This window comes from Sminthopsis crassicaudata, chromosome 1 (genome assembly GCF_048593235.1).
Source record: "Sminthopsis crassicaudata isolate SCR6 chromosome 1, ASM4859323v1, whole genome shotgun sequence".
NCBI lineage: Eukaryota > Metazoa > Chordata > Mammalia > Dasyuromorphia > Dasyuridae > Sminthopsis > Sminthopsis crassicaudata.
The window spans coordinates 490,988,849-491,060,937 of NC_133617.1; positions in this window are offsets into that span (position 1 = coordinate 490,988,849).

Consider the following 72,089-nt stretch of genomic DNA (forward strand, 5'->3'; position numbering starts at 1 on the left):
CAAAAATCAAGGTAGTGAAAAAATAAAAGAAAAGTAAATGTAAATTTTCTCATCAAATAAATCAACTGACCTTGAAAATATATTGAAAAGAGATATATAAAAATTATTGCATTTCCTGAAATCAATGATCAAAGAAAGAGCTTAGACATTATATTTCAAGAAATTATCAAGAAAACTGCTCCAATATCCTAGAACCTGAGGATAAAAATAGAAACTGAGAGTCCACTAATCACTACCTGAGATACTCAAATAAACATTGCCAGAAATATTTTAGGCAATTTATGAAGTTCCTGGATTAAAGAGAAAGTACTACAAGAAGTTAGAAAGAACAATTGAAATTACATGAAGTCACAGCAAAATCACACAAGACTTAGTGGCTCTGAAGTTAAAGGAGTGGATGGCTTATAATTTTGATTTTTGAGAAGGCAAAAGACCTACAATTATTATGGAGAATAACCTATCCAGCAAAAGCAAGTATAATCTTTCAAGGAAAAAAACAAATGGATATTTAATGAAACAGAGAACTTTAAAACATTCCTGATAAAAAGATTAGAGTTGGATAGAAATTTTGATTTTTTTTCCTGAGACAATTGGGGTTAAGTAACTTGCCTACACACAGCTAGAAAATATTAAGTGTCTGAGGAAAGATTTGAACTCAGATCCTCTTGACTTCAGGGCTGGTGCTGTATATACGGCACCACCTAACTGGCCACAAAAATTTGATTTTTAAATACAAGATTCAAAAGGAAAAGAAGGTAAATATTTTTTAATTAATTCTTTTTTTATTTAGCCCATGTATGGGTAATTTTTCCAACATTGACTCTTGCAAAACCTTTTGTTTCAAATTTTCCCCTCCTTCCCTCCACCCCTCCCAGCTGACAGGTAGCCCAATACATGTTAAATATATACAATACATGTTAAATCCAATTTATGTATACATATTTATACAGTTATCTTACTGCACAAGAAAAATCAGATCAAGAAGGAAGGAAAAGAAAAACTGAAAAAGAAAACAAAATACAAGCAAATAACAACACACAGAGAAAGAATTCTATGTTGTGTTCCACAATCTGTTCCCATGGTTCTCTCTCTGGGTATAGGTGGCTCTCTTCATCACTGAACAGTGGAACTGGTTTGAATCATCTCATTGTTGAAGAGAGCCACATCCATCAGAACTGATCATTATATAGTCTTGTTGCAGTGTATAATGATCTCCTGGTTTTGCTCATTTCACTTAGCATCAGTTCACATAGACCTCTCTAAGCCTCTCTGAAATCACCCTGCGGGTTGTTTCTTATATAACAATAGTATTCCATAGCATTCATATACCATAATTTATTAAGCCATTCTCCAGTTACTGGACATCCACAAGAATGTAAATATAAAAGAAAAATCATAAGAGACTCAAGATACACAATAGATAAACCAAAGCCTATTAGGACATAAAACCCTCACAAACAAATTCAGAAAAGTAGAAACGTTAAATGCATACTTTTCAGATTATAATGCAATAAAAAGTATATATATATATATATATATATATATATATATATATATATATATATATATATATATATATATATATATATATATATTTGAAATGCTTGCTTTATTTGATGAATTAAAAATTAAATAAATAAAAATTAAATACATATAAATAGCCACATACTGCCATTCCTATGAATAGTCTGTTTAGAGCATTTATTTTGACTCTTTTAAACTTCTGCATTTATCAATACCTTCAGTTTTGTTACTTGGCTACAATTAATATGACATTCCTAACAACTAGAAATATTATACAGAGTTGTGTGCTGTGTTCTAAATGTTATTTTTTTAAAGTATATATTTAACAAAGGTCCATGGAAACATAGATTAAAAGTTGGTTGAACCCCTGAATTATTAATTCTATTTTTTTTAATTTTATATTTTATTAATTTTTATAATTATAACATTTTCTTTGATAGTACATATGCATAGGTATTTTTTACAACATTATCCCCTATACTCCCTTCTGTTCCGAGTTTTTCCCCTCCTTCCCTCCACCCCCTCCCCTACATGGCAGGCATTCCCATACGTATTAAATATTTTATAGTATATCCTAGGTACAATATATATGTGCAGAATCTAATTTTGTTGTTGTTGTTGCAAAGGAAGGATTGTATTTGCAAGGTAAAAATAATCTGGGAAGAGAAACAAGACAAAACAAAAAACAAAACAAAACAAAACAAAACAAAAAATGTTCACAGTTTACACTCATTTCCCAGTGTTCGTTTTCTGGATGTAGCTGATTCTGTCCATTATTGATCAATTGGAATTAGATTAGTTCTTCTCTATGTTGAAGATATCCACTTCCATCAGAATACATCTTCATACAGTATCATTGTTGAAGTGTATAATGATCCCCTAGTTCTGCTCGTTTCACTCAGCATCAGTTGATGTAAGTCTCTCTAAGCCTCTCTGTATTTCTCCTGTTGGTCATTTCTTACAGAACAATTATATTCCATAACATTCATATACCATAATTTACCCAACCATTCTCCAATTGATAGGCATCCATTCATTTACCAGTTTCTAGCCACTATGAAAAGAGCTGCCACAAACATTTTGGTCCCTTTCCCTTCTATAGTATTTCCTTGGGATATAAGCCCAGTAGTAGCACTGCTGGGTCAAAGGGTATGCACATTTTGATAACTTTTTGGGCATAATTCCAGATTGCTCTCCAGAATGGTTGGATTCTTTCACAACTCCACCAACAATGCATCAGTGTCCCAGTTTTCCCACAGCCCCTCCAACATTCATCGTTATTTGTTCCTGTCATCTTAGCCAATCTGACAGGTGTGTAGTGGTATCTGAGAGTTGTCTTAATTTGCATTTCTCTGATCAGTAGTGATTTGGAATACTCTTTCATATGAGTGGATATAGTTTCAATTTCATCATCTGAGAATTGTCTGTTCATATCCTTTGACCATTTATCAATTGGAGAATGGCTTGATTTCTTATAAATTAGAGTCAATTATCTTTGGATATTTTGGAGATGAGGCCTTTATCAGAACCTTTAACTGTAAAAATGTTTTTCCAATTTGTTACTTCCATTCTAATCTTGTTTGCATTAGTTTTGTTTGTGCAGAAACTTTTTAATTTGGTGTAATCAAAATTTTCTATTTTGTGATCAATAATGGTCTCTAGTTCTCCTTTGGACACAAACTCCTTCCTCCTCCACAAGTCTGAGAGGTAAACCATCCCATGTTCCTCCAATTTATTTATGATTTCATTCTTTATGCCTAAATCTTGGACCCATTTTGATCTTATCTTAGTATGTGGTATTAAATGTGGGTCCATGCCTAGTTTCTGCCATACTAATTTCCAGTTTTCCCAGCAGTTTTTGTCAAATAATGAATTCTTATCCAAAAAGTTGGGATCTTTGGGTTTGTCAAACACCAGATTGCTATTTTTATTCACTATCTTGCCCTGTGAACCTAACCTATGCCACTGATCAACTGTCTATTTCTTAGCCAATACCAAATGGTTTTGGTGACTGTTGCTTTATAATATAGCTTTAAATCAGGTACACTTAGACCAACTTCCTCTGACTTTTTTTTCATTAGTTCCCTTGCAATTCTCGACCTTTTATTCTTCCATATGAATTTTGTTGTTATTTTTTCTAGGTCATTAAAATAGTTTCTTGGGAGTCTGATTGGTATAGCACTAAATTAATAGATTAGTTTAGGGAGTATTGTCATCTTTATTATATTCGCTCGGCCTATCCAAGAACACTGAATGTCTTTCCAATTATTTAAATCTGACTTTATTTTTGTGGCAAGTGTTTTGTAATTTTGCTCATATAATTCCTGACTCTCCTTTGGTAGATATATTCCCAAATATTTTATACTATCAACTGTTATTTTGAATGAGATTTCTCTTTCTATCTCTTGCTGTTGGATTGTGTTGGTAATGTATAAAAATGCTGAGGATTTATGTGGATTTATTTTGTATCCTGCGACTTTGCTAAAATTCTGAATTATTTCCAATAGCTTTTTAGCAGAGTCTTTGGGGTTCTCTAAGTATACCATCATGTCATCTGCGAAAAGTGACAATTTGATTTCTTCATTTCCTACTCTAATTCCTTGAATCTCTTTCTTGGCTCTTATTGCCGAGGCTAGCGTTTCTAGTACTATATTGAATAGTAATGGTGATAGTGGGCAACCTTATTTCACTCCTGATTTTACAGGGAAAGGTTCTAGTTTATCACCATTACATATGATGTTTACTGAAGGTTTTAAATATATGCTCCTTATTATTTTAAGGAATAGTCCATTTATTCCTATACTCTCAAGCGTTTTTAGTAGGAATGGATGTTGGATTTTATCAAATGCCTTTTCTGCATCTATTGAGATGATCATATGGTTTTTATTAATTTGATTATTAATATGGTCAATTATACTAATAGTTTTCCTAATATTAAACCAACCCTGCATTCCTGGTATAAATCCCACTTGGTCATAGTGTATTATCCTGGGGATGATTTTCTGAAGTCTATTTGCTAATATCTTATTTAAGATTTTAGCATCAATATTCATTAAGGAAATTGGTCTATAGTTTTCTTTCTCAGTTTTCGATCTACCTGGTTTAGGTATCAGTACCATGTCTGTGTCATAGAAGGAATTTGGTAGGACTCCTTCAATCTCTATTTTTTCAAATAGTTTACATAGCATTGGAGTTAGTAGTTCTTTAAATGTTTGGTAGAATTCACCTGTAAATCCATCTGGTGCTGGGGACTTTTTCTTAGGAAGTTGGTTAATAGCTTGGTCTATTTCTTTTTCTGAGATGGGACTATTTAGACTACTTACTTCTTCCTCTGTTAATCTGGGCAAGCTATATTTTTGAAGGTATTCTTCCATTTCATTTAAGTTATCGAATTTATCGGCATAAAGTTGAGCAAAGTAGCTCCTAACTATTGTTCTAATTTCCTCTTCATTAGTGGTGAGTTCACCCTTTTCATTTTCAAGACTATCAATTTGCTTTTTCTCTTTCCTTTTTTTAATCAGGTTTACTAAGGGTTTGTCTATTTTGTTGGTTTTTTCATAGAACCAACTCTTAGTTTTATTAATTCAATAGTTTTTTTACTTTCAATTTTATTAATCTCACCTTTTATTTTTTGAATTTCAAGTTTTGTGTTTGTCTGGGGGTTTTTAATTTGTTCCTTTTCTAGCAATTTTAGTTGTAAGCCCAATTCGTTGGCCCTCTCTTTCTCTATTTTATGCAAGTAGGCCTGTAGAGATATAAAACTTCCCCTTATTACTGCTTTGGCTGTATCCCACACATTTTGGTATGATGTCTCATTATTGTCATTCTCTTGGGTGAAGTTATTAATTATGTCTATGATTTGCTGTTTTACCCAATCATTCTTTAGTATAAGATTATTTAGTTTCCAATTATTTTTTGGTCTGTTTTCCCTGGCTTTTTATTAAATGTTATTTTGATTGCATTATGGTCTGAAAAGGATGCATTTACTATTTCTACCTTACTGCATTTGATTTTGAGATTTTTATGCCCTAGTATATGATCAATTTTTGTATAGGTTCCATGAACTGCTGAAGTATATTCCTTTCTGTCTCCATTTAGCTTTCGCCAAAGATCTATCATATCAAACTTTTCTAGTATTCTATTTAGCTCTTTGACTTCTTTCTTATTTATTTTGTGGTTTGATTTATTTAATTCTGAGAGTGCAAGGTTGAGATCTCCCACTATTATAGTTTTGCTATCTATTTCCTCTTGCAGCTCTCTTAATGTATCTTTTAAGAATTTAGATGCTGCACCACTTGGTGCATATATGTTTAATATTGATACTGCTTCATTATTGATGCTGCCCTTTAGCAGGATATAATGCCCTTCCTTATCTCTTTTAATTAGATCAATTTTTGTTTTTGCTTGATCTGAGATGAGGATGGCTACCCCTGCTTTTTTGGCTTTGCCTGAAGCACAGTAGATTCTGCTCCACCCTTTTACTTTTAGTTTGAATGTCTCACCCTGTTTCAGGTGTGTTTCCTGTAAACAACATATAGTAGGATTCTGACTTTTAATCCAGTCTGCTAACTGCTTCCTCTTTATGAGGCAGTTTGCCCCATTCACATTTATGGTTAGAAGGACTAATTCTATATTGCTTGCCATCCTATTAACCCCTGCTTATGCTTTTCCCCTTTACTTCCCTTTTACCCTCCTATCCATTATTAAACTGGTGAACACCACTTGCTTTTCACAGCCCTCCCTTTTTAGGATCCCTCCCCCGCCTTAAAGATCCTCCCCTTATTTTACCCCTTTTCCTCGAAATTACTGTATTCCCTTCCCCTTAGCTTACTCCTTCCCTTTCACTTTTCAATGAAGTGGAAGAAGTTTCACCATAAGTCGAATATGTCTATTGATACACGCTATGTTCATCTCCCTCCTTTCTTTCTCTCAGATATAATAGGTTACCTTTGCCTCTTCATGAGATGTAGTACCACCACTTTACACTTATTTATGATATAATCTCCTTTCCACCTCTAGTTTCTAAGACAAATTGTACATATGTTCTTTACAAATTTTTTTGACAGAAGTATAGTTCTCAAGATTTCTTTTTACCTTTTTAGAAATCTCTTGAGTTCTGTATTTGAAGATCAAACCTTTTATGTAGGTCTGTTTTTTTCATCAAAAATAGATGGAATTCATTTATTTCGTTAAATGTCCATCTTCTTCCCTGGAAAACGATGCTCATTCTTGCTGGGTAAGTTATTCTTGGCTGCATACCAAGTTCCTTAGCCTTTCGGAATATCATGTTCCAGGCCCTGCGTTCTTTTAATGTGGACGCTGCTAGATCCTGGGTTATCCTTATTGTGGATCCTCCATATCTGAATTGCTTTTTTCTAGCAGCTTCCAATATCTTTTCCTTTGTCTGATGGTTCTTGAACTTGGCCACTATATTTCTTGGCGTTTTGATTTTAGGGTCCCTTTCAGTAGGTGATCGATGAATTTTTTCAATGTCTATTTTACCCTCTGTTTCCAGAATATCTGGGCAGTTCTCTTTGATAATTTCCTCGAAAATGGTGTCCAAGCTCTTTTTTTCCTCCCATTTTTCAGGGAGTCCGATTATTCTCAAATTGTCTCTCCTGGATCTGTTTTCCAGGTCTGTTGTCTTTCTGGTAAGGTACTTGACATTCTTTTCAATTGTTTCATTTCTCTGGTTTTGCTTGACTACCTCTTGGTTTCTCCTTGAGTCATTCATTTCTACTTGTTCGAGTCTAATTTTCAATGATGTATTTTCTTCACTCACTTTTTTTATATCTCTTTGTAATTGTCCAATTGAGTTTTTATCTTCTATGGAATTTTTTTCCATTTTTTCCATTTTATTTTTTAGAGAGCTGTTTCTCTTTCCAGCTCACTAATCCTGTTTTCCTTGGAGTTGTTTACTTTTTCCAGCTCACTAATCCTGTTTTCCTTGGAGTTGTTTACCTTTTCCAGCTCACTAATCTTGTTTCTCAATGATTTGATTTCTTTATCCACTCTGTCTTTGAATGTATGGGATGACTTCTCCAGGCTCTCTTGCCAAGCTTCCCTTTCCTTTTCCCATTTCTCTTCCAGATCTCTTGTGAGAGCCTTTTTGATTTCCTCTATGAGGTTCTTTTGTATTGAGGAGCAGCTTATATCCCTCCCAGGGGATACATCTGGGGACATTCTGTTCCTAGTCTCCTCAGCATTTGAAGTTTGCTCCCTCTCCACACAGAAGCTGTCAATGGTTAGAGCCCTTTTGAATTTTTTGTTCATTTTGTCAGAGTAGGAATCAAAGAAAACAAACTGACAAGAGAAACAATTGGTCTGTTTTGTGGGGGATGGGGCTGGATGGTATTAATGGGCTTCCTCTACAGACTGGGGGTAGGGCAGCCGAGAGCCACTAACAGAACAGCAATGACTGTACTGAGTCTGCGCTCTGAGGCTCCGAGAACTCACCGAGTCAGTCCAGGTGGGGGTTGGGGGTGGCCGGGCTCTGAGAGAAGCTGGCTTTCTGGGGTTTTAATCTTCACCTCTGGTGTTTACATCCTCTCCGCTGCTCCTGGCTTGCTGCCAAGACGGAGCATCCACACTGGGGCAAAAGCCCTTTCACAGAAACGGCAGAGATCACACCCCTTCCCCTCCGGTCTGAGCTGTGTGAGCTGCCTGTCTTGCTCTGGCTGCCTGCCCTCAGTCTGCGCCCAGTCTGATTGACCCTCCCCCGAGCAAACACAGACCTTTTCTGGCGACTTTCAAGGATGTCTTCTCTTGGTGATTATTTGTGGATTTCTTTCTGGGTCAAGCATTAAGTCAGAGGCTTGTCATGAAGTAAGTTCTGAGAGAAAACGAGGAGCTCAAGCAGCTATCTGCCTCCATGCCGCCATCTTGGCCGGAAGTCTCAAAAAAAGACATTTTACAATTGAGGAGGGTAAGCATTGTGTGAATCTTAATCTCATCAGATTTGGCTCAAAAAGAGAATATCAAACACCTTTAGCTTTGCAGAGAAATTTGTCTCATCCTTTAGGGAAGTAGGAGGGGAAAGGGGAAAGAAAAGGGGAGGCTAATATAAGGGAGAACAAAAGTAGAAGGGGAAAGGTATAAGAAAGGGGGAAAGTCTGTAAAAAAGAAGTTTGAGGGAGAGAATAGTCAGAACTAAAATACTGGGAAGGAGGGAAAGGAGGAAAGGAATGAGAAAAACATAATTTGGGGTAAATAAGATGGCAGGAAATACAGAATTAGTCATCATTTTAACTGTGAATGTGAATGGGGTGGACTCTCCCATAAAACAGAAGCAGATAGCAGACTGAATTAAAAGCCAGAATCCTACAATATGTTGTTTACAAATAACACATTCAAAGCAGAGTCTTACATACAAAGTAAAGTAAAAGGTTGGAGCAGAATTTATTATGCTTCAGGTGAAGTAAAACAAAACAAAACAAAACAAAACAAAACAAACAAACAAAACAAACAAACAAACAAACAAACAAAAAAAAACAGGAGTAGCAATCCTGGTCTCAGATCAAGCAAAAACAAAAATATATGTAATTAAAAGAGAGAAGAAAGAAAACTACTTCTTTGCTAAAGGGTACCATAGATAATGAAACAACTAAAAATATGTGAATCAAGTAGTATAATATCCAAATTCCTAGAGAAGTTAAGAGCACTGCAAGAAGAATTAAACAGCAAAACTATAATAGTGGGGAGATCTCAATGTTGCTCTCTCAGAATTAGATAAATCAAACCACAAAATAAATAATAAATAAAAAAATAAAGGAAGTAAGAATTCTAGAAAAGGTAGGTATGATATACCTTTGGAGACAAAGGAACATACTTTTTCTCAGTAATATATGGAACCTTACAAAAATTGACCATATATTAGGGCATTAAAAACCTCAAAATCAAATGCAGAAAAGTAGAAATAGTGCATTTTTTCAGATCATGATGCAATAAAAATTGCGTGTAATAAAAGGCCAGGGGAAAATAGACCATAAATTAATTGAGAACTAAATATTCCAATCCTAATGAATGAGTGGGTGAAACAACAAATCATAGACACAATCAATAATTTCATCCAAGAGAATGACAAAATAAAACAACATACCACAATTTACTGGATGCAGGTGATTAGGGAATATTTATTTATTGTTAGGGGATATTTTATATCTCTAGATGCTTACTTGCATAAAGTAGAGAAAGAGAAGATCAATGAATTGGGCTTTAAACTAAAAAAAGCTAGAAAAAGAAAAAAAATTAACCCCCCCAGTTAAATATCAAATTTGAAATTCTAAAAATAAAAGCAGAGATTAGTAAAATTAAAAGTAAGAAAACTTTAATTAATAAACAAAACTAAGAGTTGGTTTTATGGGGAAAAACCTTTAGTTAATTTGATTAGAAAAAGGAAAGAAGAAAATCAAAATGTTACTATCAAAAATGAAAAGGGAGAACTTTCCATCAATAAAGAGGAAATTAGAGCAATAATTAGGATCTATTTTGTCTAACTATATGTCAATAAACTTGATAATCTAAGTGAAATGTAGGAATACTTACAAAAATATAGATTGCCCAGATTCACAAAGAAGAAATAAATCACTTAAATAGTTCCATTTTAGAAAAAAAAAGAAAATGAACAAAGCTATTAACCAGTTCCCTAAGAAAAAAATCTCCAGGGCCAAATGGATTTGCATGTGAATTCTACCAAACATTTAAAGAACAATTAACTCCTATACTATATAAACTATTGGGAAAGAAGGAAGGCTACCAAATTTCTTTTATGGTACAGATACGGTGTTGAAAGCAAAATCAGGTAGGGCCAAAACAGAGAAAAAAATATAGAACAATTTCCTTTATGAGTATGATGCAAAAATGTTTTATTAAAGCTTTTTAATTCTCAAAAGATATGCATGGATAATTTTTCAACATTAGCTGTTGTAAAATCTTGTGTTCCAGTTCTCCCCCCTTGTCTCCCAAACTCTCCCCTACATTGCAAGTAATCCAATATATGTTAAACATGGTAAAAATATGTTAAATCAAATATATGCATACATATTTATACAATTATCTTGCTGCAGAAGAAAAATCAAATCAAAAAGGGAAAAAAGGAGAAAGAAAATAAAATTCAAGCCAACTGTAAAAATCTTAAATAAAATAGTACAGCAAGTCATCCCCAGGATAATACACCATGACCAAGTATATTTTTTTTTTATTCATTTTTCCAAATTATCCCCTCCCTCCCTCCACTCCCTCTCCCTGATGGCAGGTAATCCCATATATTTTACATGTGTTACAATATAACCTAGATACAATATATGTGTGTAAATACCTTTTTCTTGTTGCACATTAATTATTAGTTTCTGAAGGTATAAGTAACCTGGGTAGATAGACAGTAGTGCTAACAATTTACATTCTCTTCCCAGTGTTCCTTCTCTGGGTATAGTTATTTCTGTCCATCATTGATCAACTGGAAGTGAGTTGGATCTTCTTTATGTTGAAGATTTCCACTTCCATCAGAATACATCCTCATACAGTATTGTTGTTGAATTGTATAGTGATCTTCTGGTTCTGCTCATTTCACTCAGCAACAGTTGATGTAAGTCTCTCCAAGCCTCTCTGTATTCCTCCTGCTGGTCATTTCTTACAGAGCAATAATATTCCATAACCTTCATATACCACAATTTACCCAACCATTCTCCAATTGATGGGCATCCATTCATCTTCCAGTTTCTAGCCACTACAAAAAGAACTGCCACAAACATTTTGGCACATACAGGTCCCTTTCCACTCTTTAGTATTTCTTTGGGATATAATCCCAATAACAGCAATGCTGGGTCAAAGGGTATGCACAGTTTGACAACTTTTTGGGCATAGTTCCAAATTGCTCTCCAGAATGGCTGGATTCTTTCACAACTCCACCAACAATGTATCAGTGTCCCAGTTTTCCCACATCCCCTCCAACATTCATCATTATTTGTTCCTCTCATTTTAGCCAATCTGAGAGGTGTGTAGTGGTATCTGAGAGTTGTCTTAATTTGCATTTCTCTGATCAGTAGTGATTTGGATCACTTTTTCATATGAGTGGAAATAGTTTCAATTTCATCATCTGAGAATTGTCTGTTCATATCCCTTGACCATTTATCAATTGGAGAATGGTTTGGTTTCCTATAAATCAGGGTCAGTTCTCTATATATTTTGGAAATGAGACCTTTGTCAGAACCTTTACTTTTAAAAATATTTTCCCAATTTGTTACTTCCCTTCTAATCTTGTTTGCATTAGTATTGTTTGTACAGAAACTTTTTAGTTTGATGTAATCAAACTCTTCTATTTTATGATCAATAATGATCTCTAATTCTCCTCTATGACCAAGTGTAATTTAAACCAGGAATGTAGAGCTGGTTCAATATCAGGAAAACTTTTAGCATAATTTATTATGTCAATAAAAATCATATAATTTTTGCAGAAGAAGAATTTGGCATAGGGCAGCCAGGTGGTGCAGTGGATAGAGCACCAGCCCTGAAGTCAAGAGGACCTGAGTTCAAATCTGACCTTAGGAACTTAATACTTCAAACTTCCTAGCTGTGCAATTCTGAACAAGTCACTTAACCCCAATTGCCTCAGGAAAAAAAGGGAAAAAAAGAAGCATTTGGAATAATGCAACACCTATTCCTATTAAAAACACTAGCTATTATAGGAATAAATGGATTTTTCCTTAAAATGATCAGTAGCATCTATTTGAAATCATCAGCAAGCATCATATGCAATGGGAATAAATTAAACTATTTCCAATGAGATCAGGGGTGAAACAAGTTTGTTCACTATTATTATTACTATTCAGTACTGTATTAGAAATGTTGACTTTGGCAATAAGGGAAGAAAGAGGAATTAGAGAAGGTAATAAGGAAAGTAAATCACCACTCTTTGCAGATGATATGATGGTATAATTAGAGAATCTTAGAAAATCATCTAAAAACTACTAGAAACAATTCACAACTTTAACAAAGTTGCAACATGTCATCAGCATTTCTATATGTTACCATCAAAGTCCAGTAACAAGAGATACAAAGAAAAATTGCTTAGAATAACTGTAGATAATATAAAATATTTGGGAGTTTATCTGCCAAAGCAAAGCCAGGAACTATATGAACACAATTATAAAACACTTTTCATACAAATAAGGTCAGATCTAATCCATTGGAAAATATAAAGTATTCATGTAGGTCAAGGAATGCAATAAAAATGACAATATTACCTAAATTAATCTATATATTTAGGGCCATATCAATCAAATGCCCAATAAATTATTTTAAAAATCTAGAAAAAATCACAAAGTTCATCTGGAAGAACAAAATATTAAGAATTTCAAGGGAATTGATAAAAAAATTCAAATGAAAGTGGTCTAGCTATACCAGACCTAAAACTATATTATAAAGCACTTGTCATCAAAATCATTTCATACTGGCTAAGAAATAAGAGTAGTCAATCAATGGAATAGGTTAGGTTCACAGGACATAATAGTCAATGATTGTATTAATCTAGTTTTTGACAAACCCAAAGACCCCCTTTTTTGGGATAAGAATTCATTATCTGACAAAAATTGCTTGGAAAATTGGAAACTAGTATGGCAAAAACTAGACATTAATCCACACCTAACACCCTATACCAAGATAAGGTCAAAATCCTTTTATGTTCCAGACATAAAGAGTAATATTATAATATTATAATATCTAAGCAAATTAGAATAACAAAGAATTGTTTGCCTCTCAGATCCATGGAGAAGGAACAAAATTGTTGCAAAAGAAGAACTGCAATACATTATTGAATACAAAAGAGAGAATTTTGATTATATTAAGTTAAAAAAGATTTTGTACAAACAAAACCAATGCAAACAAGATTAAAAACTAAGCAATAAGCTGAAATATTTTTATATTCAAGGATTCTGATAAAGGCCTCATTTCTAAGATATATAGAGAATTGGCTCAAATTTATAAGAATTCAAGCCATTCTCCAAATGATAAATGGTCAGTGGATAGTAACAGGCAATTTTCAGATGAAGAAATCAAAACCTTATTTAGTCATATGAAAAGGTGCTCTAAATCATTATTGATCAGAGAAATGCAAATTAAGACAACTCTTATGTAGTACTACACACCTCTCAGTTTGACTAAGGTAACAAGAAAAGATAATGATGAATGTTGGAGGGGATGTGGGAAAACTGGGACATTAATGCATTGTTGGTGAAGTTGTAAACTGATTCACCCATTCTAGAGAGCAATATGGAACTATTCCCAAAGGACTATCAAATTGTGTATACCCTTTGATCAAGCAGTGTTTTCTTCTAGTTCTGTATCCCAAATAAATCATAAATGAGACCCACATGTGCAAAAATGTTTGTAGCTATCCTTTTTTGTAGTGGGAAGGAACTCAAAACTGAGTGGATACCCATCATTGGAGAATGCTTGAAGAAATTATGATGTACAAAAGTTATGGAATATTATTGTTCTATCAGAAACAATAAGCAGGATGATTTTGAAAAGGTCTGGAGAGACTTATGTGAACTAATGTTAAGTGAAGTGAGCAGAACCAGGACATCATTGTATATGGCAACAACAAGATTATGTGATGATGAGTTCTGATAGATGTGGCTCTTTACAACAGTGAGATGATTCTGGCCATTTCTAATGATATTGTGATGGAGAGAGAGCCATCTATACCCAGAGAGAAGACTATGAGAACTGAGTGTGGATCACAAAAACAGTCTTTTCATCTTTTTTGTTGTTGTTTTCTGGCATTTTGTTTTCTTTCTTATTTTTTTCCCTTTTTGATCTGATTTTTCTTGTGCAACATGATAATTGTAGAAATACTTATAAAAGAACTACACATGTTCACCATATGTTGGATTACCTGAAATCTATGGGAGGTGGTGGGGAAAGAAGAGGAAATTTGGAACACAAGGTTTTGCAAAGGTCAATGCTAAAAAATTATCCATGCATATGTTTTGAAAATAAAACCTTTAATTAAGATAATAATAAAACTTGGTAGGAGAAAAAAAAAGAAAAGAAAGAAAAGATCAGTTTCCCTAATGAATATTGATGCAAAAATTTAAATAGCATGCTAGCAATAAGATTATAACAATATACAATTAAAAACATATGCCAGTAATGGAGAACTGGTTTAATATAAAGAAATTTACCTGGAAAATTGATAATATCAATAACAGAAACAATAAAAATCATATGATTATATCAATTGGTCCTGAGAAAACCTTTGACATAATGCAACCTTTATTTCAAATTCAATACAAAACAAAACTTTCAAAGCATAGGAATGTATGGAGCTTTTCTTGAAATTACATGTAGTATCTATCTAAAATTAAGAGCAAATATTATTTATAATGGAAATAAACTTGAAATCTTCCCAATAAAATCAGGGATGAAGCAAGGATGCTTATTATCACCACTATTATTCAATATTTTATTAGAAATATTAGCTATAGCAATAAGACAAGAAAAATAAATTGAAGGAATAAAAATAGGCAATGAGAAAACAAAACTACCATTCTTGGCAAATTATATAATGGCATACTTAAAATCAACCTTAAAGAATCAACTAAAAACTAGTTGAAATAATTATTGTAGGGTGTCAAATAAAGCCACAGAAATCCTCAGCATTTCTATACACTATTTATAAACTCAGCAGGAAAAAAAGAGAAAGAAAAATTCTATTAATATAATTGGAGATAATATAAAATACTTGGCAGTCTAACTTGCCAACCCAAATGCAGGGATTATATGAACACAATTATAAAACACAAATAGAGTCTCCACACAAATAGAGATCTAAACAATTGGAGACCAAGTCAATTGAATAAAAATGGCAATTCTGCCTAATTAATGTATTTATTCACTGCCATATCAATTAAAGTTACCAAAGACTTATTTTCTAAATCTAGAAATAATAATAAAATTCATGTAGAAGAGCAAGAGATAATATCAATAGAATTAATGAAAAAAATATAAAGGAAGGCAGCTTAGCAGTACCAAAATTTTTGCTGCAAAATGGTAATATAATCTGCGACTAGCTAAGAAATAGAGTGGTATATCATTTAGAATAGATTAGGTACACTACAAAGTAATACATGGTTATAGAAATCTAATGTTTGACAAACTCAAAGATCCAATCTGAAAGAAATTATTATTAATAACCAATTATTAATATCAGGGTGTTCAGATTTTTTTCAAATTGTTATTAAAATCTTTTATTTTTACATAATCATCCTTATTGGATTCTCCCCATATCTATGGAGCCATCACTTGTAACAAAGAATTGAAAAAGAAAGGGAAAAAAGGCAGGTCAGCAAAACCAACCAACTCATCAATTATGTGCACGATTTCACATTCAGAATTACCACTACCATGTTGGCAAGAAAAGAAGGTGGTACATTTCCTCAAGTAGGACCATTTTCTCTTTTGAACCAAAGTTTTTGGTCATTATATTTACACAGAATGTATTCACTTTGTTCTCTCCATTTGTACTGTTGTAGTCATCTTTAAAATATTCTTTACCTAATTCTGCTTAATTCACTCTACATCAATTGATAGAATTTTCCATGATTGTATGAATTGTTCACTTTCTTTAAAAAATCTATTTACTAAACTAAATACAAAATAAGAAAAAACATAGTAGAAAAAATATATGATCTGTGTATTTTAAAAATTTCTAGTTTCCCCTCCTCTCACTTCACCCAATTTTTATTGATTATTTCTTGCATTATTGTGTCAAAGTTCTTTTTTTGGGGGTAGAGCTTTCGGGTAATTCACTTATTCTTAATTTTTTACTTCTTGAGCTGATATGCAGATCAACTGTTTTTCTCACAACATGTTTCACATTCCTTTTTTTTCACATTCTTTTTATTGCTTCATTCTTTATATTTTGTTTTGTTATTTCTTGGTCTCTTGTTATTTCACTAGCTTCCCTTTGCTTAATTCTAATTTTCAAATAATTATTTTCTTTTTTAAGACTTTGTATCTCCTTTTCTAGTTGTTTAACTTTTTTTTCATACTCTTATTTTTCTATGATAGTTTTTATTTTAGTTGAGTTTAATTTAATTTTTCCTCAGTCTCTCTTACTTAATTTTGAAAGTCTTTTTTGAATTTTTATCTAAATACTTTCTGGGCAGGTAGCTATTTAATGTTTCTCTTTAGGTATTAAAAAAAAACTTTTAAAATTCACTGTCCTCCTATGAATATGAATCTTAGTCTCCCCATTCTCATAGTAAATTTCTATGGTTGAGTTCTTTCTTCTTTGCTTGTTTATGTTTATGATTATAATTATAATTATTTAAAATAGGAAACTATTAGTATAAACACTTCTAATCCTGGAGTGTGGGGATGGTGCCTCTAGCTTCACTTCAGTTGTCCCCTCTGGCCTGGAATTCCAAACTGAGTTCCCCCTCCTGCAAGTACCTGGAGCCAGCAGCATCCCTGTCTCACTGCATCTACACTCACTGGGTATATGGATTCCTTCACATCCAGGACTGAATTTCTGCAGTACAGCTGCACCTGGCATTTCTAATAAGCTGATTTCCTCAGTCTTCTTGCACTCAGACCCCAGACTCTTCCTGCTGCCCAGGAGATGAAAGTTCATATAGTTCCTGCTGAGGATCCAGCCACACCTAGCTTGCCCCAAGGCCTCCACTAGGAGTTTCTGTGGCACTAACTGGAGGGGTTGGCACTTCATACTGGTGAATCCCAGACATAGATGCTTTCTTCAGATCTCCCTGCATTGCCCAGGAAGTCCTCTGTCATATCCTAAGTCTTTTTTTGTTCTTTCACTAGTGTATGTTCACCTTTAGACACAAATTTGTTCTGTTTGTGGGGGAAATCTGGAAATTTTCTGAACTACTGTCATCCTTCCAGAATCCTCCCTCTGTTTTCCCCCTTTCTAGTTCCTCATTCAAAGTCCAGTCTTTGTGGAGAGCAGGGTTGATAATGAAACATTCTCTTCAATCTTGAGTGGCACCTCACACAACTGGGAGAGCTTATTTATAATTAAAGGATAAAAAAATCTAATCTAGGTGAATTTGAGTCTATTGTTCTACTCAGGACAGAGTGTAGAATAGATTATTTTGTATAGGTAGGTAGATTAGGTCGGTTGTTATTCTTTTGGAAGCAAACCAAAATAACATCACTGTTTGAGTCCAATTACAGTGTGTTTGACTATGGTTAATCAGATCAATATTAACTCAGAATTCTCTGCCACAGGTCAGGCATAAATAGTCTCTATAAACCTTGGTAAAGTTTCCAACTTTATGCACCTTGCATTTTTTCTGAGCTAATTTAATTCTGTTTTGCTTATAGAGAATAGTGCCTTCTCTAATTAGGACTCTCTACTCGGCAGTCCAGTGCCAGTGTCTTGCACGTCATAATCAATTCTAAAATTCTTAAGAGAGATCTCGAGAGTGTCCTTGTATTGCTTTTTCTGATCAACTTGTGAGTACTTGTTCTTCTCCATGAAACAATCTTTTTGGCAAATATACATTTGACATTTGAACAATGTAGCTATTCCAATGAAGTTTTGCTCTCTACAGTGGAGTCTGAATGCTTGATGGTTTAGTTCAAGAAATTACTTCAGGGTTTGGTATCTTATCCTGGCAGATGATCTTTAGAAACTTCCTAAGACAATTCAAATGGAAGCAATTCAGTTCTCCTAGAATGGCCCGGGTATACTGTCCAGATTTCACAGTCATACGACAATGAGGTTAGCACAATAACTCTGTAGACTTTCAGTTTGGTAGTCAGTATAATATTTCTTCTCTTTCATACTTTTCTTCAGAGCCTCCCAAACCCTGTGCTAACTCTGGCAATACATGTGCCAATCTCATTATCAATCCCTGGAAAGAATACTGCAAAGGTAAGTGAACTTACCTTGTGAAGTGGTAAGTGAACACAGCCTTCAAAACTTTTCTATTTGCTGTAACTGAAAATTCTACATATGAATGATGTTATTGAGATGCTTTTGTATAGATTCCTGGAGGCAGAATGATCTGAGTGTCATTAAGTCTTTTTTTTTTTTTTCTTTTTGCTTTAAACTTTCTTTTATTTTGTTAAGGCAATTGGGGTTAAGTGACTTGCCCAAGATCACACAGCTAGGAAGTGTTAAGGGTCTGAGATCAGATTTGAACTCAGGTCCTCCTGACTTCAGGGGTGGTACTCTAATCACTGCATCATCTAGCTACCCCTTTAAAATAAAAATTTATTTTAAGATTAGAAAAAACAAGAAAAAGAAAAACAAAGCATTGCCATGTTCACAGCAAAACATGAGAAGATTCAATATATGAGACAATAAATTTCCATTTCAAGAAAGCTTATATAATAAATATTTTTGTTCAACACATTTTGTTCAAAGCTGTCCACTTTTCTATGCTTTTTTGGAGGTTTTCTTTCATTCTTTGCTGTATACTTTATGTTTTATCCTATTTTTTGTTTTCCTCTCTCTACCCCCTCCAAAAAGGCTACAATTAAGCATGGATATATATGTATGTGGATATATGTATATACACAGATATATAAGCATGAATATACATATTATATAAAAATAGATCTCTAGTCATACACATGTATAGAAATGTGTATTCACATATATCTCTGTAAGACTGAATTAAATTTATTTTGTATTTTATATTATCTGTTTCTCTGAAGGTGAACATAACCTTTCATAGGTCCAAGTCTTTCCATATTTTTCTAAATCCAAGAACTGATCATTCCCTACACTACAGCAATATTCCAATGTTATACTATTTAGTCATTTTAGTTTAAAATAATATTGATTAATATGGCTGTCATATAATATAGTTTCCCTATTTTTCTGATTAAATCTATTTTAGCTTTAACTTTGAGATCAATGGTTGCTTTTTTTTTTCCTATTAAGTTCTACTCCTGATCATTGCTATTATGTTTGTGTATATCTCTTATTTCCTATTTCTATTAACTCCTTTGCTTTACTTTTACCTGCTACCTTGCCTTATTATTACCTAATCTTCCTCTCTCCCTCAGAATCCTTTCCTTATTTTCTCCCTACTTCCTTTCTCTCCCTTTTATCTCTTTACCATTAATCTATATACCTTTTTTATTCCAATTAACCTACACATTCCAATTTTCCCCCTCATTTCTTTATAAATTTAGAAGATTTGTTAGTACACATATATGTAACACATGCATAAATGTATCAACATATATGTAGACATACATGTACATACATATATACATACATATATCTATCCTCTATCTGTACATACACACACACACAAATATATATATGTATATATATTGCTCCTTCTTTAACCAATTACAGATGTGAGTAGGATTCCAGAACTACCAAAATCCTCCACCATGTAATTCCTGTCTGTCAGCTCTTGCTCTCACACCTCATTTGTATAACATAATTACTCTTTTTAACTTTTCCTACATGTTTTTGCTTTTTATAATCACATCATACTCAGATCTACCCAATCTTTATTTTAAACTACTCAATTACTAATAAAAATCTTAGATATATGGTTTACATTTCCATATATAAAACATAAACATTTTATTCTTATTGTTCCTTGAAATCAGTCTTTGAGGTTTATCTTATATTTCTTTTGGATTTTATATTTTATATTTTCTATTAAAGTTAAGGGTTTTTTGCAACAAAATCTGGAATATGTGGCAATTCACTGAATATTTTGTTGTTGTAGTTATTCAAGATATGCTTAATTTTGCCGGATAGGATATTTTTGGCTGAAACCCTAGTCCTTTTGCTCTTCAATGTGTAGTGTTCCAAGACCCATGGTCTTTTAATGTATCCATTACTAGGTTTTGTATGATTTCAATGGTGGCTCTGTTATATTCAGATTTTTTTCTTGCTGCTCATACAATTTTCTCATTCAACTGGATATTTTGGAATTTGATAATGATATTTCTTTAGTCATCAAAAGATCTCTTTCAGGTGGTTATCACTGAATTTGTTTTTCTATTTCTAATTTCTCTTTTTTTTCTAACACTTCAGAACATTTTTTCTTTAATTATTACTTGTATTATTCAAGATTCTTTTTTTATTGGACTATTGGTAGTCCAATTATTCTCATGTTTCTTCTTTTTGATCTGTTCTTTTTCTTATAAGGTGCCTCACATTCTATTTTCTCATTTTTCAATCTTTACATTTTGTCTGATTATTTCTTGATCTCTTATAATTTCACTGGCTTTATTTTCCCTAATTTTTAAGGGGTCATTTTCTTCCTTATAAATTTGGATGTCCTTGGTTGTTTTTCTTTTCATAATTTTTTTCTTAGATTGTTTTTGCTTTTTTTCTCAATCTTTTAAATTTTATTCTTAAAGTCTTTTTTGAATTATATGAATTCTTTTTGGGAAAGTGACCATTTAACATTATTCTTTGGGATAGGAAAGGCTTTTTTAAAAACTTCAATATTGGTCTGCTAATCAATTAGATTATGGCTGAATAAATGATGGTATATGAATGCTATAGAATATTATTGTTCCATAAGAAAAGATCAGCAGGATGATTTCAGAGAGGCCTGGAGAGACTTATATGAACTGATGCTAAGTGAAATAAATAGAAACAGGAGATTATTATACCCAGCAACAACAAGACTATATGACGATAAATTCTGATGGACATAGCTCTCTTCAACAATGAGATGATTCAAACTAGTTCCACTTGCTCAGTAATAAAGAGAGTCATCTACACTCAGAAAGAGAACTGTGGGAACAGAGTGTGGAACACAACATAGCATTCTCACTCTCTCTGTTGTTGCTTGCATTTTGTTTTCTTTCTCAGTTTTTCTTTTTCTTCCTTCTTGATCTGATTTTTCTTGTGCTACAAGATAACCTCATAAATATGTATACATATATTGGATTTAACACATATTTTAATATATTTAACATGTATTGGACTTCCTGCCAGCTAGGGGTGGGGGTGGGGGAAGGAGGGGAAAATTTGGAACAAAAGGTTTTGCAAGGGTCAGTGCTGGAAAAATTACCCATGCATATGTTTTGTAAATCAAAAGCTTTAATTTAAAAAAAAAAAAAGAAAATTCAGGAACTCTCTTGAGAGTTTATTTTGATTAAAAACAATGTTGCAAGAAAAAAAAAAAAACTTCAATATTGATCCTATGAAGATGAACCTTGGTCTTCTCTATTCCCATAATAACTTTCTATGATTGGGTTCTTTCTCCTTTGCCTGCTCATTTTTTTTTTTAAATAAGAGTTTACTAGTGTAATTATTTCTAATCTTCAAGTGGAAAAGAATGATGCCTTTTGCTCAGGTCTTCCTTCAGTTGTTCTTCATGGCCTGAAATCAAGAATTCTATCCTCCATTAAGTGTCCACAGCCAGCAACATCTCTGCTTCACTGCTTCTGTACTCATTCAGTGTGTGCTACTTCCTTCTTAACCAGGGCTTGCATCTTGACAGCACAGTTAGACCTGATATTACTTAACAGCAGAGGTTCCCTCAATCTTCTTTGACTCAGGCACCTGACTTTTCACATTGTCTGGGATGTGAAAGTTCCTATGTTTTGGGCTATGATTAATCCAGCTGACCCCAGTATTCACTGCTTGCTGTTTCAGTGAAATTAGCCTGGGAAGTTATTTATAAATTACAAGGGCCAAACCTCCATTCAGGTATCTTTGGATCATCTCTGATTATTCCAGAAGGATCATTGTTCTGCTCCAATACTTATTTGTTTTTAGCTGCTCTGTTTTTCTTGAGTTACAATTTTCTCTTGTTTGTAGAGAAAAAAATCTAGAGGTTTTAGAATTTTCTGACCCATTTGATCATATTCCCAGAGTCTTCTGAATATCTTTTTCCAAGATATTCTTCTGAATATCTTTTTCCATTTATCAATCATGATCAGAGTCAGGTGCTGTAGTCCTTTATTAGAAAAAAAGCCCACCTCTTATAATAATTATTATTTCATTAATTATCAACTAATTAGAGTTGATATCATTATGTTGGGAAAACCCACTGTTCTAAAGGCATTTAAGCATTATATAATCTCAGTGATTCAATTTTGGTTTCCAGAACAAGTCAATATATTGATTATTTGCTAGCTATAATTAATCAATTGATTATTAATTATCCAGTAACCATCTGTGGACTTTTCACCCATCTCAAACTTTTGGGGTAAGAACTCATCATTCTTTCTTTAAGGGTCATTTATAAAATGTTAATTTTATTCCATTAACAAACAGTAAATACTTTATTTAATATTTTGTTTAAAATTTTTTGATGAAATTTTTATGCCCAATATATGGTCAATTGTGTAAAAATACTACTATAGCAGAGAAGCATGTGAATTCACTTTAAATTCCATTTCATAATTACCAGATATATCATTTTATATTCATTTAATTTTTTCTAAAATTCTGTCCAGATGTTTAACTTCTTTCTCATTTATCTTTTGGTTGAATTTCTCCTTTCCCTGTCTCTCATTTCTTTCTGCCTTTCTTTTTTTGAAAATAAGTTTTGATTAATGTTGTTGGAGCACCAAATGATGTGGGTGATGTAGACACTATGTAATGATAGGCACCAAAAGTAAGCATTCAGTCATGTGAAGAATTCACAGTGGCCATTCTCTTTGTCAAAAGGTAGATTTATTTAGGGGAATAGGTTACAGAAAAAATTAAGGGACATATAGACACCAGAAATGGTAAATGGAATTGGAAGAGCATATGAAAGCCAAGTTCCTCAGTGGAAAAGGCTAAATTCTGAAAGGGATTTCTACTATAAAAGAGTTGGTTAGCTCTACCTCTCAGATTTTTAGAGAAGGAAGGAATTTGTGGCCAAAGAAGAACTAAAGTACATTATAAAATGTAAAAATGGATAATTTTGATTATATTAAGTTGAAAAGGTTTTGTACAAATACAGACAAGATTAGAAGGAAGGCAGAAAACTGGGAAAAATTATATCCAAGGATTCTGATAAAGGCCTCATTTCTCATATATAGGGAACTGATTCAAATTTATAGGAATACAAGCCATTCTCCAATTGATAAATGATTAAAATATGAAAAGACAATTGTCAGATAAAGAAATTAAAACCATTTCTAGTCATATGAAAAATGTTCTAAATCACTATTGATAAGATAAATACAAATTAAGACAACTGTAAAGTACCACTGAAAATTTCTCAGATTGGCTAAGATGAGAGGAAAAGATAATGATGAATGTTAGAGGGAATGTGGGTAAACTGGAACACTAATACATTGTTGGTGGAGTTGTGAAAGAATTCAACCATTCTGGAAAGCAATATAGAACTATACCCAAAGGGTTCTCAAACTGTACATACTCTTTGACTTATTAGTGTTTCTCCTGGGCTTATATCCCAAAGAGATCATAAAAAAGAGAAAATGACCCACATGTGCAAAAATGTTTGTAGCAGTACTTTTTGTAGTGGCAAAGAGTTGGAAACTGAATGGATGCCCATCAGTTGGAGAATGGCTAAATGTTATGATATATGAATGTTATGGAATATTATTGTTTTATAAGAAATGATCAGCAGGATGATTTCAGAAAGGCCTGAAGAGATTTACATGAACTTATGCTAAGTGAAGTGACTAGAACCAAGAGAATTTTGTACATAGCAACAAGATTATATGATAATCAATTCTAATGGATGTAGCTCTTTTCAACAATGATGATTGAACAATCAGGCTAGTTCCAATGGAAAGAGTCATCTGTATCTAGAGAGGGGACTATGGGGATTGAATCTGGACACAACATAGTACTTTCACCTTTTTTGGTTGTTTGCTTGTTTTGTTTTTTTTTTTTTTTTGCTTGTTTGTTTTCTTTCTCATTTTTTCCCTTTTTGATCTGATTTTCCTTGTGCAGCATGATAATTATGGAAATTTGTATAGAGAAATTGCACATATTTAACATATTGGATTACTTGTTTTCTAAGGGGGATATGGGAAGGGAGGGAAAAAAATTGAAAAACTGGGTTTTATAAGGGTGAAGGTTGAAAACTACCTATGCATATATTTTTAAAATTAAAAAAAAAAAACTTTAAAAAGAGTTAGTTATCTGTAAGGAAGAGAAGTGAGGTTGAGAAGCCTAGTGGAATTAGAGAAGATATCACATAGCATGTGGGAAGGAAAGGGAAAAGACCATGTGTGCCATGTGGATTGACCCAAAGGAAGGTAGCAGCCTTTCCTTAAGCAGATTTTATAGGGAAAATTTAACCTCAGAGATAAGACTGGGGTTTCTGACAGAGTATGGCAAGGAGAGATTTCTACAGATGGTGGGTCTCAGAGGTTTGACATAACTTGGATTTCTGATTGGACCTCCTCCCCAAAGGGTGGGATCATGGAGTTAAGCTGATCTCTATTAGTGCCTTTTCTCTGCCAACCTCAGAGATTAGTTTTCATCAATTCCTCTGCTAAGTACACCTAATGATAAGAACTTCTCCTGCCAACCCAAACTTCTAGTCCTTCCCATGCTTTTCTCCCATTTCCTTCTATTTTGATGGTCACATATCCTGGTTTTCCATGCATCACCACTTCCACTCTCTTACTTCTAAATTAAATGGTTACCACATCCTGAACATTATTATAAAACATTAATCATCAAAACTATCCGGTACTGGTTAAGGAATAAGAGTGAGGTATGAGTGGAATAGATTAGGTACCAAAGACACAATGATACATGATCACAGTAATCTAGTATTTTATAAAGCAAAGACCCTAGCTTCTGGGATAAGAACTCACCATTTGATAAAAATTGTTGCAAAAACTGGAAAACAGTATAGCAGAAACTAAGTATAGACCAATATAGTAATATAGTAAATGATCTATAGACTTATACTAAGATGAGAACAAAATGGGTATGTGATTTAGATTTAAAGGGTGATAACATAAGTCAATTAGAAGAACAAGGAATAGTTTAAAGGAAGAATTTATGACCAAACATGAGATTAAAAGCATTATAAAATGTAAGATGCAAAAAAGTATATAAAATTTGGATAATTTTGATTATATTTAGTTAAATTTTTTTGCCACAAAAAGTCTATGCAAATCTATGATCATAAAGAAAACAGCTGGGAAACAATTTTTGTAGCTAGTATTTCTGATAAATGACAAATGCTTCATTTCTCAAACATATAGAGAACTGAATCAAATTTGTAAGAATATGTCATCCCTAAATGATAGTCAAAGGATATGAATAGGCAGATTTCAAAATAAATTAAAAGCAGCTGTAGGCATATGAAAAAAATCCTCTCAATCACTATTGAATAGTTAAATGCTAGTTATAATAACTCTGAAATACCACCTCACACCCTTCAGATTAGATAACATTGCAGAAAAAAATGACATATGTTGGAGGAGATGTGGGAAAATAGGAACACTAATGGATTGTTGGTGGAGTTATGAAGTGATTCAAGCACTCTGGAAAGTAATTTGGAATTATGCCCTGAAGATAATCAAACAGGTCCTACATGTCAGTCCAGCAATATCACTATTATGCCTGTATCTCACAGAGGTTTTTTAGAAGAGGGGTAATGATGGTGGAAAGACCTACATGTACAAAAACATTTATAGCAGCTCTTTTATGTGACAGCAAAGAATTGGATATTGAGGGGATCCCAGCAAATAAGGAATGTTTGAACAAGGTCTGGTAAATGAATGGGATGGAATAATATTGTGTTATTTTTTAAAATTAATTTTATAATTATAACATTTTTGACCATATATATTCATAGGTGATTTTTACAACATTATCCCTTGTACTCCTTTCTGTTCTGAATTTTTTCCCTCCTTCCCTCCACCCCCTCCCCTAGATGGCAGGCATTCCCATACATATTAAATATGCTATAATATATCCAAGGTACAACATATATGTGTAGAACCGAATTTTGCTGTTGTTGTTGTTGCAAAGGAAGAATTGGATTTGGAAAATAAAAATAACCTGGGGAGAAAAACAAAAAATGCTAACAGTTTACACTCATTTCTCAGTGTTCCTTCTCTGGGTGTAACTGATTCTGTCCATTATTGATCAATTGTAATTGGATTAGCTCTTCTCTATATTGAAGATATCCACTTCCATCAGAATACATCCTCTTACAATATCATTGTTGAAGTGTATAATGATCTCCTAGTTCTGCTCATTTAACTCAGCATCAGTTGATGTAAGTCTCTCCAAGCCTCTGTGAATTCATCCTGTTGGTCATGTCTTACAGGAAAATAATATTTGATAACATTCATATACCCACCCAACCATTCTCCAATTGATGGGCATCCGTTCATTTTCCAGTTTCTAGCCACCACAAAAAGGGTTGCCACAAACATTTTGGCACATACAGGTCCCTTTCCCTTCTTTAGAATCTCCTTGGGATAGAAGCCCAGTAGTAGCACTGCTGGGTCAAAGGGTATGCACAGTTTGATAACTTTTTGGGCATAATTCCAGATTGTTCTCCAGAATGGTTGGATTCTTTCACAACTCCACAAACAATGCATCAGTGTCCCAGTTTTCCCACATCACCTCCAACATTCATCATTATTTGTTCCTGTCATCTTAGCCAATCTGACAGGAGTGTAGTGGTATCTCAGAGTTGTCTTAATTTGCATTTCTCTGATCAATAGTGATTTGGAATACTCTTTCATATGAGTGGAAATAGTTTCAATTTCATCATCTGAAAATTGTATGTTCATATCCTTTGACCACTTATCAATTGGAGAATGGCTTGATTTCTTATAAATTAGAGTCAATTCTCTGTATATTTTGGAGATGAGGCCTTTATCAGAACCTTTAAGTGTAAAAAATTTTTCCCAATTTGTTACTTCCCTTCTAATCTTGTTTGCATTAGTTTTGTTTGTACAAAAGCTTCTTAATTTGATGTAATCAAAATTTTCTATGTTGTGATCAATAATGAGCTCTAGTTCTTCTTTGGTCACAAATTCCTTCCTTGTCCACAAGTCTGAGTGGTAAACTATCCTATGTTCCTCTAATTTATTTATGATCTTGTTCTTTATACCTAAATCATGGACCCATTTTGATCTGATCTTAGTATGTGGTGTTAAGTGTGGGTCCATGCCTAGTTTCTGCCATACTGTTTTCCAGTTTTCCCAGCAGTTTTTGTCAAATAATGAATTCTTATCCAAAAAGTTGGGATCTTTGGGTTTGTCAAACACTAGATGACTATTTTTATTCACTATCTTGCCCTGTGAATCTAATCTATTCCACTGATCAACTAGTCTATTTCTTAGCCAATACTAAATGGTTTTGGTGACTGCTGCTTTATAATATAGTTCTAGATCAGGTACAGCTAGGCCACCTTCATTTGATTTTTTTTTTCATTACTTTCCTTGCAATTCTTGACCTTTTGTTCTTTCATATGAATTTTGTTGTTAATTTTTCTAGGTCATTAAAATAGTTTCTTGGGAGTCTGATTGGTATAGCACTAAATAAATAGATTAGTTTAGGGAGTATTGTCATCTTGATTATATTCACTCAGCCTATCCAAGAGCACTTAATGTCTTTTCAATTATTTAAATCTGACTTTATTTTTGTGGCAAGTGTTTTGTAATTTTGTTCACATAATTCCTGACTTTCCTTTGGTAGATATATTCCCAAATATTTTATACTATCGACCGTTATTTTGAATGGAATTTCTCTTTGTATCTCTTGCTGTTGGATTGTGTTGGTAATGTATAAAATGCTGAGGATTTATGTGGATTTATTTTGTATCCTGCAACTTTGCTAAAGTTCTGGATTATTTCTAATAGCTTTTTAGCAGAGTCTTTGGGGTTCTCTAAGTATACCATCATATCATCTGCAAAGAGTGATAGTTTGATTTCCTCATTACCTACTCTAATTCCTTGAATCTCTTTCTCGGCTCTTATTACCGAGGCTAGTGTTTCTAGTACAATATTGAATAGCAATGGTGAGAGTGGGCAACCTTGTTTCACTCCTGATCTTACTGGGAAAGGTTCCAGTTTATCACCATTACATATGATGTTTACTGAAGGTTTTAAATATATGTTCCTTATTATTTTAAGGAATAGTCCACTTATTCCTACACTCTCAGGTGTTTTTAGTAGGAATGGATTGGATTTTATCAAATGCTTTTTCTGCATCTATTGAGATGAGCATATGGTTTTTGTTAATTTGGTTATTGATATAGTCAATTGTGCTAATAGTTTTCCTAATATTGAACCAGCCCTTCATTCCTGGTATAAATCCCACTTTGTCATAGTGTATTATCCTGGGGATGATTTTCTGAGCCTTTTTGCTAATATTTTATTTAAAATTTTAGTATCAATATTCATTAGGGAGATTGGTCTATAATTTTCTTTCTCTGTTTTCAGCCTACCTGGTTAGGTATCAGTACCATGTCTGTGCCATAAAAGGAATTTGGTAGGACTCCTTCAATTCCTATTTTTTCAAATAGTTTATGTAGCATTGGAGTTAGTTGTTCTTTAAATGTTTGGTAGAATTCACATATAAATCCATCTGGTCCTGGGGATTTTTTCTGAAATGGGACTATTTAGACTATTTACTTCTTCCTCTGTTACTGTGGTCAAGCTCTATTTTTGAAAGTATTTTTCCATTTCATTTATCAAATTTATTGGCATAAAATTGAGCAAAGTAGCTCTTAACTATCATTCTAATTTCCTCTTCATTCGTGGTGAGTTCTCCCTTTTCATTTTTAAGACTAACAATTTGCTTTTCCTCTTTCCTTTTTTTAATCAGATTTTCTAATGGTTTGTCTATTTTGTTGGTTTTTTCATAGAACCAACTCTTAGTTTTATTAATTAATTCAATTGTTTTTTTTTTTTTTACTTTCAATTTTATTAATCTCACCTTTTGTTTTTAAAATTTTAAGTTTCATATTTGTCTGGGGTTTTTTAACTTGTTCCTTATCTAGCATGTTTAGTTCTAAGCCCAATTCGTTGACCTTCTCTTTCTCTATTTTATGCAAATAGGCCTCTAGATATATAAAACCTCCCCTTATTGCTGCTTTGGCTGTATCCTACACATTTTGGTATGATGTCTCATTATTGTCATTTTCTTGGGTGAAGTTATTAATTATGTCTATGATTTGTTGTTTCACGTACTCATTCTTTAGCATGAGATTATTTAGTTTCCAATCATTTTTTGGTCTATTTTCCCCTGGCTTTTTATTGAATGTAATTTTCATTGCATTGTGGTCTGAAAAGGATGCATTTACTATTTCTGCCTTACTGCATTTGATTTTGAAGTTTTTATGTCCTAGTATATGATCAATTTTTGTATAGGTTCCATGAACTGCTGAGAAGAAAGTGTACTCCTTTCTTTCTCCATTTAGTTTTGCCAAAGATCTATCATTATCAAACTTTTCTAGTATTCTATTTATCTCTTTGACTTCTTTCTTATTTATTTTGTGGTTTGATTTATCTAATTCTGAGAGTGCAAGATTGAGATCTCCCACTATTATAGCTTTGCTGTCTATTTCTTCTTGCAGCTCTCTTAATGTCTCTTTTAAGAACTTAGATGCTGCACCACTTGTTGTGTATATGTTTAATATTGATATTGATTCATTATCTATGCTACCCTTTAGGAAGATATAATGCCCTTCCTCATCTCTTTTAATTAGATCAATTTTTGTTTTTGCTTGGTCTGAGATGAGGGTGGCTATCCCTGCTTTTTTTACTTTACCTGAAGCATAGTAGATTCTGCTCCACCCTTTTACCTTTATTCTGAATGTATCACCCTTTTTCATGTGTGTTTCCTATAAACAACATATAGTAGGATTCTGGCTTTTAATCCAGTCTATTAACTGCTTCCTTTTTATGGGGGAGTTTACCCCTTTCACATTTATGGTTAGAATGACTAATTGTATATCGCTTGCCATCCTGTCAACCCTACTTATGCTTTTCTTCTTTCCTTCCCTCTTACCCCCCTACCCAGTATTAAACTTGTGAACACCACTTGCTTTTCACAGCCCTCCCTTTTTAGTATCCCTGCCCCACCTTAAAGTTCCTCCCCCTATTTTACCCCTTTTCCTCACAATTTTTGTATTCCCTTCCCCTTAGCTTACTCCTTCCCTCAGAAGTTTCACCATAAATTGAATATGTCTATTGATACACACTATGTTCATCCCCATCCTTTCTTTCTCTTAGATTTAATAGGTTACCTTTCCCTCTTCATGAGATGTAGTACCACCACTTTACACTTTTTTATGATATAATTTCCTTTCCACTTCTAGTTTCTAGGACAAATTATACATGTGTTCTTTACATATCTTTGTGGCAGAAATATAGTTCTCAAGATTTCTTTTTACCTTTTTAGAAATCTCTTGAGTTCTATATTTGAAGATCAAATATTTTGTGTAAATCTGGTTTTTTCATCAAGAATAGATGGAATTCATTTATTTTGTTAAATGTCCATCTTGTTCCCTGGAAAAGGATGCTCATTTTTGCTGGGTAAGTTATTCTTGGCTGCATAACAAGTTTCTTAGCCTTTTAGAATATCATATTCTAGACCCTTTGTTCCTTTAATGTGGAAGCTGCTAGATCCTGGGTTATCCTTATTGTGGCTCTTCCATATCTGAATTGTTTTTGTCTAGGAGCTTCCAATATTTTTTTCCTTTGTCTGATGGTTCTTGAACTTGGCCACTATATTTCTTGGCATTTTGATTTTAGGGTCCCTTTCAGTAGGTGATCAATGAATTTTTTCAATGTGTATTTTACCCTCTGTTTCCAAAATGTCTGAGAAGTTCTTTTTGATAATTTCCTGGAAAATAGTGGCCAGGCTCTTTTTTTCCTTACATTTTTCAGCGAGTCCAATTATTCTCAAATTGTCCCTTCTGGATCTGTTTTCCAGGTCTGTTGCCTTTCTAATGAGGTATTTGACATTCTTTTCAATTGTTTCATTTTTCTGGTTTTGCTTGACTACTTCTTGGTTTCTCCTTGAGTCATTCATTTCTACTTGTTCGAGTCTTATTTTCAATGATGTATTAATTCTTCACTCACTTTTTAAATATATTTTTGTAATTGTCCAATTGAGTTTTTATCTTCTATGGATTTTTTTTTTTTGCATTTCATAAATTTTATTTTTTAGAGAGCTGTTTTCTTTTTCCAAATCCATAATTTTATTTCTTTATGATTTGATCTCTTTATCCACTCTGGATGACTTCTCCAGCGTCTTTAGCCAGGCTTCCATTTCCTTTTTACCATTTCTCTTCTAGCTCTCTTGTGGGAATCTTTTTGATTTCCTGTATGAGAGTCTTGTGTATTGAGGAGCAGATCATATCCCACTTAGGGCATTCCTCTGGGGACAGTTTGCTTTTAGTTTCCTCAGGGTTTGAAGTCTGCTCTCTATCCATACAGAAGCTATCAATGTTAGAGCCCTTTTAAATCTTTTGTTTATTTTGTCAGAGCTGAATCGAAGAAAACAAATTGACGAGAGAAACAATTGGTCTGTTTCTGGGGTGTTATGGGACTGGATGGTGTTATCGTGCTTTCTCTGCAGACTGCGGGAGACAGCAGCGAGGCACTAGCAGGACAGGGATGGCTGTGCTGTGTCTGTGCTCTGAGGCTCTAAGAACACACTGAGTCACTCCGGTTGGGGGTGGGGTTGGCCAGGTCTGGAGAGACTCTAGCTTTCCTTTTATTCTTTACCTCCAGTGTTTACACCTTCTCTGCTGCTCCTGGCTTGCTGCCAAGACTGAATATCCACCCTGGGGTAAAGGTCATTCCACAGAAACTTCAAAGATTGTACCCCTCCCCCTCTGGTCTGAGCAGTGTGAGCTGCCTATCTCGCTCTTGCTCTTGCTGCCTTCCCTCAGTCTGCTCCCAGTCTGTTCGTTCCCTCCCCCAAGTAAACACAGACCTTTTCTGGAGAATTTCAAGGATGTCTTCTGTTCGTGATTATTTGTGGGTTTTTTTTCCAGTCAAGCATTAATTCCAAGGCTTGTCATAAAATAAATTCTGAGAGAAAACACAGAGCACTAGGAGTTGTGTGCCTCCTCGCTGCCATCTTTACTATTGTGTTATAAGAAATGATAAGACAAATTTCAGAAAAACCAGGAGACTTAGATGAGCTGATTTGAAGTAAAGTGAGTAGAGACAGAACTTTGTGCAGAGTAAGAGCAATATTGTACCATGATCAACTATGATTGACTTATCTCTTCTCAGTAATACAATGATCAAAGACAATTCCAAAGAATTCATGAAGAAAAATGCTATCTAGATCCATAGGAAAAAAAAAAACTGATAGAGTCCATCCAAACAGCATATTATTTTAACTATATTTTTCATAATTTAATTTTTTTGGGTTTTTTTTTCTTTTATAACATAACTAACATGGAAATGTTTTCCATGATATATAACCTATGTCAAATTGCTCACCATTTTGGTGAGGGAAGATGATGGGGAAAGAGTTAATATTTGGAACTCAAAATTTTTAAAATATAAATATTTAAAATTGTCTTTACATGTAAATGGAAAAGTAAAATATTGTTAAGATACATTAAGTTAAATACATACCATTCTATATTGTATCTTGATGTTTTCCTATTTTCTTTATTTCAACTTTTGATAAATTTGTGATCTTATCCATATTGGTATTTTTCTTTCCAATGATATAGATCACAGCTCATTGTCTTTTCATCCTGTAAAGCTCTTGTCTCATTCTAATGTGTAATTGATTTCTACTAGATCATTTATTGGGAAACAGTATTGTAGAAAGCAGAATACTTTCAGGGGTATTTTAAATTGATTGCTCATTTTGAGGATCTTAATCACTTTCTGAATTCCAGATTTTTAACTCCCACTGTTGCAGAGACATATTCTAAAAGAATGAAAAAAAAAGATACTTTCCTAAAATACTGGAGGGCATTGAGACTAGAAGAGACAACAAGAGTTGTTAAGAAAAATAAAAATGATGATTGCAATTTTCCCCCCCTGAGTATTCTGTATGTGTGTGTTGCCTGTTTATGGTTAGACTTTAGTTTTCATTGTTCCAGTAGCATTGTGCCTTAGGTAAATTAGGTTATTGAAAGAGATAATAGTTTATATTTACACAGAAACTGGCAAATATTCAGGATACTTGACTGAAGTGATGGCAATGGCTTTCAGTTTTTTATACTCTGTCCTTGGGTTGTCTCTGAGATACCTAAACAGCCAGCCCATGGATTAGTTTATTCAGTAAGAAGAGGAATTGAAAAAGTCATTTGGCATTGTGTAGGAATTAAACAAGTAATTATATTTTACCTACATAAAAACCATGGTAGTTCAAAGGAGGAACAGGAGTAGGGAAAAAACACTATGTTGGCATTCCATACCGTCTGTTCCAACTCTACTTTTCCAGTCTTAGTTCAAATGTTCTCTGCTATTGCTCTTTGCTTTGAGAGGAAATGTAGCATGGTATAACATAATCATTATCGCCATCATCATCACCACCACCACCACCATCATCTATTATTATCATGTACTTAAAGGTTTACAAAATGTTTGTTACATATTATATCATTTGATCCTCACAACAACGTAAGTGTTCCTCTTTTATATAAGTGACCCTCTTTTACAGATAAGGAAATTAAGCCTTTGAGGAGTTGAGTAATCCAGGGTCACATAACTAATAAGTGTTTGAGGCAAAATTTGACACTAGACCTTCTTCATTATAAAGGCAATGCCTTACTATGCTTGGTTTTGGAATCAGAAAAAAACAAAAACAAAAACAAAAACAAAAAACAACTAATTTCAAGTCTTGCTTCTGACACATCAATCAAGCAACATTTATTAAGAACCCTTTTTGAGTCAGACACAATGCATTAGGTGTGAGGATAGAAAGACAAAAAAAAAATCTCACTAAGTTCTTGAGTGCACCATCAAATCCCTTAATTTTTAGTACCCCAGAAAACTCTTTAAGACTACAAGCAATAGAGAATAACTTACATTTATCTATGGAAGAAATGTGGAACCACAGCCCCATTCTAATTATTCTTCAAAACATATTTTTATATTCATCATGTGCAAAAAAATCATATCTAAAAGGAAAAAAAAACACAATAAAAAAACACACAACAAACAACAACAATAATAAAGGTGAAAATACTATGCTTTGATCCACATCAGTCTCCATACTTCTTTCAAAGGTGAGATAGCTTTGAGAATTCAGATAATAGAATTCTCTCATTTGTTTGTATAGCAGTTCTGTAGGAAAATTTGAATTACAAGTTTGTTATTTACTAATATTCTTTTGTATTCGAGATACTTTTGTGTTTAGAGAGTAAGTTCTCCCACAGACCATGGGAGAAAAGGCCAAAGGGGATCACGAGCTTCTGTGTTCAAGGTCTATTTAATCTTGTGTTTTGCAGTTTGTAATTTGCACTCCTTTACTGACAATACCTTGTGTGTTGAGAGTTACTCTTTCCGAGGAGATCTTAATAAATCCCTTTTTGCCTTTTTCTTACATTAAGAGTCTCGATTGTTTTTGTAGTTATTACTGTTCCACACAGTTTGGCCACTCCTTCTGGGATAGTTCCTGTTCATGAGGTGTCTCTCCTGAAGCGAATGCTTGGGCAAGCACCCTCCAGAGAGTTTTGTAGGGGTTCTTGGGCTCAGCTAGGGAACTCTCTCTCCAATTGGGTAAACTCCAAAAGAAAGACACTTGGAGAAAGCAAAAATGGAAATGGACTAGCAAAGATAGAGGATTAATTCAGTCCAGCAGATAAGTCTCATGAGAAAAGTTGGAAATCATTCAGGTGGAACAACCCAAGTAGAAAAGGGAACTGGTGAGGTGGGGGGAGGGAGGGAAATGGTCTCTAAGTGGTTAAATCTTTCCCTCTGTCAAGAACTGTGGACTGCCTGAGTGATTGGGATTGGGATTGGGAAAATTTAGGCAGTTAAAAAAGTCATAAAAGCTCCCATTTTCCTTTCATATTAGGAAAATTCTAGGTGGTGTGAGTCCATAATGTAAGATTGGGCAAATCTTCCATAAAGAGGACAAGATTCTATGAACCTTGGGAGGGAATTATAGATTAGAGCTGGATCTAAAAAATCTATCTAGTGTCCCAGGAAGAGAGCTCTTTAAAAATTTTGTGCAATTTGGTCCAAAGTTATTTAGATGTTAATCTTAAGATTTGTCTTGCTTTCTTCCTTTAACAAAGTAGTAAAAGTAAGAAACTTTGGCATATATACATAATTAATTAATAATAATAAGTATACATAATTAATTATATGAATAATTGTAGGACAAATTGCATCTGAAAGGTGTGTAATATGTCTAAAGATAAATAAGAAGGTATTGAGGAAGTGACCCTTTAGAGAGAGGGAGTCTGCCTCCAAAATATTTAAGTTAGATTTTAATGAAATAATACCAGTGGGGAAAACTGAGATATAGTGGATGGGTGGGAGCTCTCCCCTGGGCTCTGCTACCTCAAGAAGGGTTAGTGAAACAACATTGGGACAAATTGTACCTAAATATAGATTGGTAGATACTATTGATTCTGATAAAGGAAGGTATTTTACTCCTAAAGTTTTATAACAAATAATGGGAAGGGGTTGCATATTGAGTGGCAATTCCATATTCTAGGGTATCTGCCCTCATCAGGGAAAGTGGAGTGAATGAATCAGATACTTTTTTAAAAAATATTTAATATATTTAATATTTTCCCTAGTTATATTCAAATCAATATTTTACATTTGTTATTAAGATTTTTAAGTTTTAGGTTCTCTCCCTTACCACCACCCACAATTAAAAAACAACATGTGAAAGAAAACATAGATCTCCCACCCTGATGAAAAAAAATCCCTCCAAAACTTAAGTTAAAAAGAGAGAGAGAGAATGTTTTCATCTATATTCAGACTTAATCTTTTCCTTCTCTTGGTATGGGAGTCAGATTCTTAAGAAATGGAGTACTAAATTGTGGTTAGAAAATAAATTGCTTTGGACCAAATGTTTGTCTTTGTTTTAATATAAACTTAGGATTGCTCCCAGAAATGATCTGGGACTTTCCTCATATGAAACTGGTTTCTTTTATTTGGGAGGAAAAAGGGAAAGACCCCCTTTTAAAATAAAGGATAGGTTTTTAAGAAATTATATATTGTCAGTATCCTCATCCCTTTTAGCCCTTAGGAAGCAAAGATTGATGACCCAGAAAACACTTTTGGAATTTGCAGTTCCAAGAAAGTAGGTGTTTACTAAGTCCTGGAAGAGACAGAATTGGAAGATTTTGCAGGTAATTGAGTCTGCAGTTTGAAGCTGAGAACACCAGGCCTAAAGTACCTGTGGAAGAACCTCAATAATGGACCATTAAAGACAATTTATAACCTCTAAAGTTGACTTTGCAATTTGGTATGAAGTGGGAATGTTTGTTGTGCTTAGAGGAATTTTAGCAATATTGATGTTGTACCTCTTATTTATATTTCCAGAAAAGTTTATAGAGACTCCTTGATTGGAGGAAGCTGAATTAACATTTTTTTAAAATGAAGAAATTATTAATATAAATTCTGATAGGATTCTTTAATGTGAAATTAGGACTGTATATTCTATATTCTATACAAGTTTTTGGTTGTATATAATCATTTTAAAGTTGTTCCCATTATTTAAGGAGATTCTGAGAACAGTGGTCTATGTCTTTGTCTCTTTGAACATAGTTAATACCTGAATATGTTTTGATATAGATAATTTGTGTAATGGTGAATTTAAAATCCATCTACTTAAATATAAAGATAAGCTGTGAATTTTCTATGATGAATCTCTTACTGTTATTCATCATAGAAAATTCACAGCTTATCTTTATATTTAAGTATACATACTTAAAAAAAAAAAATATATATATATATATATACTGTTATAGTCAATACTTATTTAGGATATTAGGATATGTGGCTCTTGAGAGCTAAATTCGTCCTAAGTTTTAATTAATGAAGCTTGCTATTTGAGATAAAATCTCTTGGGACTGAAGCTGATATTATTTGGAGTTTTAAATTCAATCATATGATTGTTTGATGAATCATCAAGACAGTGATCTACCATCTGAAAGGAATACGCCACAAGCTATTCAGAGGAACGTGATCCTGAATTGTTACTGGGAGAAGTTAGAGTTGGGAGGACAACCTTGGCCTCTGTTTAAGATGGGATCTATCTGACTCAGTTTTCCAGTGGTGTTACTTTGAATAAGAACCCACCTGATTATTACTGGCTATAAGGTAGAATTCTTATTGCATACAATTAGCTTTATCCTGTCATGTATGTGCTCTCAAGTTGAGGCCTGAAGAACCAGATTTTGATTATAATCATGTCCCTGATTTTTCCTCTTATAACAAATTTCTATAATCAAGGTAAATGTTTGGTAGAATATAACATCTTGAAGATTCCTATCTGAAAATATGTGGTCATTATATTCTAAATAAATAAGTAAATGAGTTGGCTTAGTCATCTATCTGTTGTTAGAGTCATATATTTTTCTATTTTATTTATTTTAGCATTTTTGTTATCACTGACTTTCGTGATAAGCATCTTTATTTGTGAAACAGTTATTTACACCAATTACTAGGGACACAAATAGTTGGGGTCATAGATTATTCCAGATGGGAGCTGAGGGTACATAATCCTAATTTGTACACTGAATAGGGTTATTAGACTCCAGACCCTGGTCAAAATAATTACTAAACTAACCAGACAACAAAAGCATTGGATTTGTTAACAGACCAGGCCATTTAGACTATAGAAGCAGTACTCCACCATAGATTGGTAATAGATTAGTATTGTTGAATGGAAAAGGTAGATTTATTTTAGGGAATATGTTATAGAGAAAATGAAGGCATGGTAAATATGAAATAAAATTGGGAGAGCATATGAAAGACAAGTTTCTCAGTGGAACTCACAATTTCCTAGTAGAAAGAGAGCACCCCATGAGGTTGGGGTATGCCCTTAGCTGACAGGCTAAATCCTGGAAGGGACTTAGCACCCTAAAAAGTTAATTAGCTGTAAGGAGGATAAATGGGGTGGGGAAGCATAGTAAAGTTATGGGAGATACAATACAGCATGGGAGAAGGAGGAAAAATACCAAAAGGCAGAATGCTGTGGTAGGCTGACTCAAAGGAGGATAGAAGCCACAGGATGGCACGCAAAAAAGATTTATAAGGAAAATTTAACCCCACTTGACATGACTAGACTTCCACAGAGGAAAGATTGAACAACTTGGAAGGGGAGGTCCAGTTAGGCTTGGACCTTTATAGATTGGGACCAAGGAATCAAACCGAAAACAGGTGTTTTGGTTCCTGGAATGGATTGCAGCAGAGAAAAAGGATGAACCAGACTCAAAGGGATTGGAAACTGAGAACAAGATGGTTGAGGAAATGTATCAAGAATGGTATGAGAAGTTTTCAATGGCTAATAAATAAAGAGGAGGGACTGTATGGGATAAAATGAGTGAAGATTTCTCATGGGAATATGGCCTTGAGCTATATAGCTAAAAAATTGAGCTATAACTAAAAAACTGCAGGTGTGTGATTGTCTTGTGTGGACATTCCCTTCCTGCTTCCCACCAATTCATAATTAGCATTTAAGTACTTCTTTTAAAGGTAATGATGGCTTTGGAAATTCAGGTTAACAGAATTCTTTCATCTGCTTGTAAAGCGGTTCTCTAGCAATTTTTTGGTTCTGGAATAGACTTCATTGTTTAGAGAATAAGCGTGGATTCCCTCAGACAATGGGAGAAAAGGCCAGGGTGGGCTGAGGGACTCTACATTCAGAATCTATTTAATCTTGTATTTTGCACTTCTTTACTAACAACACATTACCTGTTGGGAGTTTCCCTTTCTCACAAGAGTATAATAAATCTTTTTGCCTTTTTTCTTACCTTAAGAGTCTCTGTATTTGTGTTCTTTACTGTCCCAGACATTAACTACAATCTTAGGAGGAAGGTGCCATAAATCTCATTTAACAGTTGAATAGCCCCTAAATTAGAAACATTCAAGACTTGAAATTCTATAGTTTAACTCTAATTCCACAGAAAAGAATATAATATTTCCTGAAATAAGGAGCTATCCTTCAATCTAAGAAAAAAAAATGGCATATTCTATAAACCTGAGCCTAATCATAAATGAAATTAAAGAAAATGCATATTCAACAAAAGAGAGGCACTAGAGGAATTCCTTCAAACAACAAAAAAGATGAGAACAGAATTTTGACATAAACATTCCAAACAACAGAACACAAGAAAGTATATAATTAAAAATTCCAGGAAAGAATAGGTAATGACATAAATGTCTCTTTGCTTATAGGTTGTTTTTTTTTTAACATAAATAAAGAAGATTAATCTTTTGGGTAACTTCATAAAAATACAAAGCGATTGAGGAAGGAATACTTAATGATTTAGACCATGAATCAGAATACAATTACAGAACAAGCTAGAATGAAGAGTGAATCAATGAAGAGAATTAAACAAAATGAATGCTCAGAAAAAATATGTAGAGAAGTCAAAACTAACAAACATAAGTTGGGAGGAGGTGAGAAGGACATATTTAAAACTATCCAATTTTAACATAAAAAGAAGAAAGGGAAAAGGAAAACATGTGTAACTAAGTAAATCAATAATTTCAGTTATATTCCTCCAAACTAGATGAACTCTGAAGTCCTTTCTAATATTAAGAAGTTATCATTTTATGGTTCTGTTAGGTTTTTAAGAATCATTTATAAAATAAGTAAGTAGGACTAAGTAATTTTAAGTTTCATACCAGTTTTATGATTCTGTGAATCTTGGTACTTAGGGTTACTTGTGGAAAATGGCTCCAAAAAGAAACAGTATAGCTTAGCAGCTAGCCATTTTTGATTATTCCTATTTTTGTTACTTGATTATTCCTCACCAATTGAAAAAAGTGTCTGGTGCCATTGTGATGTGAAACTTCTTCAGTCATATGAAACAAATGCTTTCTTGATTTTATATAGTTTGTAACCTGAAAAGGAACTTTTCATAATTTGGTTACAACCTATTTTTCCTGAATTTTTTTCCTTTTTACACTATTGTCCAACATATATTCTCTTCCATTCTCCCAAACAGATGCTGCCAAACTTTTCTATTTTTTTTCTATTTTTATTTTGAGGTGCCTATTTTATATGTGCAGGTAGGACTTCCAGCCAAGATGGCAGTGCGGAGACAGACAGCTGCTTGAGGTCCACGTTTTCTCTCAGGACTTACTTCATGACAAGCCTCGGGATTAATGCTTGACCAGAAAAGAAACCCATAAATAATCACCAACAGAAGACATCTTTGAAATTTGCCAGAGAAGGTTTGTGTTTGCTCGGAGGAGGGGACGAACAGACTGGGTGCAGACTGAGGGAAGGCAGAGAGAGCGAGGCAGGCAGCTCACACAGCTCAGACCATAAGAGGGAGGGGTGCGATCTCTTCTGTTTCTGCAAAAAGAGTTTAACCCCAATGTGGATGTTCTGTCTTGGCAGCAAGCCAGGAGCAGCAGAGAAGGTGTAAACACTGGAGGTAAAGAATAAAACCCGGGAAATCTAGCATTTCTTGGGACCTGGCTATCCCCACCCCTATCTGGAGTGACTCAGGGTGTTCTTAAGAATCTCAGAGTGCAGACACAGCACAGCCATCGCTGTCCTGCTAGTGCCTTGCTGCTGTCTCCTGCAGTCTGTAGAAGGGGCCCAGTTACACCATCCAGCCCCATCTCCCCCAGAAACAGACAAATTGTTTCTCTTGTCAATTTGTTTTCTTCAATTCAGCTCTACAAAATGAATAAAAAATTTCAAAAAGCTCTAACCACTGACAGCTTCTGTATGGAGAGAGAGAAGGCTTCAAACACTGAGGAGACTAAAAGCAGAGTGTCTCCAGAGGAATCCCCTAAGGGGGATATAATCTGATGCTCAATACATAAGACTCTCATAGAGGTAATCAAAAAGCTCTCACAAGACAGCTAGAAGAGAAATGGGAAAAGGAAAGGAAAGCTTGGCAAGAGAATCTGGAGAAGTCATCCCACGAATTTAAAGACAGAGTAGATAAAGAAATCAAATCATTGAAAAACAAAATTAGTGAATTAGAAAAGGTAAACAACTCCAAGGAAAACAGGATTAGTGAGCTGGAAAAAGAAAACAGCTCTCTAAAAAAATAAAATTGATGAAATGGAAAAAATTTCCATAGAAGATAAAAACTCAATTGGACAATTACAAAAATATATTTAAAAAGTGAGTGAAGAATTAATACATCATTGAAAATAAGACTCGAACAAGTAGAAATGAATGACTCAAGGAGAAACCAAGAAGTAGTCAAGCAAAACCAGAAAAATGAAACAATTGAAAAGAATGTCAAGTACCTTATTGGAAAGACAGCAGACCTAGAAAACAGATCCAGAAGAGACAATTTGAGAATAATTGGACTCCCTAAAAAATGTGAGGAAAGAAAGAGCTTGGACACTATTTTCCAGGAAATTAACAAAGATAAATGCCTAGATGTTTTGGAAACAGAGGGTAAAATAGACATTGAAAAAATTCATTGATCACCTACTGAAAGGAACCCTAAAATCAAAATGGCAAGAAATATAGTGGCCAAGTTCAAGAACCATCAGACAAAGGAAAAAAATATTGGAAGCTCCTAGACAAAAGCAATTCAGATATGGAGGAGTCACAATAAGGATAACCCAGGACCTAGCAGTGTCCACATTAAAGGAACGAAGGGCCTAGAATATGATATTCTGAAAGGCTAAGGAACTTGGTATGCAGCCAAGAATAACTTACCCAGCAAAAATGAGCATCCTTTTCCAGGGAACAAGATGGACATTTAACAAAATAAATGAATTCCATCTATTCTTGATGAAAAAACCAGATTTACACAAAATATTTGATCTTCAAATATAGAACTCAAGAGATTTCTAAAAAGGTAAAAAGAAATCTTGAGAACTATATTTCTGCCACAAAGATATGTAAAGAACACATGTATAATTTGTCCTAGAAACTAGAAGTGGAAAGGAAATTATATCATAAAAAAGTGTAAAGTGGTGGTACTACATCTCATGAAGAGGGAAAGGTAACCTATTAAATCTAAGAGAAAGAAAGGATGGGGATGAACATAGTGTGTATCAATAGACATATTCAATTTATGGTGAAACTTCTGAGGGAAGGAGTAAGCTAAGGGGAAGGGAATACAAAAATTGTGAGGAAAAGGGGTAAAATAGGGGGAGGAACTTTAAGATGGGGCAGGGATACTAAAAAGGGAGGGCTGTGAAAAGCAAGTGGTGTTCACAAGTTTAATACTGGGTAGGGGGGTAAGAGGGAAGGAAAGGAGAAAAGCATAAGCAGGAGTTAACAGGATGGCAAGCGATATAGAATTAGTCATTCTAATAATAAATTTGAATGGAGTAAACTCCCTCATAAAGAGGAAGCAATTAGCAGACTGGATTAAAAGCCAGAATCCTACTATATGTTGTTTATAGGAAACACACCTGAAAAAAGGTGATACATTCAGAATAAAGGTAAAAGGGTGGAGCAGAATCTACTATGCCTCAGGTAAAGCAAAAAAAGCAGGGATAGCCACCCTCATCTCAGACCAAGCAAAAACAAAAATTGATCTAATTAAAAGAGATGAGGAAGGGCATTATATCTTCCTAAAGGGTAGCATAGATAATGAAGCAATATCAATATTAAACATATACACAACAAGTGGTGCAGCATCTAAGTTCTTAAAAGAGACATTAAGAGAGCTGCAAGAAGAAGTAGACAGCAAAGCTATAATAGTGGGAGATCTCAATCTTGCACTCTCAGAATTAGATAAATCAAACCACAAAATAAATAAGAAAGAAGTCAAAGAGATAAATAGAATACTAGAAAAGTTTGATAATGATAGATCTTTGGCAAAAGCTAAATGGAGAAAGAAAGGAGTACACTTTCTTCTCAGCAGTTCATGGAACCTATACAAAAATTGATCATATACTAGGACATAAAAACTTCAAAATCAAATGCAGTAAGGCAGAAATAGTAAATGCATCCTTTTCAGACCACAATGCAATGAAAATTACATTCAATAAAAAGCCAGGGGAAAATAGACCAAAAAATGATTGGAAACTAAATAATCTCATGCTAAAGAATGAGTACGTGAAACAACAAATCATAGACATAATTAATAACTTCACCCAAGAAAATGACAATAATGAGACATCATACCAAAATGTGTAGGATACAGCCAAAGCAGCAATAAAGGGAGGTTTTATATATCTAGAGGCCTATTTGCATAAAATAGAGAAAGAGAAGGTCAACGAATTGGGTTTAGAACTAAACATGCTAGATAAGGAACAAGTTAAAAAACCCCAGACAAATATGAAACTTGAAATTTTAAAAACAAAAGGTGAGATTAATAAAATTGAAAGTAAAAAAAAAAAACCAATTGAATTAATTAATAAAACTAAGAGTTGGTTCTATGAAAAAACCAACAAAATAGACAAACCATTAGAAAATCTGATTTAAAAAAGGAAAGAGGAAAAAAAAATTGTTAGTCTTAAAAATGAAAAGGGAGAACTCACCACGAATGAAGAGGAAATTAGAACGATAGTTAAGAGCTACTTTGCTCAATTTTATGCCAATAAATTTGATAACTTAAATGAAATGGAAAAATACTTTCAAAAATAGAGCTTGACCACAGTAACAGAGGAAGAAGTAAATAGTCTAAATAGTCCCATTTCAGAAAAAATCCCCAGGACCAGATGGATTTATATGTGAATTCTACCAAACATTTAAAGAACAACTAACTCCAATGCTATATAAACTATTTGAAAAAATAGGAATTGAAGGAGTCCTACCAAATTCCTTTTATGGCACAGACATGGTACTGATACCTAACCAGGTAGGCTGAAAACAGAGAAAGAAAATTATAGACCAATCTCCCTAATGAATATTGATACTAAAATTTTAAATAAAATATTAGCAAAAAGGCTCAGAAAATCATCCCCAGGATAATACACTATGACAAAGTGGGATTTATACCAGGAATGAAGGGCTGGTTCAATATTAGGAAAACTATTAGCACAATTGACTATATCAATAACCAAATTAACAAAAACCATATGCTCATCTCAATAGATGCAGAAAAAGCATTTGATAAAATCCAATCCATTCCTACTAAAAACACCTGAGAGTGTAGGAATAAGTGGACTATTCCTTAAAATAATAAGGAACATATATTTAAAACCTTCAGTAAACATCATATGTAATGGTGATAAACTGGAACCTTTCCCAGTAAGATCAGGAGTGAAACAAGGTTGCCCACTCTCACCATTGCTATTCAATATTGTACTAGAAACACTAGCCTCGGTAATAAGAGCCGAGAAAGAGATTCAAGGAATTAGAGTAGGTAATGAGGAAATCAAACTATCACTCTTTGCAGATGATATGATGGTATACTTAGAGAACCCCAAAGACTCTGCTAAAAAGCTATTAGAAATAATCCAGAACTTTAGCAAAGTTGCAGGATACAAAATAAATCCACATAAATCCTCAGCATTTTATACATTACCAACACAATCCAACAGCAAGAGATACAAAGAGAAATTCCATTCAAAATAACGGTCGATAGTATAAAATATTTGGGAATATATCTACCAAAGGAAAGTCAGGAATTATGTGAACAAAATTACAAAACACTTGCCACAAAAATAAAGTCAGATTTAAATAATTGAAAAGACATTAAGTGCTCTTGGATAGGCTGAGTGAATATAATCAAGATGACAATACTCCCTAAACTAATCTATTTATTTAGTGCTATACCAATCAGACTCCCAAGAAACTATTTTAATGACCTAGAAAAATTAACAACAAAATTCATATGAAAGAACAAAAGGTCAAGAATTGCAAGGAAAGTAATGAAAAAAAAAATCAAATGAAGGTGGCCTAGCTGTACCTGATCTAGAACTATATTATAAAGCAGCAGTCACCAAAACCATTTAGTATTGGCTAAGAAATAGACTAGTTGATCAGTGGAATAGATTAGATTCACAGGGCAAGATAGTGAATAAAAATAGTCATCTAGTGTTTGACAAACCCAAAGATCCCAACTTTTTGGATAAGAATTCATTATTTGACAAAAACTGCTGGGAAAACTGGAAAACAGTATGGCAGAAACTAGGCATGGACCCACACTTAACACCACATACTAAGATCAGATCAAAATGGGTCCATGATTTAGGTATAAAGAACAAGATCATAAATAAATTAGAGGAACATAGGATAGTTTACCACTCAGACTTGTGGACAAGGAAGGAATTTGTGACCAAAGAAGAACTAGAGCTCATTATTGATCACAACATAGAAAATTTTGATTACATCAAATTAAGAAGCTTTTGTACAAACAAAACTAATGCAAACAAGATTAGAAGGGAAGTAACAAATTGGGAAAAATTTTTTACACTTAAAGGTTCTGATAAAGGCCTCATCTCCAAAATATACAGAGAATTGACTCTAATTTATAAGAAATCAAGCCATTCTCCAATTGATAAGTGGTCAAAGGATATGAACATACAATTTTCAGATGATGAAATTGAAACTATTTCCACTCATATGAAAGAGTATTCCAAATCACTATTGATCAGAGAAATGCAAATTAAGACAACTCTGAGATACCACTACACTCCTGTCAGATTGGCTAAGATGACAGGAACAAATAATGATGAATGTTGGAGGTGATGTGGGAAAACTGGGACACTGATGCATTGTTTGTGGAGTTGTGAAAGAATCCAACCATTCTGGAGAACAATCTGGAATTATGCCCAAAAAGTTATCAAACTGTGCATACCCTTTGACCCAGCAGTGCTACTACTGGGCTTCTATCCCAAGGAGATTCTAAAGAAGGGAAAGGGACCTGTATGTGCCAAAATGTTTGTGGCAACCCTTTTTGTGGTGGCTAGAAACTGGAAAATGAACGGATGCCCATCAATTGGAGAATGGTTGGGTGGGTATATGAATGTTATCAAATATTATTTTCCTGTAAGACATGACCAACAGGATGAATTCACAGAGGCTTGGAGAGACTTACATCAACTGATGCTGAGTTAAATGAGCAGAACTAGGAGATCATTATACACTTCAACAATGATATTGTAAGAGGATGTATTCTGATGGAAATGGATATCTTCAATATAGAGAAGAGCTAATCCAATTACAATTGATCAATAATGGACAGAATCAGTTACACCCAGAGAAGGAACACTGAGAAATGAGTGTAAACTGTTAGCATTTTTTGTTTTTCTCCCCAGGTTATTTTTATTTTCCAAATCCAATTCTTCCTTTGCAACAACAACAACAGCAAAATTCGGTTCTACACATATATGTTGTACCTTGGATATATTATAGCATATTTAATATGTATGGGAATGCCTGCCATCTAGGGGAGGGGGTGGAGGGAAGGAGGGAAAAAATTCAGAACAGAAAGGAGTACAAGGGATAATGTTGTAAAAATCACCTATGCATATATATTGTCAAAAAAGTTATAATTATAAAATTAATTTAGAAAATAAACAAATTACAATTAAATTTTTAAAAAGCACTAATTTTATTTTAGACAAAAAAAATATGTGCAGGTAGAGGTATCCAACAAACATCTGGTAATATGAAAGCTAAAGAATGAGAAGAGGTATATCTATCTATCTATCTATATCTCCCTACATATATATTTATATCTTTATTTATCTATCTATATCCATGCCTATCTATCTATTTATGTGTCAATATATAGATGGGAATCATCTATATAAAGAGAATAGTTGAAGAAAATTGAATTGATAAGATCGCTAAGAAAGAATGTATAGAAAGAAGCTGAAAGAAAACAAAAAGATAATAAAAGAAGAGGAAAAGATTCTAAAGAGATTCTGGAAGAAATCTATGTACTACAGTTTCACATGAGGGTTAATAATAAAGGGATTAAAGTAAGAGTGCCAACACAATTGCAGGGGAGAGTGTGTAGCAAGAGGTAAATATGATCTATTTGTTGCACAGAGGTCAAAAAGGATGAGAAATGAGGAAAGCTGACCATATTTGACAATTTAGAAATCATTTGGTAACCTTAGAAAGAAAACTTTCAGAAGAGTGTTTGAGTCAGAAGACAGTTTACAAAGATTGGAGAATTAGGTAAAAGGTGAGTCACAAAGTCAAGCTTTTCCCATGGAGTTGGGCTGGGAAAAAGAGGGTAAAATGTGACAACAGCTTTTTGAACAAATGAAGTTTTCTTAAAAGTTTAGAAAAACCTGGTATATTTGTAGGCAGCAATGAAGGAGCCAGTGAATAAGAACTGCTCAAAGATAAGAGTGTAAGAAAATAATTGAAGTGAAAAGTTCCTAGTGGAAATGCAAAAGGATATTGTCAAGGATATATGTTGAAGGGTTATTATTGCCAAGGAGAATAACTTCTTCTGAGACTGAATGGATTGATCAGCAAGCATTTTTACTCATTTATGTATCATATATTATACCATGGGCTGACATACGAATCTAAAGAATTAAATAATCCCTGTTCTCAAGGGGTTTACATTTTATTTATTGTATATAGAGTGAAGCCAGTGGAAATGCTGAGGAGTGATATCTGTGCCTCATACATGTAAAATCTGCACTCTACTATTAAGCTACATCACAATTTTCCCTCAAACAAACCCAACTCACTTTCATGTAATGGCATCACCCCCTGATGTCATGATCCTTTTTGAGAATGAAAGGCAAACAACAACCTCTGTGAATACTAGTAAGAACTGATTCACTGGGACCCAACTGGAACTGCTCAATTGAGGAAGTTGTTTTCTTTTCTCTTTTTTAAAAAAACTTCTTTACTTTCCCTCTCTTCATATAGTGTATCATTTCCTTATATACAAGGGTATGATACATTTCCAAAAGTGTATCATACACTTCTCAAAGTGTATGATACTCTTCCCAAAAGGAATATAAATTTTGAATGCAGAAACTTAGGAAAATATTTTGGGGTTTATGGGCTAAATTTCTTTATTTTTTTAAGAACCATGCCTTAAAACCAAAATCTCTCTGACTCTCATTGATTGGCTAGCAGTAGGCCAGCAATTGACCAAGCCCCACTTGGTCATTGTTTGGGTCCTGATTGATTCAGAGTAAATGAAAATAGTAATTATTTCTGTTTTCATAAGAAACCATAAGGGTCCCTCCCTCTCAAGCTGATTTTTTTTTACCAAAAGAGGCCATCCTCTGCCTTATCTTGTACCTACTCATCATCACTGATGGGGAATCGCTTCAGTCAAACTTAGACTTGTTAAAGATCTTAACTTAAAAACACCAAAGTCTCCCACTGAGTTTAGGGTCATCTCCAGTCATCCTGATCTATCTTACCACAGGGATTTATGGCTCTGGAGGGAAAAGTGAGACTGGTGACTTCCTCATTTAAATCCAACTCACTTGCATGCCATGGCATCACCTCCCTGATGTCATGGTACTCTTCAAGAAAGAAAGAAGAACAAATAAAAAAACAACATACAGTGAAGCCACGGATAAAAAAGGAGATAATTTTAATGAGATTTGAAGTAAAGAATTAGGGAGAGAACAAAGATCATTATGGATAGCTTCAATTTCCCCCATAAATTATGAGGAATAGAGAGGAAAGGACAAGAGAATAATATGAGTGATGTGTAGAGAAAAATGGTTTGCAATAAATGCTGGGAGATATAATAGGTATTTAAGGTAAGATAAAGGTAAGGTAAGGCATAGTAAAAGAATTGTTATACTTCACAGAGGACTCAACAGAGATTAAATAACAAATTTATTGTAGATCCACTTAGCACATTTATATGACTTCCTTCAACTGAATTATTGCTCAAGTAGGTTCCAAAGACACAAATGATGAAATTATCCAGAGTTAAAGTTTGAAAAGGGATTGTATCAAGATTTTAAATGAAGGAGAGTAAATTCAGATCAAAGGCTAATGGACTGGAAAAGGGTAAAGTGGTGGTACTACATCTCACGAAGAGGTAAAGATAATCTATTATATCTGAGAGAAAGAATGGAGGGGGATGAACATAGTGTGTATCATATTTTCATTAGAATTGGCTTTAAGAGAAAAATATAGATATTCAATTTATGGTGAAATTCCTTCCATTTCATTGAAAAGTGGGAGGGGAAAAGTGAAAAGGGAAGGAGTAAGCTAAGTGGAAGGGAATACAGAAATTGTGAGGAAAAGGGGTAAAATAGGGGGAGGAACTTTAAGGTGGGGGAGGGATACTAAAAAGGGAGGCCTGTGAGAAATAAGTGCTACTCACAAGTTTAATACTTGGGAGAGGGGTAAGGAGGAAGGAAAGGAGAAAAGCATAAGCAGGGGTTAACAAGATGGCAAGTAATATAGAATTAGTAATTTTAACCATAAATGTGAATGGGGTAAACTCCCCCATAAAGAGGAAGCAGTTAGCAGACTGGATTAAAAGCCAGAATCCTACAATATATTGTTTATAGGAAACTACCTGAAACATACATAATAAAGGTAAAAGGTTGGAGCAGAATCTACTATGCTTCAGATGAAGCCAAAAAAAAAAAAAAGCAAGGGTAGCCATATTCATCTTAGATCAAGTAAAAACAAAAATTGATCTAATTAAAAGAGATGAGGAAGGGCATTATATCTTCCTAAAGGGTAGCATAGATAATGAAGCAGTATCAATATTAAACATATACGCAACAAGTGGTGTAGCATCTAAATTCTTAAAAGAGAAATTAAGAGAGCTGCAAGAAGAAATAGATATCAAAATTATAATAGTGGGAGAACCATGCATTCTCAGAATTAGATAAATCAAACCACAAAATAAATAAGAAAGAAGTCAAAGAGGTAAATAGAATACTAGAAAAGTTAGATATGATAGATCTTTGGAGAAAACTAAATGGAGACAGAAAGGAGTATACTTTCTTCTCAGCAGTTCATGGAACCTATGCAAAAATTGACCATATATTAGGAAATAAAAACCTCAAAGTCAAATGCAGTAAGGCAGAAATAGTAAATGCATCCTTTTCAGACCACAATGCAATGAAAATTACATTCAATAAAAAACTAGGGGAAAATAGACCAAGAAATAATTGGAAACAAAATAATCTCATATTAAATAATGATTGGGTGAAACAGCAAATCAGACATTATTAAAAACTAATGCAAACAAAATTAGAAGGGAAGTAACAAACTGGGAAAACATTTTTTTACAATTAAAGGTTCTGATAAAGGCCTCATTTCCAAAATATATAGAGAATTGACTCTAATTTATAAGAAATCAAGCCATTCTCCAATTGATAAGTGGTCAAAGGATATGAACAGACAATTTTCAGATGATGAAATTGGAACTATTTCCACTCATATGAAAGAGTGTTCCAAATCACTCTTGATCAGAGAAATGCAAATTAAGAAAACTCCAAGATACCACTACACAACCTGTCAGATTGGCTAAGATGACAGGAAAAAATAATGATGAATATTGGAGGGGATGTGGGAAAACTGGGACACTGATGCATTGTTGGTGGAATTGTGAACGAATCCAACCATTCTGGAGAGCAAACTGGGATTATGCCCAAAAAGTTATCAAACTGTGCATACCCTTTGATCCAGCAGTGCTACTACTGGGCTTATATCCCACAGAAATACTAAAGAAGGGAAAGAGACCTGTGCCAAAATGTTTGTAGCAGCCCTTTTTGTAGTGGCTAGAAACTGGAAAATGAATGGATGCCCATCAATTAGAGAATGGTTGGGCAAATTGTGATATATGAATGTTATTGTTCTGTAAGAAATGACCAGCAGCATGAATACAGAGAATCTTGGAGAGATTTTCATGAACTGATGCTGAGTGAAATGAGCAGAACCAGGAGATCATTATACACTTCAACAACAATACTGTATGAAGATATATTCTGATGGAAGTGGATATCTTCAACAAAGAGAACATCTAATTCAGTTCCAATTGATCAATGATGGACAGAATCAACTACCCAGAGAAGGAACACTGGGAAACACTGTTTGCATTTTTGTTTTGCTTCCCAGGTTATTTTTACCTTCTGAATCAAATTCTTCCTGTGCAACAAGAAATTCAGTTCTATACACATATATTTTATCTAGGATATATTATAACATATGTAACATGTATGGGACTGCCTGCAATCTAGGGGATAGGGTGGAGGGAAGGAGGGGAAAATTCAGAACAGAAGTGAGTGCAAGGGATAATGTTTTAAAAAAATTACCCATGCATATGTACTGTCAAAAAAGTTATAAGTATAATATTAAGAAAAAATTAAAAAAATAAGATTAAAAAAAAAAGAAATAAAAAATAATTAAAAATCATGTAAAACAGAGACAGAACCAAAATGGGAGAAGAGAGAAAAACTCAGTTGGAGTCTCACAAATTACCCTCCAACTATCTCTAAAATAAAGCTTCAAATAAAATTCTGGAATGGCAGAATCAACAAATGTTCAAGTGAAACAAATTTTCCAGTTCAACTTTAGTTAGGAGATCAGAAGGAAATCTCTGTGTCACCAAAAGGGTGGTTGAGCAGGCTTGTTGTGCAAGGCAGACCACACAGTACCGACTGTGCTTTGGCAAGTCAGCAGCAGGTCTTGGATGTGTCTTCATTGCCAGCAACAGCAACATTGATAGCTCTCAACCTACAGACACTTTGTGTGTGCGTGCATGTGTGTGTGTGTGTGTGTGTGTGTGTGTGTGTGTGTGTGTGTGAGTGTGTGCACATTCATGCATGTAGAGAATCAAACAGCTATTTAGAAAAAAATTGCAGGGACCCCTTTGCCAATGCTGGATGCAGAACACTGCTGCATTGTCCAGACACAATTCTGTGATGCAGTCCCAGGTCAAAAAATATCAATAGCACTTATGGCTATAGAGCTACAAATCTAGAAGACAATTATGTCAAAGAAGTTACAAGCAAAGCCTCAAAAAAGTGAATTGGATACAAGTCCAATGAGAACTTCTAGAGGAACTCCAAAAAAAAAAAAAAAAAAAAAGATTTTAAAATTCAAATAAGAGAGGTAGAAGACAAAGTGGGAAAAGAAATAAGAACAATGAAAAAAAAACTTTTAAAAAGGTGTCAATAACTTAGTGCAAAAAATAACACTTTAAAAACATTGGCCAAATAGTAAAAGAAGCAAAAAGAGAAGAATGCCTTACAAAGCAGAATTGGCAAATGAAAAAAGAATTACAAAATGTCATTCAAGAAAATGATTTGTTAATAATTGGATTGTGAGAAGTAAATAACTATGATACACTAAAAATAATGAAACAAAATAAAACAAATGAAAAAATGGAAGAAAATGCAAAACATATCATTGGGAAAACAACTGACCTGGAAAATAGATTGAAGAGAGATAATTTAAGAAATATTGAAGTACCTGAAAGCTATGATCAAAGAAAGAATCCAGACATCATGATTCAAAAAATTATTAAGAAATACTATCCTGATATCCTAGAAGTAGGGAGCAAAATAGAAATCAAAATAACCCATTGGTTACCTCCTGAAAGAGATATTAAAATGAAAATCCCTAAGAATATGGTAGTCAAATTCCAGAGCTGTAAGGTCAAAGAGAGAATATTGCAAGTAGCCAGATATGAGTAACAATTATCATGAAGCCACAATCAGGATAGTTCAAATTTAACAGCTTTTACATTAAAGGATTCAAGGGTTTGGAATAAAATATTCTGAAAGGCAAAATAGTTAGGATTACAACAAAGAATCACCTACCTAGCAAAATTGAGTATAATCCTTCAGGAGCAAAAATAGATATCCAGTGAAATAAAACACTTTCAGACATGTTTGATGAAAAGACAAGAGCTGAATAGAAAATTTGACTTTCAAATGTGAGACTTGAGAGAAGCATAAAAGATAAACAGGAAAGGGAAATCATATGGGAAACTTAATAAGATTAAACTGTTTACTTTCCTACATGGGAAGATGATACTTTTATCTTATAAGAACTTTCTAATTATTGGGGCAGTTAGAAGGAGTATATATGACAGAGGGCATAGGTGTGAGTTGAATATGAAGGGAGGTATTTTGCATTTTCTTCTATTTTTTTTATTTTTTTGATTTTGCTTGACTGATTCTCGATGTCTCATTGAATCATGAATTTCTTTGTTCAGTTCTAATTTTTAGTGAATTATTTTCTTTAGTTACCTTTTTTAGTTCTTTTTGTATTTGGCAATTGAATTTTTTTTTAATGTGTTGTTTTGTTCTATGGATTTTTTTCCATTCTACAAATTCTGTTTTTTAAGGAGTTGTTTTCTTTTTTTGTTTTGTTTTGTTTTGTTTTGTAAGGAGTTTTCTTTAGATAATTTCTGTGTTTCCTTTTCCAAACCCTCTTGCAAAGTTCACATTTCCTTTCCCCCATTTTTTCTTCTAGTTCTCTTTTAAAATACTTTTTGAATTCTTCCAAGAGAACCTTGTGAGATGGGGACCAATTTATATCACATATCACTCTTTGGGACTTCAACTGGAGATGATCTGCTATCCTCAGGTTTTGAAATCTGGTCTTATTTTTCACCATAAAAGTATCTATGGTCAGAGGTCTTTTTGCCTTTATGCTCATTTTTTAAAGTTGTGGTTTGCTTTTAGAGTAAAGGGGAGATTGTCCAAACTTCCTCTACAGGAAACAGTGATTTCATTGAATCAGTCCTGGCTAACTTCTGGTGCTGGATGAGTGTGGGCAGGTCCCATGAAATTGTGGTGTTTAGGATTCATTATTTGCCTTTTGGATTTGTGATGGATTCTTATAACTAATCTGCTGATCTACTAGCTTTCAAACAGGACAGATTAGCCAACATCCTGGGCTGTGCCTACCTGCTCTTGGCCCACCTGTGCTTGGCCTGCCTCCCTCATGCCCAGTTGAAACATCTTTCCTGGAGATCTTCAAAATTATCTTCTGCTGGAAATTTGTTACACTTTCTATATTCATGGGTTCTGTCACTCCAAAATCAGTTCAGAAACTGACTTACTGTTAGTTTGAGGGACATGGGGAGAGCTCAGAAAAAGACATGTCTCCTTTCCACCTTATTGACTTTACCCTTAGGAATAATATTTTTTAATTAAGGGGTGAGAGGAATATGCTGGAAGAAAGAGAAAGGTAGAAAAAGAGTAAATTAGCTCACAAAATAAGCAAAAAAAAAAGCTTTTACATTGGAGAAAAAGAGGGAGAAATGGGAAGAATGAGTGAACCTTACTGTTATCAGAATTGACTTATAAAGGAACTAACTATTTACTCAGTTGAGTATAGAAAATACCTACAGGAAAGTAAGAAGGAAATGGCATAAAAGAAGGGAGAGGTGATAGAAAGGAGGATAGATTGGGGGAGGGAATAGTCAGAAGCAAAACACTTTTGAGGAGGGGCATGGTGAAAGGAGAGAGAAAATAGAATAAATAGGTTTGGGGAAAATGGGACTAAGAGAAATATGTTCACTATTGTTTAGTATTGTAACTGTGAAAAAATTTAAGCAATTTTCTTTGATAAATACCTCATTTCTCTTTTTTTTTATGTGTGTAGAACCAAATTTCTTGTTGCATAGGAAGAATTGGATTCAGAAGGTAAAAATAACAGTTTACACTCATTTCCCAGTGGTCCTTTTCTGGATGTAGCTGATTATCATTATCATTAATCAATTGGAATTGGATTAGCTCTTCTCTATGTTGAAGATATCCACTTCCATCAGAATACATCCTCATACAGTATCATTGTTGAAGTGTATAATGATATAATGATGCTCGTTTCACTTAGCATCAGTTGATGTAAGTCTCTCCAAGCCTCTCTGTATTTCTCCTGTTGGTCATTTCTTACAGAACAATAATATTCCATAACATTCATATACCATAATTTACCCAACCATTCTCCAATTGATGGACATCCATTCATCTTCCAGCTTCTAGCCACTATGAAAAGGGCTGCCACAAACATTTTGGCACATACAGGTCCCTTTCCCTTCTTTAGTATTTCCTTGGGATATAAGCCCAGTAGTAGTATGGCTGGGTCAAAGGGTATGCACATTTTGATAACTTTTTGGGCGTAATTCCAGATTGCTCTCCAGAATGGTTGGATTCTTTCACAACTCCACCAACAATGCATCAGTGTCCCAGTTTTCCCACAGCCCCTCCAACATTCATCGTTATTTGTTCCTGTCATCTTAGCCAATCTGACAGGTGTGTAATGAGATCTCAGAGTTGTCTTAATTTGCATTTCTTTGATCAATAGTGATTTGGAACACTCTTTCATATGAGTGGAAATAGTTTCAATTTCATCATCTGAAAATTGTCTGTTCATATCCTTTGACCACTTATCAATTGGAGAATGGCTTGATTTCTTATAAATTAAAGTCAATTCTCTGTATATTTTGGAGATGAGGCCTTTATCAGAACCTTTAACTGTAAAAATGTTTTCCCAATTTGTTACTTCCCTTCTAATCTTGTTTGCATTAGTTTTGTTTGTGCATAAACTTTTTAATTTGGTGTAATCAAAATGTTCTATTTTGTGATCAATAATGGTCTCTAGTTCTCCCTTGGACACAAACTCCTTCCTCCTCCACAAGTCTGAGAGGTAAACCATGCCCTGTTCCTCCAATTTATTTATGATTTTGTTCTTTATGCCTAAATCTTGTACCCATTTTGATCTAATCTTAGTATGTAGTGTTAAATGTGGGTCCATGCCTAGTTTCTGCCATACTAATTTCCAGTTTTCCCAGCAGTTTTTGTCAAATAATGAATTCTTATCCAAAAATTTGGGATCTTTGGGTTTGTCAAACACTAGATTGCTATTTTTATTCAATATCTTGCCCTGTGAACCTAACCTATGCCATTGATCAACTAGTCTATTTCTTAGCCAATACCAAATGGTTTTGGTGACTGTTGCTTTATAATACAGTTCTAGATCAGGTACCAATAGACCACCTTCACTTAATTTTTTTTTCATTACTTCCCTTGAAATTCTCGACCTTTTGTTGTTCCATATGAATTCTGTTGTTATTTTTTTCTAGGTTATTAAAATAGTTTCTTGGGAGTCTGATTGGTATAGCACTAAATAAATAGATTAGTTTAGGGAGTATTGTCATCTTGATTATATTCACTCAGCCTATCCAAGAGCACTGAATGTCTTTCCAATTATTTAAATCTGACTTTATTTTTGTGGCAAGTATTTTGTAATTTTGCTCATATAATTCCTGACTCTCCTTTGGTAGATATATTCCCAAATATTTTATACTATCGACTGTTATTTTGAATGGGATTTCTCTTTCTATCTCTTGCTGTTGGATTGTGTTGGTAATGTATAAAAATGCTGAGGATTTTATGTGGATTTATTTTGTATCCTGCAACTTTGCTAAAGTTCTGGATTATTTCTAATAGCTGTTTAGCAGAGTCTTTGGGGTTCTCTGAGTATACCATCATGTCATCTGCAAAAAGTGATAATTTGATTTCCTCATTTCCTACTCTAATTCCTTGAATCTCTTTCTCAGCTCTTATTGCCAAGGCTAGCGTTTCTAGTACTATATTGAATAGTAATGGTGATAGTGAGCAACCTTGTTTCACTCCTGATCTTACAGGGAAAGGTTCTAGTTTATCACCATTACATATGATGTTTACTGACGGTCTTAAATATATGCTCCTGATTATTCTAAGGAATAATCCATTTATTCCTATACTCTCAGGTGTTTTTAGTAGGAATGGATGTTGGATTTTATCAAATGCTTTTTCTGCATCTATTGAGATGATCATATGGTTTTTATTAATTTGATTATTAATATGGTCAATTATACTAATAGTTTTCCTAATATTAAACCAACCCTGCATTGCTGGTATAAATCCCACTTGGTCATAGTGTATTATCCTGGGGATGATTTTCTGAAGTCTCTTTGCTAATATCTTATTTAAGATTTTAGCATCAATATTCATTAAGGAAATTGGTCTATAGTTTTCTTTCTCAGTTTTCGATCTACCTGGTTTAGGTATCAGTACCATGTCTGTGTCATAGAAGGAATTTGGTAGGACTCCTTCAATTCCTATTTTTTCAAATAGTTTATATAGCATTGGAGTTAGTTGTTCTTTAAATGTTTGGTAGAATTCACCTGTAAACCCATCTGGTCCTGGGGACTTTTTCTTAGGAAGTTGGTTAATAGCTTGGTCTATTTCTTTTTCTGAGATGGGACTATTTGGACTACTTACTTCTTCCTCTGTTAATCTGGGCAAGCTATATTTTTGAAGGTATTCTTCCATTTCATTTAAGTTATCGAATTTATCGGCATAAAGTTGAGCAAAGTAGCTCCTAACTATTGTTCTAATTTCCTCTTCATTAGTGGTGAGTTCACCCTTTTCTTTTTCAAGACTAACAATTTGCTTTTTCTCTTTCCTTTTTTTAATCAGGTTTACTAAGGGTTTGTCTATTTTGTTGGTTTTTTCATAGAACCAACTCTTAGTTTTATTAATTAATTCAATAGTTTTTTTACTTTCAATTTTATTAATCTCACCTTTTATTTTTTGAATTTCAAGTTTTGTGTTTGTCTGGGGGTTTTTAATTTGTTCCTTTTCTAGCAATTTGAGTTGTAAGCCTAATTCGTTGGCCCTCTCTTTCTCTATTTTATGCAAGTAGGCCTGTAGAGATATAAAACTTCCCCTTATTACTGCTTTGGCTGTATCCCACACATTTTGGTATGATGTCTCATTATTGTCATTCTCTTGGGTGAAGTTATTAATTATGTCTATGATTTGCTGTTTTACCCAATCATTCTTTAGTATAAGATTATTTAGTTTCCAATTATTTTTGGTCTATTTTCCCCTGGCTTTTTATTAAATGTAATTTTCATTGCATTGTGGTCTGAAAAGGATGCATTTACTATTTCTGCCTTACTGCATTTGATTTTGAGGTTTTTATGCCCTAGTATATGATCAATTTTTGTACAGGTTCCATGAACTGCTGAGAAGAAAGTATACTCCTTTCTTTCTCCATTTAGCTTTCGCCAAAGATCTATCATATCAAACTTTTCTAGTATTCTATTTACCTCTTTGACTTCTTTCTTATTTATTTTGTGGTTTGATTTATCTAATTCTGAGAGTGCAAGGTTGAGATCTCCCACTATTATAGTTTTGCTATCTATTTCCTCTTGCAGCTCTCTTAATTTCTCTTTTAAGAAGTTAGATGCTGCACCAATTGGTGCATATATGTTTAATATTGATACTGCTTCATTATTGATGCTGCCCTTTAGCAGGATATAATGCCCTTCCTTATCTCTTTTAATTAGATCAATTTTTGTTTTTGCTTGATCTGAGATGAGGATGGCTACTCCTGCTTCTTTGGTTTTGCCTGAAGCATAATAGATTCTGCTCTTTTTACTTTTAGTTTGAATGTCTCACCCTGTTTTAGGTGTGTTTCCTGTAAACAACATATAGTAGGGTTCTGACTTTTAATCCAGTCTGCTAACTGCTTCCTCTTTATGAGGCAGTTTGCCCCATTCACATTTATGGTTAGAAGGACTAATTCTATATTGCTTGCCATCCTATTAACCCCTGCTTATGCTTTTCCCCTTTCCTTCCCTCTTATCCCCCTACCCAGTATTAAACTTGTGAACAGCCCTCCCTTTTAGGATCCCTCCCCCACCTTAAAGTTCCTCCCCTTATTTTACCCCTTTTCCTCCAAATTTCTGTATTCCCTTCCCCTTAGTTTACTACTTCCCTTTCACTTTTCAATGAAGTGGAAGAAGTTTCACCATAAATCGAATATGTGTATTGATACACACTATGTTCATCTCCCTCCTTTCTTTCTCTCAGATACAATAGGTTACCTTTGCCTCTTCATGAGATGTAGTACCACCACTTTACACTTTTTTATGATATAATTTCCTTTCCACATCTAGTTTCTTAGACAAATTGTACATATGTTCTTTACATATTTTTTTTGGCAGAAGTATACTTCTCAAGATTTCTTTTTACCTTTTTAGAAATCTCTTGAGTTCTGTTTTTGAAGATCAAACCTTTTATGTAGGTTTGGTTTTTTCATCAAAAATAGATGGAATTCATTTATTTCGTTAAATGTCCATCTTCTTCCCTGGAAAACGATGCTCATTCTTGCTGGGTAAGTTATTCTTGGCTGCATACCAAGTTCCTTAGCCTTTCAGAATATCATGTTCCAGGCCCTGCGTTCTTTTAATGTGGATGCTGCTAGATCCTGGGTTATCCTTATTGTGGATCCTCCATATCTGAATTGCTTTTTTCTAGCAGTTTCCAATATCTTTTCCTTTGTCTGATGGTTCTTGAACTTGGCCACTATATTTCTTGGCGTTTTGATTTTAGGGTCCCTTTCAGTAGGTGATCGATGAATTTTTTCAATGTCTATTTTACCCTCTGTTTCCAGAACGTCTGGGCAGTTCTCTTTGATAATTTCCTCGAAAATAGTGTCCAAGCTCTTTTTTTCCTCACATTTTTCAGGGAGTCTGATTATTCTCAAATTGTCTCTCCTGGATCTGTTTTCCAGGTCTGTTGTCTTTCTGATAAGGTACTTGACATTCTTTTCAATTGTTTCATTTCTCTGGTTTTGCTTGACTACCTTTTGGTTTCTCCTTGAGTCATTCATTTCTACTTGTTCGAGTCTAATTTTCAATGATGTATTTTCTTCACTCACTTTTTTTATATCTCTTTGTAATTGTCCAATTGAGTTTTTATCTTCTATGGAATTTTTTTCCATTTTATCCATTTTATTTTTTAGAGAGCTGTTTTCTTTTTTCAGCTCACTAATCCTGTTTTCCTTGGAGTTGTTTACCTTTTCCAGCTCACTAATCTTGTTTCTCAATGATTTGATTTCTTTATCCACTCTATCTTTGAATGCATGGGATGACTTCTCCAGGCTCTCTTGCCAAGCTTCCCTTTTCCCATTTCTCTTCCAGCTCTCTTGTGAGAGCCTTTTTGATTTCCTCTATGAGATTCTTTTGTATTGAGGAGCAGCTCATATCCCCCTTAGGGGACAGTCTGTTTTTAGTCTCCTCAGTGTTTGAAGTCTGCTCTCTCTCCATACAAAAGCTGTCAATGGTTAGAGCACTTTTGAATTTTTTGTTCATTTTGTCAGAGTAGGAATTGAAAAAAACAAATTGACAAGAGAAACAATAGGTCTGTTTTTGGGGGGATGGGGCTGGATGGTATTAATGGGCTTCCTTTACAGACTGGGGGTAGGGCAGCAGAGAGCCACTAACAGAACAGCAATGACTGTACTGAGTCTGCGCTCTGAAGCTCTGAGAACTCGCTGAGTCAGTCCAGGTGGGAGTTGGGGGTGGCCGGGTTCTGAGAGATGCTGGCTTTCTGGGGTTTTAATCTTCACCTGCAGTGTTTACACCCTCTCCGCTGCTCCTAGCTTGCTGCCAAGACGGAGTATCCACACTGGGGAAAAAGTCTTTTTGCAGAAACGGCAGAGATCGTACCCCTCCCCCTCCCCCTCTGGTCTGAGCTGTGTGAGCTGCCTGTCTCACTCTGGCCTGCCTGCCCTCAGTCTGTGCCCAGTCTGATTGACCCTCCCCCGAGCAAACACAGACCTTTTCTGGCGACTTTCAAGGATGTCTTCTCTTGGTGATTATTTGTGGATTTCTTTCTGGGTCAAGCATTAAGTCTGAGGCTTGTCATGAAGTAAGTTCTGAGAGAAAATGAGGAGCTCAAGCAGCTGTCTGCCTCCGCGCTGCCATCTTGGCCGGAAGTCCCTCCTCATTTCTCAAATATATATAAAATTTAATTAAATTTATAAAAATGGAAGACATTCTCTAATTGATGAACCATCAAGAGATATGAACAGTTTTTTAAATGAAGTAATCAAAGCTATTGATAGTCATATGAAAAAGTGCTCTAAATCCCTATTGAATGGAAAAATGCAAATTGAAACAATTCTAAGGTAATGCCTCATATCTACTGGATTGGCCAATAGGACACAAAAGAAAAACAACAAATGTATGAGAGGTTGTGGGGAAAATGAAACATTTTTGTATTGATGGAGTTGTAGACTGATTCAACCATATTTGAAGCTATGCCCACACAACTATTGAATTGTGTGTAGTGTTTGACCTAGCAATGCTACTACTTGATTTGTATCTAAAAGGATATTTAGAGAGGGAGAGGGAGAGAGAGAGAGAGAGAGAGAGAGAGAGAGAGAGAGAGAGAGAGAGAGAGAGAGAGAGAGAGAAAGTTATATATGAATGGAAATATTTATATCAGCTCTTTTCTGGTGAAACAGAGTTGGAAATTGAATACCCATCAGTTTGGGAATGACTGAACAGATTTAGCCATGTGGAATATTATTGTACCATAAGATATAATGAGCAGGATGCTCTCAGAAAAATCTGGAAAGACAACACAAGCTGATATAAAGTGAAATATACTGTGTACAAAGTAGTAGCAATATTCTAAGATGATCAGCTGTAAATAACTTAGCTATATTTAGCAATATAATGTTCTCTCTGAAGGACTTTTGATGAAAAATGCAATCCATTACCAGAGATATCTGAATACAGATTTAAACAGACATGAAAACAAACAAACAAACAAACAAAAACCCTCCTTTTTATTTTTCTTGAGATTTTTTTGGGAGGGGTGGTTATGTTTTCTTTCATAAAATGACTACACATGCTGTAAAAAAAACTACTCATGCATATGTACTGTCAAAAATTATAATTATAAAATTAATAAAAAAATGACTACACATGTATCTATTGAACTGTTTGCTTTTTCAATGAGGGGATGGAGAAGGAGGAAGTGAGGGAATTGAAAGCTCAAATTTTTGAAAATAAACATTAGGGGGATTGGTGGAGAGGATACACACATCTTTCTGAGCTCTCCTTTACCCTCAAACTATTTTATGAAACTCAGCCTCTGAATTAGTGCTTGATTGTAAGAACCCACAAATATTGGAAGTACAACACATGAGCAACAGAAAATAATCTCAAAATTTGCCAGAAAAGGTCTGTTTTTGCTATCACAAGGGACAGAACAAGGCTAGGCCAGGTGCAGACTCAGGCAGATAGTCAGTGACAGCACAGAGAACATCTCACACTGAGCAGACTGGAGGGAGGTGGGTGTGGTCTCCTGCTGGTGGAAAATCTGTGGGGAGAACTCTACCACAGTGTTGGCTACTCTGCTCTAGCAGCAAGCCAGTAGATCAGCAGAGAAACTATAAACACAAAGGGTAAAGACTGTAACCCCCAAATGCTAGTGTCTCTGGGGACCTGGACACACCCATCCAGCACCTTGAGGGACTCAGCATGATCTCAGTGAGCAACTGCTAATTCCAGCACAGCTACTGCTGTCTCCCTGCCACTTACTTCCTGTTGTCTATAGAGGCAGCTTGGAAATACTTCACTATCCCATAAGCAGACTGCAGGATTTTTTTTTTTTAATGAGTAAAAAGGCAAAGCGGGCTCTAACTATAGATAAGCTTCTATACTGAGGGAGAGCAGATTTCAAATTCTGAGGAGACTCAAAACAGTTTGTCTCTAGATGAAAACCCAAAGGTACATATGGTCTAGTTCTCATCACATAAGGCACTCATAGAAGAAATTAAAAAGGATCTTAAAAGAGAGCCAGAAGAAAAATGGGAAAAGGAAAGGGAAGCTTTGCAAGGGGGTCTAAATAAGGCACATAACTCATTAAAAGATATAGAGGAAAAAGAAAACAACTCCCTGAAAAACAGAATTTGTGAATTGGACAAAGAACTCCTTAAAAAATAAAATTGGCAAAATGGAAAAAAAAAAATTCCACAGAACAAAACCATTTAAAAACTCAATTGGACAAATACAAAAAGAAAATTTTAAAGTAAATGAAGAAAATAATTCATTAAAAATCAGAATTGAACAAATGGAATAAATGACTTGAGGAAACACCAAGAATCAGTCAAGCAGAACTAAATCATTAAAAAAAATAGAAAAAATGTTAAATACCTACTTGGGAAAACAAGAGACCTAGATCTAGGAGAAATAATCTAAGGATTATTGGGCTCCCTGAAAATCATGATGAAAAAAAGACCCTAGCGACTATTTTTCAGGAAATCATCAACGAGAACTGCTCAGATGTCATAGAATCAGAAGGTAAAATAGACATTGAAATAATTCATCAATCACCTACTGAAAGAAATCCCAAAATTAAAACTCCAAAAAATAGTATGACTAAATTCCAGAACTATCAGACCAAGGAAAAAATACTACAAGCAGCCAGAAAAAAAAATTCAAATACTAAGGAGCCACAATAAGGATAACTCAGGATCTAACAGCATCCACATTAAAGGATCTAAGGGCCTGGAATCTGATATTCCAAAAGGCAAAGGAACTTGGTATGCAGCCAAGAATAACCTACCCAGCCACAATGAGCTTTTTCTTCCAGGGAAGAAGATGGACGTTCAATGAAATAGGTGAATTCCATTTATTTCTGATGAAAAAAACCAAAACTAAACAAAAAGTTTCCCTCAAAACATAGGATTCAAGAGAAGCATAAAAAGGTAAAAAAGAACTCTTGAGAACTGTATTTCTGTTATGGGTATACATAAAGAGTACATGTATAATTTGGTTTTAATGTTATAATATAAAAAAGGATCTAGAGGTGGAAAGGAAATTATATCAGAAAAAAGGAAAAGTGGAGGTACTATATCTCATGAAGAGGCAAAGGAAACCTATTATATCTGAGTAAAAGAAAGGAGGGAAATGAATATAGTGTGAATCTAAATCTCATCAGAATTGGCTCAAAGAGAAAATAACAGACATATTTGATTTACAGAGAAACTTCTCCCAGCTCATTGAAAAGTGGGAGGGGAAAAGCAAAAAGAAAAAAGATAGGCTAAATATAAGGGGATACAGAAATTATAAAGGAAAAGGTTTAAGAAAAGAGCAGGGACTCTAAGGGGGAGAGAGGGATTCTAAAGAGGGAAGGTTGTGTGAGGCAAGTGGTGCTCATAAATTTAATACTGGGGAGGGGGGTAAGGGAGAAAGGAAAGAGAAAAGCATAATCTGGGGATAACAAGATGGCAGGAAATATAGAACTAGCAGTTTCAACCATAAATGTGAATGGGTTAAATTTTCCCATAAAGTGGAGGAAGATAGCAGAGTGGAACCCTACAATATGTTGTTTATAGTAAACACACTTGAAGCAGGGTGACACTTATAGAGTAAAGGTAAAAGGCTGGAACAGAATTTACTATGCTTCAGGCGAAGTAAAAAAAAAAAAACAGGAGTAGCCATCCTAATTTCAGATCAAGCAAAAGCAAAAATTGATCTAATTAAAAGATAAGGAAGGAAACTACATCTTGCTAAAGGGTAGCATAGACAATGAAGCAATATCAATACTAAACATATATGCACCAAGTGGTATGACATCTAAATTTCTAAAGGAGAAATTAAGAGAGCTGCAAGAAGAAATAGACAGCAAAATTATAACAGTGGGAGATCTCAACCTTGCACTCTCAGAACTAGATAAATCAAACCAAAGAAGTTAAAGAGATAAATAGAATGCTAGAAAAGTTAGATATGATAGATTTTTGGAGAAAACTAAGACAGAAAGGAGTACACTTTCTTCTCAGCAGTTCATGGAACCTATACAATAATTGACTATATATTAGAACATAAAGATCTCAAATTTAAATGCAGAAAGGCACATGTAGTAAATGCATCCTTTTCAGATCATGATGCAATAAAAATTGCATTCAATAAAAAGCCAGGGGAAAATAGACCAAAAAGCAATTGGAAACTAAATAATCTCATCCTAAAGAAAGAATAGCTGAAATAGCAAAGCATAGACACAATTAATAATTTTACCCAAGAGAATGACGATAATGAGACAACATACCAAAATGTGTGGGATACAGCCAAAGCAGTGATAAGGGGAAAATTTACATCTCTAGAGGCCTACTTGCATAAAATAGAGAAAGAGAAAATCAGTGAATTAGGCTTGCAACTACAAAAGCTAGAAAAAGAGCAAATTAACCCCCAAACACTAAACTTGAAATTTTAAAAATAAAAGGAGAGATTAATAAAATTGAAAGTAAAAAAAACAAAAACAAAAACAAAAACTATTGAATTAAAGAATAAAACTAAGAGTTGGTTCTATGAAAAAACCAACAAAATAGATAAACCCTTGGTAAATTTGATTAGAAAAAGGAAAGAGAAAAATCAACTTGTTAGTTTTAAAAATGAAAAGAATTAAATTAAATTAAAAACATACAAACAAACAAAAAAAACTTTCCACTAATGAAGAGGAAATTAGAGTACTAATTAGGAGTTACTTCACCCAACTTTATCCAATAAATTTGATAACCTAAGTGAAATGGAGGAATACCTACAAAAATATTTTTATTGAATGTAATTTTTATTGCATCATGATCCAAAACAAATGCATTTACTATTTATGTTTTTCGGTGTTTGATTTTGCAGCTTTTATGGCCTAATATATGCTCAATTTTTTTTATAGGTTCCATGAACTGTGGACCAAAAAAAGTGTGCTCCTTTTTGTCTCTATTCAATTTTCTCCAAAGGTCTATCATACCTAACTTTTCTAGAATTCTATTTACTTTTTAAACTTCTTTCCTATTTATTTTGTGCTTTGATTTATTTAGTTCTGAGAAAGCAAAATTGAGATCCCCCCCTATTATTGTTTTGCTGTCTGTTTCTTCTTGCAGCTCTTAACTTCTCCTTTAGGAATTTAAATGCTATACCACTTGGTGTATTTATGTTTAGTATTGATATTACTTCATTATTTATGATATCCTTTAGCAAGATACAGTTTCCTTCCTTATCTCTTTTAATTAGATCTATTTTTGCTTTTACTTGATCTGAGATCAGGATTGCTACTCCTGCTTTTTTTTTTTTTTTTTACTTCACCTGAAGCATAATAGATTCTGTTCCAGCCTTTTACCTTTGCTCTGTATGTATCACTCTGCTTTAAATGTGTTTCTTGTAAATAACATACTATAAGAATGTGGCTTTTAATTCACTCTGCTATCTACTTCTGTTTTATGGAAGAGTTTTCCCCATTCACATTCACAGTTAAAATGACTAATTCTGCATTTCCTGCCCTCTTATTTATACCAAATTATGTTTTTCTCTTTCCTTTCCTCCTTTTCCTCCTCCTCAATATTTTGCTTCTGACCAACACTTCCCTCAAGCAGCCCTCTCTTTTTAGAGTTTCTCTCCCTTTCTTATATTTTTCCCCTACTATTTCTGTTTTCCCTTCTATTTAGCTGATCCCTTCCTTTTTCCCCTTCCTCCTCCCACTTTTCTATAAGATGAGAGAGGTTTCTGGGTGAAATGAAATATATCTAATATTCTCTCTTTAAGCCAAATCTGATGAGAGTAAGATTCACACAATATCCACCCCCTCTCTTCTTTGTCTCAATCATAATAGGTCTTCTTTGATTCTTCATGAGATATAATTTCCCTTATTTTACCTCCATTTCCCCTTTTTTCCTGGTACAATCCCCTTTCTACCTCTAGTTTCCTTTTTACATTATGGCAGTAAAATCAAATTATACCTGCACTCTCTATGTGTACCTGTAACAGAGATATAATTCTCAAGAGTTCTTTCCTTTTTACCTTTTTATACTTCTCTTGAATTCTATATTTGGAGGTCAAATTTTTTTGTTCAGCTCTGATATTTTCATCAGAAATAAAGGAAATCCATCTGTATCATTGAATGTCCATCTTCTTCCCTGAAAGAAAATGCTCAATTTAGCTGTATAATTTATTGTCTTGTATATGTATATATGTATGTGTCTTGTATAGTATATGTATAATAAGTATAATTCTTGACTGCATTCCAAGTTTCTTTGCCTTTCAGAATATCAGATTCCAGGCCCTTCAATCCTTTAAGGTGGAAACTGCTACATCTTGGATAATCCCGATCATGGCTCTTTAGTATTTTAATTGTGTCTTTCTGGCTGCTTGCAGTATTTTTTTCCTTGATCCAATAGTTCTGAAATTTAGCCATGATATTCCTTGGAGTTTTAATTTTGTTGTCTCTTTCAGGAGATGATAGGTGAATTCTTTCAATGGTTATTTTACCTTCAGATTCTAAAACATCAGGGCAGTTTTCTTTGATGATTTCCTGAAAGATAATGTGTAGATTTTTTTTTTTAAATCATAGCTTTTAGGACATCCAATAATCCTTAGATTATCTCTCCTAGATCTATTTTCCAGGTCAGTTGTTTTTCCAAGTAGGTATTTTGCATTTTCTTCTATTTTCTTCTCTCTCTCTCTTTGTGGTTTTGCTTGACTGATTTTTGATGTCTCATTGAGTCATTCATTTCCATTTGTTCAGTTCTGATTTTTAGTGAATTATTTTATTCAGCTACCTTTTTGAAAATTCCTTTTGCATTTGGCCAATTGTATTTTTAAAATAGTTGTTTTGTTCTATGGATTTTTTTTTCATTTCACAAATTCTTTTTTTTAAGAAGTGAATTTCTTTTTCCATTTAACACATTATGCTTTTCAGAGAGTTGTTTTCTTTTTTCATTTCACAAATTCTGTTTTTCAGGGAGTTGTTTTTTCTCTTTTGTCAAAAATATATTTTATAAGGAGTTATAAACTTTTTCCCATTTCACTAAATCTATTTTGTAAGGAGTTTTCTTCTGACCATTTCTGTGTTTCCTTTTCCAAACATTCTTGCAAAGTTCTCATTTCCTTTCCCCATTTTTCTTCTAGTTCTCTTTTAAGATCCTTTTTAATTTCTTTCAAAAGAGCCTTGTGAGATTGGGACCAATTTATATTACCCTTTGAGGTTTCATCTGGAGACTATCTGCTTTTAGTGACCTTTAAGACAAGGATTCACTATTTGACAAAAATTGCTGAGAACATTGAAAAGCATTTGGCAGAACCTAGGCAAAAAACAACATTTCACACTGAAATAAGGTTAAAATGGATACATAAAGAATGATGTTATAAATGAATTAGGACACCATGAAATATTTTTCCTTTATGGATAAGGACAGAATTTATAACCAAATAAGAAAGGGAGAACATAATGAGATGTAAAATGAATAATTTTGATTACATCAAATTGAAATTTTTTCATAAACAAAACCAATATAGCCAAGATTAGAAGGGAAGCAAGAAAGTGAGGGTGGGTTAGAAAATTATAGTAAGTAAATTATCATACATATAAAGAACTGAGTGAAATTTGTAAGTATACAAGCCATTCCCCATAGTCAAAGGTCATGAATAGTCAGCTTTCAGAAAAAATAAAAGCTATATAGATTCAGATAAAAGTGATCTAGCTCACAATTAGAGAAATGCAAATTAAAACAACTCTAAGCTCCTACTTTACATGTATCAGAAAAGGAAATCACAAATGTTAAAGGGAATGTGGAAAAATAGATACACTAAAGCATTCTTTGTGGAGCTGTAAATTGATCCAACTATTTTGCAAAGCAGTTCAGAACTATGCCCAAAGGGCTATGAAACCATATATTCCCTTTAATTGAGTTATACTACTAGTAGGTCTGCACTCCATAGAGATCAAAGAAAAAAGAAAGAATTTATATCTTTATATTTAAATATATATTTTATTTAAAATAATGCTTTTTGTAATGGCAAAGGATTGGAAATTGAGGGGATGTATCCAATTGGGGAGTGGCTGAACAAGTTGTTGTATATGAATATATTGGAATGCTATTGTCCTATAAGAAATGATGAGCAGGAGACTTTCAGAAAAATCTGAGAAGACTTTCATGAACTAATGCTGAGTGAAGTGAGCAGCACCAGGTAACCATTGTACAGAAAAGCAACAGTATTGTATGATGACAATGTGAATGACTTAGCCATTCTCAGAAATTCAATGATCTCAAAGATTTATGATGAAAAATGTTGTCTACCTCCAGAGAAAGAACTGTGGAGTCTGAATGCAGATTGAAGCATATTTTTTAAAAAATTCTCTTTTGTAACATATTTATTGTGAGAATGTTATGCATGACTACATATGTATAATTTAAGTTAAATCTCTTGCCTTACCAAAGAAAGAATTGAGGAGGAAGAAAATTTAAAATTAAAATTGAAAATAAAAAATGTAAAAAAATTGTTTATATGTAATTGGGAAAAAATAAAAATAAACAACATATGTACTTTTAAAACCAAACTATTGCTATTTCCCAAATGGAAGCAAAGATTTGTTTTTGCAGTTTTCATATTTATCATGTGATCCATCATAGCAAACCAGAAAAATAGCCAAGAGGAGAGGAGAGGACAGAAGAAAAGAAAATGGGAAGGGAAAAAAGATGCAGGGATTGTAGATGAGAGGAAAAGAGGGAAGGAGAGAGAAGGGAAGGAAGGAAGAGGTCCCTGGACAGAGCACTGAGGTACATTCACATAAAAGGTTTGTGATGTGGATTATGAGCTACTACTATATGTTTTGGTAATGTGTATAAAATATTCCATATTCATAGATTACAACTTCTTTAGAGAAAGAAGAAAGTTGCTATTCCATATATCTTCTCCTGGGCCAAGATTGATCATTATAATTATGTAACATTCAGCTTCATGTTTTTCTTTCCCAAACATCATTATTCTAATACTCTCTGAGGAGGATACTTTTAATATATGACAAGGATTATACTGCACTAAAACAAATTAATTAAGAGTCTTTTTCTAGGTCTCAATTTTCTCATAGAATATATAAGGGAAAAGGTTAAGGTAGGTAAGATCTAAGTACCCTTCCATTTCTGAATTGATGGTCCTATTGATGAGGTATATACCTAATAATGAAGTCTATACTTCAATAAAATTAGGATTAATTGAGGTCTAGTGGCAGGATTGGGGTACAGGGAATCAAATGCAACCCCCTTTGGATTTGGCGCAAGGATACAAAGTTAAATGAGGTCTAAATGAGGTCTAGCGGCGGCGAGACTCCCCTGTAAATGAATTTACAGACCTGAAAATCTAGATTGATAAAAAGAAGTTTAGTGTAGGGTTTGGAAGCAAGGCTAAAGTCTGGTTAGTAAAAGGTATTAGATAGAGGAAGAAATACACCAAAGTGATGGGACAGAGAGTCTGTGATGCAAAGGATGTTGCTGGCATGTTTTAACTCTCTGCCAAGGGATGATTCCTGCTTGGCTCTTTTATTTGCTTGAAGGAGCCTAGGGTAGTGCCAAATTCTTGGCATGCTTTTCAGATAAGGAAGAAACTGTTTTGGGGAAACCTGAGCAGATAGTGGGGGCTGAAAATCCAAGCCAGCTCAGATCCGGTGGGGGCTGGGTACAAGCCCAAACTGGCTCAGATATGGATCTCTCCCCTTGGAATACAAAATGGTGGTTTTGACCACATCTTGTAAATCAAAGGTCAGTCCCAAAGGAATTTGAAGATCAGAATCTTAAAGGGAGCTATGCTCACATCACTATGATTTGGAAAAAGAAAAAAAGGGCTTTTACTCAAATCTCATTTGACACTATTCTCACCACATGACTTTTTTTTTTTTTTTGTGCAGTTTCCTGGTCTGTCACATTGGGAATGAGTTCCCCATGGTAATGATGTCCATTTTTATCAGAACTCATTACACAGCAAGACTCACAGTATCATTTTTGAAAAGTTAATTCTTTAATTGACCTCACACACTTTATAGGCTTTTAAAAATCCTTTCTTCTTTGTGTAAACTTCATCCCTGTCATAAGGTTTTATTGTTTTCCACTTCATGCTTCATTTTTTTTAAACTATCATTCAGATATCCAAGTCTCACACTTTCAAATTATGAAATCTGAAACATGACAGGCAAACCCTGTTCACCTCAGGGTGCAAAAATAGTAAGAAAATTAGTAAGGGAATTCTTATTTTCCAAAGTGGTAGAGAATGCTCAATTTTTTTTTTCATGGACATGCTCAGATTGTGATGTTTTTCAGTCATTTTAATATTGTTTCAGTTATTGCTTTGGGAGTTTTTCTTCTTTTTCATTTTGAAATTCACATTTATTTGGAAAGATTTTTTTCCCTTGTCTTCTTAAGACTCTCCAATCAACAGAGATAGAATACAATTCTAAATTTAAGAAAATCAAAGATTAGGTTGGAAATTTCCTCTAAAATGATACCCCCCCAAACTTTCAAATTGTTTTTAGTAGAAAAAATAGAATTGGAGTAGATCATTAACCACCTACTATGTCCTAGATGTCCTCCCAGGTACAAACAATATAGATAAAAAGATGAAACAGTCCTTGTCATCAAGGACCTTCTAGAGTACACTGAAATGAACCTTGATTCTGAAATCTGCAGATCCAGTCTTGTCCTTTACATTTAATATTCTTGTGTCAAAGCTTTATCTCTGTCCCTCCCACCCTGGGCCTTAGTTTCCTTATCAGTAAAATGAATGGACAAAATGACATCTGATGTTTATTTTGCTTCTGTTTTTTTAAACTTGTGAATTCTATTTTTGAAAAATAGCACACACTATATGCTAGTAGTGTGAATAATACTAGGAAAAAGAAAGACCTGGGGCCACTTCCTAGTTCCTGTATCTTATGACCTCTATGATCAAGGAAAAAATAATTTAACTCTAATGGACTTCAGTTTCTTCCTCTGTCAAGTAGGGTTAATATTATTTGTATAATCTACCTCATTGGATTCTTAGAAGGAAATTGCTTTGCAAATCTTATAGTTTTAT